Genomic DNA, 72,089 nt, shown 5'->3' with positions numbered 1-72,089 from the left:
ACTGGTAACTATGACTTCAGTTCTATTTACGTTCAAACACCAACTCATGGATTCTTGTTTTTCTCTACAGGGACTTTAAATCTATCTTTGTAACTTGGAAACAATATTGATAGTGGATATTATGTTGCACAAACATTCCTGCAGGCACATCTGTGTGACTAAGGTGAAGTTTGAGGAGACCTCTGGCTCCTAGTTGTGTTTTAGGATCATATGTTGGGAATAGTTATCACCTGAGTTCTAACCTTAGATTCCAAGACTTCCTGGAATTCTGTTTGGTAGAATGTCTAAGGTGGCAGGCAGAGCATAGGTTTGTGAAACATCTTCCCTCCCCATCATTCAAATAGGTTATTTGTTTTTCTTCAAGCAACAGCTTATTGCTTTGTGTGATTTGCATTGATATTGTAACTCCATTTTACTAACAATGATTTAAAATATATATGTAGGGGAAATGGATGTGGCTTAAGCAATTGGACTCCTGTCTATAATATAGGAGATCCAGGGTTCGATGCTTAAGGCCCCCTAGTGACTGCAAGGTGACCCATGTGGTGAGCTGGCCCAGGCACAGTGCTGCCCCACACAAGGAGTGCTGTCCCATGCAAGGAAGGCTGCCTGTCACAGGAGTGCTGGCCCACTCAGAGAGCTGATGCAGCAAGATGATGCAACAAAAAGAGACACAGAGGAGAGACAATAAGAGACACAACAGACCAGGGAGCTCAGGTAGTGCAAGAGAATGATCAACTTTCTCCCACTCTGACTGATGAAAATACAAGCAGACATAGAAGAACACACAGTGAATGGACACAGAAAACAGACAATGGGGGAAGAGGGAGAAATTTTTTTAAAAGATTCTAAAACTAATAAAGTATATATGTAGCTGTGGTAGAATGACTATTAGTATTCTTTCCTTTCATTTAGGGATTCTTAAAAACTACTTTAGTATGAAGTCCACTGCCATGTGTATTGATGGTAAGCAGTCTGTTCTCTGTATCCATTTGCTTCATGTTCTTTTTATCCGCTTCTGCTGTTGTCAGCGGCACGGGAATCTGTTTCTTTCTGTTGCGTCATCTTGAAGAGCTATAATAAGGTTAGATATACTAAGACCATGGATTAAGAATTTAAAATAAAAAACTGAAGAATGGAGTCTATCATTTGAACTCTCAATCTAAAACAAGCTCACATATGCCAATTAGGTACTCAATCTATTTACATACATTATCAACTCTGTGAGGTCCGTTTATTTTTCTGTTCTTTTTTTGTTGTTGTTAATTGTTACATACTTCAAAAAAATCTCTATTTAGTACTATTAGGTATTTCACACTCTGCTTGGGGCTTGTTTACTGAAGTGACCCCAAGAGACATGGTCTCTTTTCTTTCTAAAACTAAAATGTTCAACTTATCAAAGCACTGGTAGCTTCCTATACTTTCAAAGAAAAGCAGGCTGCTATCACCCAATGAATATGCTCAAAAATACTAAGAGAGGCTAATATAATCTTTTTACTATAATATTCAGGATGTTAATGATTATCAATTCTAATATATTAAACTGTTTTCACTATCATTACTCTCTGTATTGCCATTTTAAGAATGTTTGCCTATTGTGAAACCTCAGACTCAAAATATCCAGATAATATGTATGCCATATATTATGTAATGAAGTATTTTGTTTTCTTTTTCTGTAACCTATCTATAAAATTAAATTTATATCTAATAATGTGATGTACATAAGCAAAAATAATTTTCTTTTGTTTCAAATAGGCATTTTAAATGGTTTCATGTTTATTCTGAAATTCATTAGAAAATAATTCAAGTTTAAAAAGACCTCTACCTAAATATTGTTACTGAAAAAAAAGGTAAGTATTGCTGGAAACCAAAGCAATTGCTGAGATAAATTTCACTCTAGCAATTTTATAGTAAAATTTTCATTTATGTGGCATATTATAGTGAACTAAACAGTTCCCCTCAAATAGCATGCAGACAAACATGATGTTTTAAATAGTAATTTACCAGGGCATAATAAAACATATGATTGAGAAGCAACATTAGGTACGTTTTCATAACTTACTTTAATTTTTAATGCTTATTAAAATTTTTAATTTTAACAGTGTAGCTTTTCATCAAAGCTTTAATATAGGAAAAATGCAGATAATATGTCATATTTATTAATTATGTGTCTATATACAATTTGTCCATTGAATATTTTTGACAAACTACAAAGTATATAATTTAACTTAAGAGACACATATTCTTTCATTAAACACTGAAACCTATCAAAATACTCAAAAGCAAACCATTACATAATTTATATAACCCAACAACATTTTTATTTGAAAATGTGTACAATAAACTCCAATAAATGCTATGGAATACTAAGAAATATTCAAAAATTCCAAATATTAGGTATGTTAAAAGTGAGTGAATAAAATTTGTATATTTTCTGGGGCATATTTTGAAGTTAGTGTAATAAAAGCTGAAAGAACTATATTAATACAGGTGATATTTCAGCAATCATTAAGATGCATATGTGAGTACTTTGGACTGGGTGGCTTTCTTGGTTAAAGAGGGTTGGTGAAAAATAAAACTCAGAATTATAAAGTAAAAATATGAAGGTAGTTGAAAGTCAAGCTAAGGAGTATAAACCTTATTAATTACTCGTTACAAGGTTTTAATTGATGAAGTTGAGAATAACTGATGTGCAGGGAAGATTGGAAGAAAACTGAAGTTCATGGAAATAGTTAAAGGCTTTTAACTTGTCTAGAAATAAGAAAATAACTTGAATTGAAAATGGAGCAGTGGGAATAGACAGAAAAGCATAGCTAATAGATGTACTTCAAATACTTTATATGACTTGGCAAAATATTAGAAATTAATATGAAGAAAGACAGCTTGGAAATGATTCAGAGTTTTGTTCCTGATTGGCTACAGAAAGAAAATAATTCTAAAAAGTAGGAAAATCAGATATTATGATGGTGGGGGTTCAATTTAAACATGTTGATCTTGAAGGTACAGCAGATCTTCCAAGGATATATTTTACTAAGGAGTTTTAGACATAAAGCTACAGCTTAAAGAAGACTTCTTAGCCACCTAAGGGATAGATGAACTTTGCACAATTGTGTAATTCTACTAGGGCAACACTAAGCATAGATTTATTTTAAAATAGGCCTTTACTATAAGTGGTAAAAGTGAGTTTGGAGGGTGTGAATTATCACATATCAAAAATCAATAGAGCACCAGCAAGATGGCAGCGGAGTAAGGAGCTCCTAGAATCAACTCCTGCTACACGGTAGTTAGCAAACATCCAGAGCTCTCTGGAGCTAGGTGAAGCAACGGTTTGGGGGCTCCAGAAGACCAGAAGAGCATCCTGCAACACACTTGAAGGAGTGGTAAGAGGAGACTGTCCATCTGCAGAGAAGACTCGAAAATAGAGCCCTCCATGCACCGGAGGCTGGTGCCCATCCTCCCCTGGAGGCACAAGCCACCTCGGGAGCTGTTCTGTGGTTAAAATTGAAAGCTCCATTTCACAAAATGGGAGAGGAAGAGAAGGTTGGGCACCAATTACAGTTACTGATGACTAAATTTAGTGGGCTGAAGTATAATCCTGAGAAAAGCTAAAGTTTGAGTCTGTCCAAGTCAGAAAGAGGCAGGAACCACCATCTTAAATCCGCGTCTGGCACGAGGGGAAGCGGGGCTGACTGAAAATCCCAGTGCTGGTGGGGACCAGCTTCTTTCCATCCAGATCATATTGCAGCTCTAGCCTAGGCCCCAGTGCCACCTCCAGCAGGGAGGAAGCTGCAGGGACCTGTGCCAGTCTCTCTGGGAAATTACCGGCCAAGCCACGGAGGCAGGAGGCGGTTGATTACTCTGGCGGCATGAGCTGCCCCAGGAGCTGTTCTGTGGCTGGAATTGGAAGCTCCATTTCCCAGAAACAGGGGAGGAGAAGATGGTTGGTTGCTGATTTCGGCTACTGATTGATAGACTTGGTTGGCTAAGATATAACCCTGAGAACAGGGGGCTATGGACCAGCCCAAGTCAGAAAGAGGCCAGCAGCCACCATTCTGATTCTGCCCCAGCCTGAGGGGAAGCCAGGCTGACTGACATTCTCAGTGTCAGCAGGAACCAGTTTCTTTCACACAGATCAGCCTGCAGCCCTACCGTAGGCTTCAGCCCCACCCGTGGCAGGGAGGAGGCTGAGGAACCCTGCACAACCTATACAGGTTACTACAGGTAACTTTGTCTAGCATAGACTGAAAATCAGAAGTCTATCAGCACAACTGTGGTCATCTTGGACTCAACTACATAGATTGCTGCCCATTCTAGCAACCGCATCCCTGCCCCAGGCAGGGGAGAAGGGATGTGAAGCTTCATCAGTCTCTCTGGGCAACTACAGTTTAGGCCTGAACTTGGAGTATTCAAGACCTGGTCGCAAGTGGTGGATTCTTAAAGGAGATAGAAGGAGGACTGAGTGGGCTACTGATGTTTAATATATGTAGAAGTTTTAATTAGCTTTACTGTAAACATGTGTGGAATGTATAGAGTGGACAGTAACACATAGTGAGTAACAGCTAGTTTAAAAATGGGAATGTCACTGAAAATGGTAGTCTAGTTATGTAAATGCCAACTGACAGAATGCTAGAGAATAATCTAGGAAGTGGATAGCACAGTAAGCCAAGAGGTGGATGAGAATTGTGGTTGAAATTACAGATGCAAGAATGTCCTTTGTTAGCTAGAGCAAATGTATATCACTACTGAAGGATGTTGGGAATGTGGAGAAACATGGGAGAAATACAGCTGGAGTGATCTCTAGACTGTGGTTAGAAGTAATAATATAATATTCTTGCATCTATGTGAAAGATGTACTGTGTTGATAGTGAGGCAGTTTGGAAAATGTGAGCCAAATATACACTATGGACATGGTAACAATCAGATGATATTATTTTATCTGCAGCAAATGACAACCACATTGTGGTGTGTTGATGTAGGGGTGTGGTTTGGGAATTCTGCACATGTGCATGATTGTTTTATAAGTTTACAACTTCTGTTACAAAAAAATATATTTAAAAAATAATAATAGTGTGGGTTGGGGGAAAAAACACCAAATGTAAGATAAGGACTATGATTAGTAAGGTTTTGACAGTGTTCTTTCATAGCTTGTAACCAACATCTCATGACAATGCAAGGTGTTGTTGGAAGGTTCATGTATGGGGTCCATGTATAATGTTATGCATGTTTGTTTTGTAAGTTCACAACTTTTACTATACACTTAATTGTTTATGTATGTTCATATATAAATGATAGAAAGATAATAATAAAGGATTGATTGGAGGAAAATACTTTGTTTAGTAGTAATATGTTGCAATGCTCTTTAATCATTAGTTAAAAAGATTTAACAACAATGTAAGTTATTAGTGGTTGGGTGAGTTATGAGAGTCCTATATGATATTATATATGTTTGTTTTGTAAGTTCACAACTATTATTATACATTTATTGTTTATATATGAGTGATATACTTCAATAATTTAAAAAATAAATAAATAGCCCTTATTTTTCTCAAACCCAGTGGATTAGAATTATATATATCAGAGGGGTGGTGCTTACACATGCCTCGGCAGGGTCCCAGAGACAGCCAAAGTAGATACAACCCCAGGGACTGGTGCTCCTGAGGGCTACGGAGACACACAGGTTCTTTGATCATGGCTTTTGGCTCTGGAGTTCAGTGTCATGTCAGTGGGCCCCACTTTGGAATTTGTGTTCCTGAGTGTGATGGAATTGGACTCAGATGTGACCTTTCTACACATGCCTCTGTCACTTTTACTGAACCTGTGGTTGGTGCTGGGGTTGGTGTATACCCAGAAGACTTCAATCTCTGGACTGGCCATGTGCCAGCTGGGCCCTGAGCCTCCGCAGAGATGCAGCTCCTACTCTGCAGTTTGTTGGACTTGCACAGGTCAGTTAACAGGGAGGCGAAGATGGTCAACCACCACACTTGGGAACCGAGAGTGCCTACAACTCCAAGCAGGAGAATCACATCCATCAACCATGTGAGATCTAAGCCCCCTCTTGAGATAGGGGTGGAATGAACATCACCATTTCAGGGTCCACAGGATGGAGGAATAAAATATAGATTAGAGTGGACTCACCGGTATTCTACTATAGAACTATTGTGACTAGTAATGGAAGAAACTGTAGCATTGATCTGGAGAAAGTGGCCATGGTAGTTGCTGAGGGCAGGGAGAGAGAAGAAGAGATATGATGTGGGGGCATTTTTAGGACTTGGATTGTCCTAAATGATATTGCAGGAACAGATGCCGGACATTACATATCTTGCCATAACCCACTGAATTTACTAGGGGAGCGTGTAAACTAAAATGTAAACTATAATCCATGTGGTGCAGCAGTGCTCCAAAACATATTCACCAAATGCAATGAATGTGCCACAATGATGAAAGAGGTTGTTGATGTGGGAGGAGTGGGAGGTGGTGGGTGGTGTATGTGGTAATCTCTTATATTTTTTAATGTGATATTTTTGGGGATCTATATACTTTATAAAAAAGATGATTTAATAAAAATAAATAAAAATAAAAAAATTATATGAGAAAATCAAAATATGGTAACTTACTCTTCTTTTGAGAGCTCTTCAAACAAGTTTATTTTTTTTATTCCAATAATTCAAGCATCATTTTAAACACACTTTCTTGGCACTAATAGCACGCATGATAGGTTCTGTGAAATGAAGCTTATGAGGATTTCACGTCTTGACATCTTGTCTCCTCTAAGTAGCTAAAACACTAAAAAAGAAAATAACTATGATGAATCAGGAATATTAAAGAAAGAACATGTCAAATTAATGAAGGAATTTATGTCAGAAGAAAATCTACTTTAAACAAATATCTACAAAGATAATTAAAAGCTGGAGGCTATTTATGGCAAAGGATTTTCTGTCATACTAAGCATGTGGCTTCTTACCAACTTCTTTCATCATTTCCAATGAGAAATTTATTCATTCTAAAGTTCTCTTATCAATGCTGATAATGCAATCAAATTATATGTGTCTAAGAATGATTTTGTTTACAAAACTGTTGAAGGGATTTTGCAAAATAAAGAATTGTATTTTACAATAGCCTCTAAAATATTTCTGCATTTTTGTGGAACCTATATCAGGTTTTCTCAGCTGAATTAAAGCTTATGAACCCCTTTGGAAAAGTATGTTTCAAGTATGGTACTTAATATAGATTAAAGTGTGATCAGAACTCTCTTCATAACTTGCACAGTATCTTTCTATCAGAAAAAGAAGTTTTTATTCACTTAATCAAATTTTGTTTTCCCCCAAGTCTATTCCAACTATATGCCTGTTCCATTATAATATGACCTGAGTTTAAATTAATAAAATAAAATACATTGCGTAGTTTGTGGTGGTGATGTTAGTTTGGCTAAAATGAAAATATGGAAAAATATAGGTAAAAGGCTCTATTAGAGTCATAATTTACAGTTAGAACCAATAAGATTTACTAATGAAAGAGAGAGATAATTAATTCAAGGATAATTCTTAGTTGTGAAATCTGAGTAAGATGTATTTATTGAGCTAGTTAATATTGAGTACAGGTTTGGTTTGCTTATCAAATATAATATGAAGTTGCTGAAATTGAACATGGATATAGGTATTCAGGGAAGAAGTGGTGACCTGAGATAAAAATTCAGTCTTCAAACTACAGGTAGTATTTCAAGCCATAAAGTTAGTTAGATTACACAGCCAGAAATATTTACAAAAAAGAATTTTGAAGATTTAGCCCTGGAAATTCTATCATTTACTAATTAGGAGGAAGAAAATAACCAGCAAAATTAATGAGAAGAAAGAGACAATTAGGGTGAAGGAAAGCCAGACGAAATGTTCATTCACATGAGGACTGGAAATTATTCATTAGATTTGGTGACATGGAATCCATTATTAACAATTTTTAAAAGTATCAGTAAAATTGGATATACAAATCTGATTTAAGTAAGTTTAAATAGGAAGCAGAAGATTAAAAAAATTGAGTTGGTGAGTATAACAAATTTAGAGGAATTTTGTTATAAAGGACTATAGGGAAAATAGAGAGGTACATAGCATTATAGAAAATTTTGCTTTCTTTAACCGAAAAATATCTTTCACCATTTTTCTGTGCTGAAAGGTATGATCCAAATAGAGGGGAAGTGATAATGCAGGATGGTAGGTACAAATTGCTTGATCAGCATCTCTATGTTGATGATAGGGAATTTATCCAAAGTTTAAACTGAGTGGTTGGGCATGAATAGGTCATTGTATAAATGCAGAGAATATGTGTATGAATACGAGTAAGTAGGTAGCACATAGCTGGGAAGATGAGATTGTTTTTCCTCAGAGATATTCCTTTTTTTCTTAGTGAACTACGAATGAAGATGATAGGTGAGACTTAAATGGTGAAGAAGTTTGGAGGGTTCAAAGAGAAGAAAAGGTATAAGGTGATTGAACTGAAGCATTATTTATTTTTAAATTGGAATTCAACTTTATCGGTCAGTGTGGAATTTCCCCAAAACACTGCAGCTGGATCTAGAGAGTTGGCAGTAGCTTAAGATCTAAAAGCCCAAGAACTAGCCTGTATTCTTCAATATCTAAATCAGGTAATCTCTAAATTCCATAAACTCACTGAACATAAATTTCCTTGTTTACTAACATAATAGTTATATGTTATTAGTACTTACTATATACCAGATCATTAAGTTTGACATGAATCATCTTATCAAATCTTCAAACCTATTTATCCAGTACATTATATTATTGCCTCTTTTACATATTAAAACCTGAATTTTAGAGAAGGTTAATAACGACTCTGTCAGTATGACTCTGAAAACTCAGTTGTTTGCCACAATGGTACTGTCTCCTCACTTCTCAGTCTCACAAGAGAAGTAAAAATATACTACAACTAAAAAAAATGTTCATTGGTTTAAAACACAGATGTCATTGGTAACTTTTAAAAAAGAACTGGCAAGCTTTTTTCTGTAAAGGGCAAGATAGTAAATATTTTATGCTTTGTGTACCATATTGTCACTGTTGCTGGCAGAGATTGAGTTATGAATTGCCTGCAACCGACAAACAGAATGCTTCAAACTTCAGAGAAAACATGGCCCTACAGACAAATTGAATTTGGACTTCCAGCTTCCAAAACTGTGAGACAATAAATTCCTGTTGTTTGTCAACTAATCTATGGTACTTTGTTACAGCAGTCGTGATATACTAATACCTTGTATTAAGGCATCTACATGTATTATTTCACTTATTCATTTATAATTGTTGGATGCACAAATGAGAGGGTAGAGTCATAAATAAATGAAATAAACTTCCATGGTCACATGCCTAGTTAGTTGCTAAACAAAGGTCTGAATAAAGGTGATCTAGCTGCAGAAAATAATGGTTTGCCAAGCTCGTGTAGCTCAGTGGTTGAGCACCTGCTTTGTATGTATAACATCCTAGATTCAATCCCAGCATCTACTTTAATAATAATAATAATGTCTTCCTTAAAATTATGAAAATTCCTAGTGTTTTTCTTTACCATATTAATTTATATCCCCTTTATTCTGTGTTTTCTCTTTTTTCTTATTTAGATTAGTCAGAGAGACCTCATTATCATTAAAGTTTTGCTTAAAAAACAGATTTTCAAAATCAGTTCTCTTTTTCCATAAATTTTGTTTTCCTCCTTATTTTTTTCTATTTAGTTTTATTATGTCAGGACTTACATACACCTCTTATTTGGTCACATGCACAATGTAATATTATGTTAATTCTTTCCTAAATAATTAAAATGTATTAGAATCTTTGATGGTATCTATTTGGGAAGGCATGTGTGAATTTACAAATACCTCTGGGTATTCTATGAAAATTTCATATGAATTTCTATTTTATGATAGTGATTAAAACATGCCTTTTAAAGATGATTGTTCAATGTGTTGTTTTTAAGCCTAAGCCGTGATTATTTTTTAATATATAGTTTCTTAAAAATTCAGTATGTTTTCTCTTTATAAAGTTAAAAGTAATTCTGTACTAGCAGGAAAACGCAACATCATAAAGATATTAATTCTTCCTAAACTGATTTACAAAGTCTATGCAATTCCCATCAAAATCCCAAATGGGTTTTTGATGTACTTGAAAAGATGATTCTAAAATTTAGATGGAATTTAAAGTGCCAAGAATAGCTGAGAGCCTCTGCAGGAAAAGTATAAGGAGGAAGCATTTGCCTTACCAGATATAAGCACTTAATATAAAGCTATAATAGTTAAGAGAAATAGAATTAATGCATAGTTAGAAAAATAGATCAAGGGATCACAACAGAGAGTCCTGAAACAGGCCCACCAATATATAGAATTTTGATATAAAACAAAGGAGCTATTGCAAATCTCTGGGAAAAGGATGGGGCTACTTAATAAGTGATTGTATTATTCAGCCAAAGAGGTGCTAATGCAAAATACCAGAAATTGGTTGTTTTTTACAAAGGGTTTTTATTTGGGGTAGAAGCTTACAGATACCAGGCCATAAAGCATAAGTTACAGCTCCTCTGTTTTCTCCACAAGGTCAGCTGTAGACTATGGGGTGAATGGCTCTGTCTCTCTCCCCGGGGCTCTAGTTTAAGGCTTCAGCATCAAACTCCAACATCAAAACTCCACCATTTAAAAGCCCCTACCTCTGACCTTTGCTGTGACTTTTTAACTGAGTCCCCACCCATCAAGAGACAGGTACTCAATGCCCTACTGACACAAGAGGCTTACTTGGTTAAATAAACCTCTGAATCCAATATAATCTCATATGCCTAGAGGAAAAGACCAGTTTACAAACATAATCCAATATTTCTCTTTGGAATTCATCAATAATATCAAAATGCTACAGTGATGAAACAAACTGTTATGGATAAGGGGGAGAAATCGGATACTATTTACCATATACATCAAATTAAATTCCTAATGGATTAAAGACTTAAATGTGAAAAGCAAAACTTTAAAACTTTTAGAAGGTAATACTGGAGAATATCTTTATGCCCTTGTAGTGAAAAAAAGACTCCTTAAATATAACAGATAGCACTAACTATAAAGTAAGAGATTAATCAGTTAAACTACATAAAATTGATAAACAATAAAGAAATGAAGACAAGACCTGAATTGGAAGACAATATTTATAACATACATAATCAATAATGAATTCAGTCTATCCCAAAAAACAGAATATCTACAACTGTAAGCAAAATGATTCCAGCCATCTTCCACATGTGATCTAAGCCCCCTCTCAATCAGAAACTGAGTGGGCATCTCTATCCCCAAATCCTCAAGATTGAGGATTGAACAAACCTAAAGTGGGGAATGCAACTGTGAACTAAAATAGACTTATTTTTCTAGCTGAGGAAGAACTTATACCATTGATATTGATGTCGGCTATGGGTGGAAGGCTCTTTGTCTCTTCAGAGATAACTAAGTTGTTTGACTTGTGGGTGTGGAACGGTAAGAGGCTGCAGTCCTGCCCTTAGGGACTGGCATCGGCTCCAGTCCCAGGAAATGTTTAACAATGCAAGGGCTATAAACTTTAAGTATTTAGGGGAAATGCAAAAACCAAATATGGCTAAAGGCTTATCTAGAATGTCTGGAGTCCATGCTAAAAGCTTACCTAAGATGTGGAAGATATATGCTAATTGAAGCCTATTGAGAACTGAAACAAAGGGACCATTTGGCCTTTCCTCTCTGTATAAAAGACATTTGAAAATCTTGTTCAGGGCTCGGGATTCAAACTGAAAGCTCCCGAGTCCGGCCGGCTGTCAATAAACCATTTTTCCTTCTCAAAATCATTCCTGAGTCCTGGCCTCTCTATACTCAAATAATTGAACTTCTCTTAAATTCCACAACAATATAAAGGCAGTGTCCATCAGAGTTTCTGAGGGGAGAGGGAAGAATAGGTGTAATGTGAGGCATGCTTGGAACATTAGAATTGTCCTGTATGACATTGCAATATGGATACAGGCCATTACACATTTTGTCAAAACATATAAAATTTTGCCATGAAAAATGCAAACTATAAACCATGGTTAGTAGCAATGCTTCAATATATGATCATTAATTGTAACAAATGTACAATTGGTGGAAAGTGTGGGAGGGAGAGGAGGTGGGTTATATGGGAATCCCCTATGTTATTTATGTAACATTTATATAATCTAAAGCTTCTTTAAAAATAGAAAAGATAAAAAAATAATTGATCTACAGAATTTGTAAAAAAATAATTCTGTTGTGTCCAATAATGTGGACTTGGAAGACTTGTCAAAAATTAGTTACCCATAAGGATGAGGGTTTATTTATGAACTCTAAATTTGATTCCATTGATCAATATATTTTATCTTTATGTCAATATCATGCTATTTTGATCACTGTAGCTTCATGATATGATGTAAAGAAGTGTGAGTTCTCTGATTTTGCTTTTCTTTTTTTGTGTTGGTTTTGTCTATTCAGGGCCCCTTTCCCTTCTAGATAAATTTGCAATTGGCTTTTCTATTTCTGTAAAGGAGGTTGTTGGAATTTGATTGGGATTGGGTTGGATCTGCAAATCTATTTGAGTAGATTTTACATCTTAATTATATTTAGTCTTTCAATCCCATTAACACAAATATCCACCCAATTGTTTAGGTCTTCTTCTATTTCTTTTAGCTCTTTTTTGTAGATTTCTGAGTACAGGTCTTTTACATCTCTAGTTAAATCAATTCCTAGATAACTGATACTTTTTAGTTGTTATTATAAAAGGAATTTTTTTTTCTTCCTACTGTTTTTTGCATGTTTATCTTGTATTCTACACTTTGCTGAATGCATTTATTAGCTCCAGTGACGTTTTTCATAGATATTTTAGATTTTTAAAATTTAGGATCATTTCACCTTTGACTCATGAGAGTTTAATTTCTTTTCCAATTTGGATGCCTTTTATTCATTTTTTTTCTTGCTTAATTGCTTTAGCTAGAACTTTTAGAAAATGTTGAGTAACCATGGCAACAGTGGCCACTCTGGTCTTGTTCCCTATCTTAGAGGGACCATTTTCAATTTTTCCCGATTGAGTACAACTTTGGTCATGAGATTTTCATATATGACTTTTGTCATGTTGAGGAATTTTCCTTCTATTCCTATATTCTGAGTTGTTGGATGATGCTGGATTTTGTCAAGTGCCTTTTTTGCATCAACAGCAATGATCAGGTATTTTTACTTTGATTTTTTAATGTGGTATATGACATTACTTGATATTCCCTATATACCAAGAATAAAGTCCATCTTGATTATGGTGTATAATTCTTTTAATATGCTGTTAGATGTGATTTGCAAGCATTTTGTTGAGAATATTTGGATGTATAACTATTAGAAATATTGGTATGTAATTTCTGTTCTTCTAGCATCTTTATCTGGCTTTGGTATTAGGGTGATCTTCACATCATAAAATGAATTTTTTTGGGATGTGAAAATCATCAAGCTTTTTTTCCATTTTCTTAATTAACAAAGAGACTTTGGTCATGTCATTTAAAACATGAGTTCACTATTTCCCCTTCCTCTTCAATTTTTTGGAAGAGTTTGAACAGAATTGATATTAATTCTTCTTGAAATGATTGCTAGAATTCAACTGTGAAACAATCTGTTCATGGGCATTTCTGTGTTGGGAGATTTTTTATTATTGATTCAATCTCTTTACATGTGATTGGTTTGTTGAGCTCTTATATTTCTTCTTGAGTCAGTGTAAGCTTTTTACACATTTCTATAAATTTATCCATTTCATCTCATTTGTCTAATTTGTTGACATATAGTTTTTCATATCTTTTATTATCCTTTCTATTTTTATATGGTTGGTAGTGATGTGCTTCCTTTCATTCCTGGTTTTGTTTGCATATTTTTTTCTTTTATTCTTTGATAGTCTATCTAAGGATTTGTCAATTTTTATCTAGCTTCTCAAAGATCAGTCTTTTCAGCAAATGGTTCTAGGAGAACTGGATATGCATAATCAAAATTATGAAAAAGGATCCTTAATTCACTCCCTATATAAACGTCAACTGAATGGATCAAAGATTGAAATATAAAAGCCAGGACCATAAAACCTGTAGAAGATAATATAGAAAAGCATCTTCAAGATCTAGTGGGAGGAGGTGAGTTCTTAGACCTTATACCCAAAGCATGAACATGAAATAAAAAAAAAAAATAGATAAGTAGGGCCTCCTCAAAATTAAACACTTGCACACCAAAAAACTTTGCCAAGATGGTAAAAATGCAACCTACTCAATGGGAGGAAATATTTGGAAATCTCATATCCAGTAAGTGTTGAATATCCCTAATCTATAAAGAGATCCCAAAACTCAATTATAAAAGGATAAATGACCAAATTGAAATATGGGTAAAAGACTTGAATAGACATTTTTTTCAAGGAGGAAATACAGACAGTGAAAACACATATGATTTGATGTTCAACATCACTAGCTATTAGGGAAAAGAAAACAAAACTACAATGATATATAATGTCATATCTATTGGAATGACCACTATTAAAAACAAAAAACAAAAAACAGAAAACCACAAATGATACAGAGGATATGGAGAATTAGGAATAATTATTCACTGTTGGTGGGAATATAGAATTGTACAGCACCTGTGGAAGATGAACCTTTCCTATGGAAGTTAAATAACAATCTGCTAGGTGATCTGACAATACCAGTACCAGGTATATATCCAGAAGATCTGAGAGCAGACACATGAACAGATATCAGCACACCAATGTTTACAGTGGCATTATTCACAGTTGCCAAAAGATGAAAGCAACCCAGTTGTCAATCAACTGATGAATGGATAAACAAATTGTGTTATATACATATGATGGAATAGTAGTCAGCTGTAAGATGAAATGAAGTTGTGCACCATAAGATGACAGGGATGAACACTGAGGACATTTTGTTGAGTGAAGCCAGCCAGACACAAAATGACAAACTGCATGATTTCACTAATATGGAACTAAATATAATGAGCAAACAATATATGGATGTGATAATGGCTGAAAGAGAAAGTTGAAGGTAGTGCATGTCATTAGAAGGAATTCTAAAAGATGAAACATGGGAATAAATGCATCATCATGCTGATGTTTAATCTGCACAAATTGGTAAAAAGCTGTTTGTGATGGTTTGGAAATGAATCCAAATGATGAAAACACATCATAGTGTTTGTAATTAGTAGTGCTAACATATGGATGTGATAGTGTTTTTTTTGTTATATTTTTGAGTAATGAGAATGCTCTAATGTTGATTGAAATGATGAATGCACAATCCAGAAATTACGCCAAATGCCTCTGATTGTACACTTTAGATAAATTTTATTGTTTATGAATAGTAAAACTGAGTATAAGTTTGGAAAATACACCAAATATAAGATTTGGACTACAGTTAATAATTCTTTGATGATGTTCTTTCATAATTTGTTTACAAATGTTTCACAACAATGAAGGTATTTTGGTGAGTGATGTATGAGAGCCTGTATGTTCATTTTGTAAATTCACAGTTTTTACTATACCTTAATTTTATGTATGTTCATGTATGAATGATACATTTTTTTAAAAAATTTAAAAATTAATAAAAGAAAGAAGAAATTCTAAAAAATGAAACATGGAAATCCATAGCATAGTGAATCTTCTTGTGGACAATTAGTGTCGTTAATAGTGCAGAATAAGAATTTTTTCTCTGGAAAAGAACAAATGTCTGTTAATGTTACAATATGTTAATAATAGGGTATTGTAGGAGAAAACACAACTAAAGCAATCTATGGACTATAGGGAATAGTAAATTATTAACATTCTTTCCTTAATGGTTAAAAGAAGGAATTAAGCTAAGTGAAAGAAACCAGACACAAAGTGCAACATATTGTTTGACTTCATCTATAAAAATTTAGATGAAAATAAATTTATAAAGATGGAAATAAATTAGCAGTTATGTATGGCAGGGGAAGGATAGAGGGATTGAGAGGTTATCTACTAAGGGAGAGGTTGTTTTTCTTTTTTAAGTAATGGAAATGTTCTAATATTGATTACTGTGATGATTGCACAACTCTGTGATTATAACAAAAGCCCTTGATTGTACACTTTAGAAGGATTGTATGGGTTCTGGACATGTTTCAGTAAAACTGATTTTATAAAGCAATTATGTTGTGTGTATATTAAAACTAATGAGTACAAAATGACTGCCCTTTATTCATTAAAATTTCTTGTTCCATCAAAAAGGAGTTGTTCTGACAGGGATTGTGGGTAGACGGAATCAGATTAGGCAGACAAGGCTCAGCTCTCACAAAAACAATGGAGAAAGAGCCAAAATCTACCCAAGGTAACTGCTTTGGGGTTCAGCACACCAGGACAAGGCTTTACAACTCCCAAGAGGGTGAAAGACAGAGAGATGAAAAGCCAAAACAACAAATCATGAGTTACGAAACTTCCCTGTGGATGGGAAGGGCTCCCATCCCCATCCCAAAATATTATGCAGGGGTAAAACCCCTGGCTTATTGCAGGTAACTGAGAGGGGAGCAACTGTCTTCCTCCCTGTCAGCTGTGACATGGGAAAAGTGAGAGGGAGTCATCAGGTTTTTCTTCAGTGAATTTGACCAGCAAAATCTGCTTTGCATCTCAACTCTGGCCAGACAAAAACAATGGAAAACTGAGAGGTACTCCTCCTTGGAAAGATGCACCAATGTGCACCATCTGCTGACTGGTTTGGAAATTGCATGGACAAAAACTGCAATTGAATCTCTGTTCCCTAACATCTGGGAGAAAATCATTGTCCCCCTAGTGAGTCCCTGGTATGATTTTGATAACTTAAACTGGGAAATTTTAAAGACATAAAATAAACTGAACCAAATATCAAACAAAAATCTGTGAAAAAAATAATAATAGACAACAGAGAGAAATTGGCCATCAGCGTAAATTCACCAACCTGTTCAGCTGCCTAGACATCAGCAAAAAAAAAAAAAAAAAACCAATACTAGGAAACAGGAAGAGATGGTCCAGCCAAAGGGACAAAACAAATACCCTGAAGAGATACAGGATTTAATAATTAACCAATGATAATCACACAACTCTCCTAAATCAATTTAAAGAATTGAAAGAAAATATGAATGAAGAGATAAAGGATATTAAGAGACTAGGTGAACAAAAACGAACAATTTGAAAGTCTGCAAAGTAAAGTAACAGACTTTATGGAAATGAAAAAAATGATGGATGTGATTAAAATACTAAGATCAGATTTGAATTGCCTGAAGACAGACATAGTGATTTTGAAGACAGAATATCTGGACTGGAAAAGACATGAGAACAGAAAGGGAAGAGAATGGGAAAAAATGGATGAGGGTCTCAGGGAATTGTGACAATGCAAAACACAAAAACAGATGCATTATTATGTCCCAGAAGGAGAAGAAAAAGGAAAAGAGGCAGAAGAATGTCTGAAAAAATAATAACTGAAAATTCATCACCCTTATGAAAAAAATAAATACCAATATCAAAGAAGGAAAAGGCACCCCAACAGATAGAATCTGAATAGACTTATCCTGAACACCTACTATTAAAAAATGACGAATATCAGAGATAAAGAGAAGATTCTAAAAGCAGCAAGAGAAAATCAAAGCATCACATACAAGGGAACCTCAATACGAATAATTGCTGACCTCTTATCAGAATTCATGGAAGAGAGAAGGAAGTGGTATACTGTGTTCAAGGTACTGAAAGAGAAATACTGCCAGCCAAGAATTTTGTATCTGATCATACCATCCTTTAAAAATGAAGAGGATTCCAAAGTCTTCACAGACAAACAAAAACTGATAGAATATGTTACCAAAAGACCAGAGTTACAAGAGATACTAAAGGGAGTGCTACAGCCTGAAAGGAAAAACAAGGGTTAGAGACTTGGAGAAGAGTTTAGAATTGAAGATTATTAGAAAGGATAAGTGAAAGGGTAAGAACATAAACAATAGTATGAAAGCCAAACTTAAAATGGATGAAGTAAGTAATGCCTTTGCAGTAATAACATTGAATGTTAATGGCTTGAACTTCCCAATCAAAAGATATAGACTTATAGAATGGAGGAAAAAAATATGAACCATCTATTTGTTGTCTACAAAAGACTCACATCAGACATAAGGATACAACCATGTTAAAAGTGAAAGGTTGAAAAAAGTTATACCATGCAAATAGTAACCAAAAAAGAGCTGGAGTAGCAATTCTAATAGACAAAATAGATCTTAAATGCAAAACTGTTATAAAGGATGAAGAAGGTCTTTTTATATTAATAAAAGGGACACTTCAATAAGAAAAAAAAAACTATACTACATATTTATGCACCTAACCTCAGTGCCCCCAGACACATGAGGCATACACTGGCAAACCTGAAGAGAGAAATAGATGTCTTTACAATCATATTTGGAGACTTCAATACACCACTCTAAGTATTGAATAGAACATCTGGGCAGAGGATAAATAAATAAACAGAGACCTTGAATAATATGATAAATGAACTAGACCTAGCCGACATCTATATAGTAATGCACCCCAAAACAGCAGGATGTGTATCATTTCAAGTGCCCATGGATCCTTCTCCAAGATAGACCATATGTTGGGTCAAGTGACAAGTCTCAATAAATTTAAAAACATTGAAATTATACAGAACACTTTCTCTGGTCATAACACAATGATGCTGGAAACATAATGGTTGAAAAATTGAGAAATTCATAAATATATGATTAAACAACACACTCTTAAAGAATCAACAGATCAAAGAAGAAACTGCAAGAAAATTCAGCAAAATATCTTGAGACAAATGAAAATGAGAACACAACTTATCAAAACTTATGGGACCTTGCAAAGATAGTTCTAAGAGGGAAATTTATAGCCCTCTGTACTAACATTAAAAAAGAAGATAGAGCTAAAATTGAGGATTTATCTGCACACCTGGAACAACTAGGGAAAAAAAGCAAACTAATCCCAGAACAAGCTGAAGGAAAGGAATAGTAAAGATCAGAACAGAAATAAATGAAATTGAGAACAAAAAATAAAGAGAGAAAATCAACAAAACCAAGGTTGGTTTTTTGAGATCAAGAAAATTGACAAACCCTTAGCTAGCCTGACAAAGAAAATAGGAAAGAAGACATAAATAAGTAAAATCAGAAATGAGAGGGGGGACATTACCCCTGAACTCACGGAAATAAGAGAAATCCTCCTAAGAGGAAACTATGAACAACTGTTTGCCCAAAAACTAGACAATGTAGAGGTGATGGACAAATTCCTAAAGCACACAAATTCCTAAAAGTCTTCGACAAACCAATCAAAGTGAAGAGTTTGAAACAGTCATCACAAACCTCCCAAAGATGAAAAACCCAGGACAAGATAGCTTCACAGGTGAACTCTACGAATCATTCAATGATAATCTAATACTGATACTGCACAAGTTCTCCCAAAAAACTGAACAGGAAAGAATACTACCAAACTCATTCTATGAGGCCAACATCACTCTAATACCAAAATCAGATAAAGATACAATGAAAAAAATTACAGACCAATATGTAACGAATATAGAGGCAAAAATTCTCAACAAAATGCCTGCAAACAAAATCCAAAAGCACATTAAAAGGATTATACATCATGATCAAGTGGGTTTTATCCTAGGTATGCAAGCATGGCTCAGTACAAGTAAATCAACTAGTGTAATAAAGCACATTAATAAATTGAAGGAGACAGATTACATGATCTTCTCAATTGATGCAGAAAAGGTATTTGATAAAATACAGCACCATTTCATGATAAAAGTATTCCAAAAGATAGGACTAGAAAGAAGCTTTCTCAATATTTTAAAGTGCTGTTATGAAAAACATATAGTTAGCAATGCACTCAATGGTGAAAGATTGAATGCTTTCCTGCTGAGATCAAGAAGAAGACTAGAATGTAACCATTATTATTCAATATTGTGCTAGAAGTTCTAGTTAGAGTAGTTAGGCTGACAAAAAATAAAAGGCACCAAAATAAGAAAGGAAGAAATAAAACTTTCACTATTTGCTGATGACATGATCCTATACCTAGAAAATCCTGAAAAATCCACAAGGCTACTAGAATTAATAGATGAGTTGAGGAAAGTGGCAGGCTACAAGATTAATATGCAAAAATCAATATAGTTTCTACACACAATTGATGTGCATTCTAAGGAGGAAGTCAGAAAAAAAAATCCATTTATAGTAGTGACTAAAACAATCAAATATTTACTAATAACTTAGCCAAAGACATAAAGGACCTGTTTCAGAAAATTATAAACATAGCTAAAAGAAACCAAAGAAGACTTAAATAAATGGAAGCAAATTCTGTGTTCATGGACTAGAAGACTAAATATCATTAAGATGTCAATTACTCCTAAACTAATTTACAGATTTAACACAATCCCAATAAAAATCACAACATCCTTTTTTGCAGAAATCAAAAAGCCAATTATCAAATTTATTTGGAAGATTAAGTGACTCAAATAGCCAAAAATGTCTTAAAAAAGAATGAAGTTGGAGGACATTCACTTCCTGACATTAAAGCATATTACTTAGCTACTGTGGTAAAAATAGCATGGTACCAGCATAAGGACAGACAGATTGACCAATGGAAACAAATTGAGAACTAAGAAATTGAGCTTCACAAAAATTAACTCAAAATGGGTGAAGGACCTAAATATAAAAACAACAACCATACAATTCCTAGAAGTAATATAGGAAAACATCTTCAAGATGTTGTGGTAGGCAGTATTTTCTTAAACCTTGCACCCAAAGCATGAGCAACAAAAGAAAAAATAGATAAATGTGACTTTCTCAAAATTAAACATTTTTTGCACCTCAAAGGAATTCCTCAAAAGGGTGAAAAGGCAACCTATTTAATGGGAGAAAATATTTGGCAATCATCTATATGATAAGACTTTAATACCTATGATATATAAGGAGATCATACAACTCAATAATGAAAAGACAAACTATATAATTAAAAAATGAACAAACGAATTGAAAAGACAACTATTCAAAAAAGAAATACAAATGGCAAAGAAACACATGAAAAATGTTCAACATCACTAGCGATTAAGGAAATGCAAATCAAAACTGCAATGAGTTACCATTTTACACCTATTAGACAGGCTGCTATTAAAAAGTCAGAAAACCGTAAATGTTGAAGAGTATGTGGAGAGATAGGAATGCTTATTCACTGTTGGTGGGAGTGTAGAATTGTACAGCCACTGTGGAGGATAGTTTGGCAGTCCCTAAGAAAGTTGAATATAGACTTGCCATGCTAGGTATATACCCAGAAAACTGAGAGCAGTGACACGAATAGACATCTGTACACCAATGTTCACAGCAGTGTTATTCACGATAGGAAAAAGGTGAAAAAAACCAGATGTCCATCCACTGATGAATGGATGACCAGTTGTGGAGTATACAACTCAACAATAAAAAGGCAAACTACCTGATTGAAAAATGGGCAAAAGACTTGAAAAGACAACTGTCCAAAGAAGAAAAGCAGATAGTGAAGCACTACCTGATTGAAAAATGGGCAAAAGACTTGAAAAGACAACTGTCCAAAGAAGAAAATCAAATAGTGAAGCAACACATGAAAAAATGTCCAAAAACACTAGCAATTAGCGAAATGCAAATCAAAAGCACAATGAGATATCATCTCATACCTATTCCTATAGACTGGCCACTATCAAAAAGTCAGAAAACTGTAAATGTTGGACAGTATGTGGAGATAGATAGGAGCACTTATTCACTTTTGGTGGGAATGAAGAATGGTAAAATCACTGTGGAGGACTGTTTGGCAGGTGTATACACATAAGAACTGAGTGCAGTGACATGAACGGACATCTCCACACTGATATTCATACTAGCATTATTCACGATAGCTAAAAGTTGGAAACAACCCAAGTGTCCATCACCTGATGAATGAATAAACCAACTGAGGAGTACACATGTGATGGAATAATATGCAGTGGTAAGAAGAGATGAAATCATGAAACATCTGACAACATGGATTAACCTGGAGGACATTGTGTTGAGTAAAGCAAGCTAGACATAAAGAGGCAAATGCTGCATGATTGCCATATTATGTGAAATACAAATATATTATGTGGCATATGAATATGGATAAAATTGCATATATAAGACCATTTTTCTTTGAAGCTGAAGAAATGTAGGTTAATATGACTAAATGTTAATATCAGACCAAAAACAAACCTTTATACTAAGTGAAAGAAACCAGACACAGAGTACTAAATATTGCATGATTCCATTTATATAAAATGTAAATATAAATCAATTTATAAAGATGAATTTAGATGAGTAGTTATGTAGGGCTGAGGAAGAAATGCTAAGGGGTGTGGTGCCTTTCTTTTTGGAGTAATGAAATTGTTCTACATTTTTTGAGATGATAAATGTACAACATTGTGATTATACTAAAAGCCACTGATTATACACTTTGGTTTGATCATATGGTATATGAACATATCTCAATAAAATGCTTAATAAACAATAATTGTTCAAGAATAGCCAGAAATAACAGCTAAGTACAGCAGGGGAAACAGAGTTTGGGAATTGAGGAATTTTCTTGTTTGTTTGTCTGTTTTGTGTTAGCTATTATTATTATTGAAATAAGGAAAATACTAAATAATTACTGAAGTGATGAATGCAAAACTATGTGATTATTCCAAATACCACTGATTGTACACTTGGATAAATTGTATGTTTACCAAAATATATCAATAAAATTGATTTGTAAAAAAAATTTTGTTTTATTTTTTCTCACATAAATTTTTGTTTTCATCTATAACTCCTTTTTTCTCATTTTATATTTTACACTTGGATTATTTTGTCAGTGATATTTCCACATTATTTTTACCTAATTTTCTGATATTATCATTTGACTTTATGTGTATCTGTTGTAAACGTTGTAGATTTTATTTTCAATGAAATAGGAATATTAAAGTCCTATAATTTGAGTTTTCTTTACTTACATTGTTTTGCAATATACATTTTATATCCCATCATGTTGTTTCATTCTTCTTGTTTCCTTGTTTTTTATTCCTTTATGGACTATATAATTTCACTTTTATTTTCAAAAATATGATAACACAAAATTAATTAAGGAAAACATACTTAAGCCTATATTCCTCTAAATATGAAACTAAAGATTGAAAGGGTCCATTTGTAATACTCACATATAAGGTAAAGGATTTTTCAATTGCTACTTATCTCCCATTCTGTCTTTTGCTCTCTTAACAGCCTGGTCTTACGTTTTGGTTAATCGTCAAGCTCATATTATCCAAAATGTTTCATTCTGCACCAATATACAGCTCTTCAAGGAAAATATGTGGAAAAGCAAATAAAACATGCACAGCAAGTTCAAAGCAGAGGTTACATGATTCCTAGGCTCAGCTTCCTAGTTATCACAGCTGACATCCTGAGATCCCCCCAATTGCTCAGCATCAAAATTCTTATATGAGAGAAAAATCACCACCCAAATATTTAAACTTCTGCCATTCAAGTTATTTTACTAAATAGCAAACATAATCTTAACCAAATAGCAATTTCAGATTTTTTTTTCAATAAAGCATGCATTACCTGCATATTCTTTTTTGGATATTTGAAAAAAATTTTCAATTGTGATCATCCTGTTTCACAAATTAGAAATATTCATTCACAACCTTTCTCTTTAAAACCCTGTATAGGTTGTCCTATTGATTTTTTGGCATTAATGTTGTCTGTATTCTTTTTTCTGGTTAAGAAACATTTCTTGTTCTGGAGATTTAACTTGCTAGTTTAAAACTTTAGGATAGGACATTAATTGTGTTCTACTAAGTTATTGTATTTCTAGGGAAATCACTTATCTGATGGAATTATTGGTATAGCTATGATAAAAAAGCTAAATTCCCTAGTTTAGCTAGAGAGGAAGGGATTTGGGGGAAAAGCTACCAAATGTATTGTATTAGTCAAAAGCAGTGCCGAAGCAAGGTACCAGATATCTGTTAGCTTTTATAATGGTATTTATTTGGGGTAAAATCTTACAGTTACAAGGCCCTAAAGAGTTCACTTCAAGGTTACCTCTTTACCAAATCCTGTTACCACATTTTGAATCAAGATGGCAGGTGATGTCTGTGAGGGTCCAGCCTTCCTCTTCCCTCTTCAGGCTCCATGAGTCCAGCTTCTTCCTATCTCAGCTACAGGCAGGCATAGGGCTTGTCTCTTTTCCCAGGCCTCCTTTATTTCCAGCTTAGCTGCTCTGGTTTCTACACAAGGTCAGCTATAAGCTATCAGTTGAATGGCTCATCTCTCTTCCTGGGGTCTCTGGTGTGTCTTCACCCTCCGTATATCTTCTCTCTGTATCTATTTCTTTGTTCTCCTTGAGTGAGTCTCCAGTATATATAGCTTACCAAGGGGCAGAGAGTCAAGCCTGCACTCCTTAATGATGTGGTTGAAGCAGAGCCTTAATCTTGATTTAAGCAAGTAAATGTAAAGCCTTTGAATTTAAAACAACCCAAGGGCATCATTCTAAGAGGAACAGACCAGTTTACAAACATAATCTCTCTTTCTGGAATTCATAAATAGCCTCAAACTGCCACATGTATCGTTTCCTATCTTTTCCTGAGAAGCATCAAATTATTAACGAGAATATAATATTTTTCATTGTACAAGGGTAGTACAAGGACTACCCTATAGCTAAATAAAAAAGAAACATTTATACTTTTACAGAAGTGGGCTTATTCTTATTAAGTACCTATTATAAAGAATAGGGGAAATTAAAAACAGTAAAAGCAAAGGGAATATATAACATAACTTCAGATAAAAGGCCTATAGACTTGTAAAAATGTTTGCCTGAATTCAACTCACCTTTTGGATTGGTTCATAAGCATCCAAGTATGGATATAGCGGGTTGCTCTATTTATTGACAAGTACTCTGAGTTTAGGCATTTATCACCTGGTGCTATCTACTGCTCTCCCTGCCACCCCAAACATTCCTGGTGATATTCCTGAAAGCCCTGAGTGTGATTAGGCAGCTAAGTGACAGTTAAACTTGCTGTTTACACTTACTGCAAAAACTTTGATGTGTTTCAAAGAGTTTCAAAGAGAAGTTAAAGGTAGAGAAGACATATAATGAATATGAATTTTACTATTTATTTTGATGTTTATAAATGAATATAGACTGATAAACTGTAGGGATATTTTATTTAGAAAGACAGAAGATGAGATAATTTATTACCTGAGTTTGATTAACAGTCCAATTTAAAAATGCAACACAATGAGCAAGATTATTTAAATAATATTGCTTCTTAAAAATAAGAAGAAAATATTAAGAACAGTCCTTAGAATTAAGTCCTAAATTCTGTAGTATCAACCTATTGTGCATAGCAATTCAGTCATATATTTTGTTACTAGTTGAATGATCAGGAGTTTTCCAATAATTCTGCTCAATAACCTTGAGTATATATTTCCAATTCAAAAAATTTTTTTACGATTCCCTTGTTTCCTATTTAGCAACTGGATTGTCAATAAGTAATATTTAAAACCCATCAAGCAAGCTTTAATGCAGAATTGAAATAGAACATATGCACACATAAGAATATATACACATTTATACATCTGAATGCATATACAGACATAGACACAAGCATGCAACCATCAGAATGTTATATTTTTAGTTTAATTTGGGTCCATTTTTGGCTTAAACCTATTGTTCCCTAGCTGAGTTATCTCAATTCCCATAGTATACTTTTATAGATTAATAGTTGTTCCCAAACAATTTCATCTAGCCTAATGGAGTATGACTGATTTCCTTCTGTAATTTTAGTTCCAACATTATGAATTATATTAATAATAATTTCAAAACTAACCAATAATTTCATTGTCAATTAATAGTGCAGTTTTATTTGAGAATATGGATTCTTAAACCAACTGATTTTGAATATACTTTCCACAAATTATTAACTTGAATGAGTTGCTTAAACTCTTGGGGACTCAGTTTTTACATCTTTATTTTGAGAGTATGCAATAAATTTTAGATATTATATAGGAGAAGTAGTTTTCCTTTTCCTTAGATGCATTTTAGACACTGTCTATATTTACATGGATTTTACATAACTTTAATCAGAGACATGCATGTTTTTTTATGCCATGTTTTTTTATGGTTAGGATCATTTTTCTTATGCTTATGATCTAGCTAGTTAAAAATTCAAGTAGTGTAAATTCATTCTATTATGTTAATAATATATCTTAATTTAAATGCATATTTTCCTGTGAGTGACAGATAAGTAGTTTTTTTTTAATAGGTAGTGCTAATGAATGATAACTTTTGAAAGGTGAAATAATATATTTGAGACCTAAATGAAGAGGGCAGCAAAGAAGAGAGATAATCAAATGATTTTAGAATATGATACAAATATATAGAGTTTAATATTTATTTACTCCTTCCTACTATTGCTGAATCATTTTTAAATAAATTACTTTTCTGTCATGTATATCACAAGGAAAAAACCATAATATTTAAGTTATTTATAAACAGACATTTAGATATGTTTAGTGTAACAGAAATAGATTGCTTTATACCAGAGATGTGTCACTAAACATGTCAATTTACTATTTATAGAGTATATTATTATATGATGAATATCACAAAAAATTCAAAAATATTGTTATTTAGGACTTTTTATATTTAAATATTTTGTAGTGTTATTAGTGTCTCTCTATTTTTTCCTTGATAAATCTGAATTTCCACAGATGTCTTTCTTTAAAATGAAGAAATGCTGTAAGGAAATATTTCCAAGATTCTACTTGCAAAGCACTTAAGATATTGATACAAGCTTAAAATATTTTGAATGCCTGATAATTTTTAAAGGCAATATTCTTAAACTGTTATTGCTCCAGAAGCAAAATTCAGAACAATCTATAGATTTTGCAGATTTGTTAAAACAATACTAGGAAGATAATAATTTATAAAAACTGTAATTGTAAATTTAAAAAAAATCAATAAAAATATAAAAAGCCAAACTTGCACCAATGAAAGGTCATGGTCACTGTTTGGTAGTCTGCTGCCAGTCTGATCCACTATAGCTTTCTAAATCCTGGTGAAGTCATTACATCTACAAAGTGTGCTCAGCAAATCAAAGAGATACATTGAAAACTGCAACACTTGTGATCTCCATTGGTCAGCATAAAGGGCACCATTCTTCTCCATTACAATGCCTGACTGCACATCACACAACCAATGCTTCAAAAGTTGAACGAATTGGGCTACAAAATTTTGCCTCATCTGCAATATTCACATGACCTCTTGCTAACTTAAAACCACTTCTTCAAGCATCTCAATAACTTTTTTCAGGGAAAATGCTTCCACAAGCAGCAAGATGCAGAAAATGTTTTCCAAGAGTTCATCAAATCCTAAAGCATGGATTTTTATGTTACAAGAATACACAAACTTATTCCTTGTTGGCAAAAATGTGTTGACTGTAATGGCTCCTATTTTGGTTAATAAAGATGTGTTTGACCAATCCAATGTCCACATAGAAGAGGTGGCATTGGATTGGGAAAAGTGGACATGGTGGACGATGGGTATGGGGAAGGGCAGGAAGAGATGAGAGGTGGGGGCGTATTTGGGACGTGGAGCTGCCCTGGATGGCGCCTCGGGGGTGATCACCGGACATCGTGGATCCTCACAGGGCCCACTGGATGGAATGGAGGAGAGTATGGGCCATGATGTGGACCATTGTCTATGAGGTGCAGAGGTGCCCAAAGATGTACTTACCAAATCCAATGGATGTGTCATGATGATGGGAACGAGTGTTATTGGGGGGGGAGAGGAGGGGTGGGGGGGTGGGGTTGAATGGGACCTCACATATATATTTTTAATGTAATATTATTACAAAGTCAATTAAAAAAAAAAAAGATGTGTTTGAAACTATGTATATATATATGTATACACACATATATATACACACACACATAAAATTGAGCACTCATATACCTTTATTATGGAAATTTAAGCCTTATATGCAATATTAGTTTTTGGAGATGACTTTTTTTAATTAGAGAAGTTGGGGGTGGAGGTTTTTTCTAGAGATTGAGTCAGTAGGAATTTCTTGTTATTTTCATCGCAACATTAGCTATTTGGCACATGACATTTTCTTCTTCCAAATTAATGTTTAGCATTATCAATCAAAGACACCTTAAGTCAAAATCCAATGTTGCATATTTATCTTTTATGCAAAAAGGTTATGTCTATATAATCAAGATTGATAATAAGGATAGTTATTAAGAGACAAAGCACAAACCTACATCTTACATTATAATCTGAATATTTTTACACTAAATTATCTGCCCTACTTTATAAAAATAGCTCTCATTTTATGCAACAGGAATTATGCTAACAGCTTTACGTATGCTAATTGAAATGTCTGCCCATTCAAATATATGTAATATTAACTTTATTTTACAGATGTAAAACCATGCTCATAAAACTATCTTAAAAGAGTTGATACTATAAGTTTTGTAGAATTTGAGAGAGGTTCAATTATTTGCATATAGAAAGACCAGGTCTCAGGAATGATTTTGAGAAGGAAAAATGGTTTCTTGACAGCCGGCCGGACTCGGGAGCTTTCTGTTTCAATCCCAAGCCCCGAACAAGACTTTTGAGTTCCTTTTATACAGAGAGGAAAGGTTAAATTGTCCCTTTGTTGCAGTTCTCAATAGGCTTGAATTAGCATATATATCTTCCACATCTTAGGTAAGCTTTTAGCATGGAATTCATACATTCTAGATAAGCTTTTAGTATATTTTGTTTGCATTTCCCCTGAATACTTAGAATTTATAGACTTTGCATTGTTAAACTGTTTCCTGGGACTGGAGTTGTTGCCATGGTCACCAAGAGCAGGACTGCAGCCTCTTACCTGTCTCACACGCATAAGTCAGACAGCTTAGGTTATCTCTGAAGAGACAAAGAGCCTCCCACCCATAGCCCACATCATAAGAAATGGGAGGACATCAAATGCAGATAATCTTATTCAAAAGTATATGTTCTTCAAAACTACTTTATATGGTTATCTATCAATTTAATAACTAGCTATTGTTGGCATAAGATCTTAAGACTTGCTAATATCATCAACAGCACAATTTTTAAAACCTGATCATGTATTCAAGAATGGTATGTATTCTTTCCAGGAGGTTTCATCTTGGTTCCCACTGAAGCAAACTCCATTTCTGATTTGTCCAAATACATATATTTCTATTTAATTGTTTAACATGTAAGCAGCTCTCACCATAGAATCAGTGTCTCAAACACCAAGTTGAGTTAAACCTCTCTGTTGTGGAAATAGCTAATAAGTTTAGTTTATATTTAATTCTTTTTTTCTGTATTTAGTTTATATTCAATTCTTTTCCTATAACTTGTGTCACTATGCTAACATTTTTAACACATCTTCCTTATTTGAATTCCTATTTGTTGATTATCATATTCAGTATTTCTCTATGGCTAGTCTCTAGAAAGTCACTGTACTTTTTCTCCAAACTTTCTTCTCTTCTTCAAAGTTCTCTGTTGTCATTGGTCATTTTTGAGTTTTATTTCAGTCAAGAAATACATTTTATCTCTCCTTTGTATCTTTCTATTTTCTTGAAATGCAAACATTTTTAAACTATAAAAACATATACTTTAATTAAGTAACTGTTAAATACAGAATTCTTTAAGTAAATAAATATACTATATGGAAAAAATTATTTTAAAATAGTACCTACCTGTCAGGAGTCAATATACACAGTGTATCAAATAATAGTATTTGTTTCCTGGTAATAAATGGATCCTTATATACTTATTGACTTGAAAGAACCTATAAAAACATCACTGTGCTATACCTTGTAGAATCATGGCACCATAGTTTACATAGAAATATCATCCCTATTCTCCAATTCACATTGTGAATATTTGGTAAATAGATTCCTAGGCTGTCTCTGAATAAACTCAGGACCACTTTTTAAAATAAATCCTAATGGCGCTATTCACTATTCTAATAAAGTGGTTTCACTATTCTTCACTTTGATGTCAAATGCAGCTTTCATTCTAAAATCTTCTGAAATGTTCAAGTATGGTGAGAAAGACGTTTTAATTAACAATTGAAAAACACAGAACTCTTCTAGATCCAGGTATAGAGATTAGAAACTTTTGAATATTTTCCCTCAGTTTTAGCCATGGTAAAAATAAACATTTGTTTCACTTCCAGTCATTGATATGTCCACTATTGGTCCAGCAGAATCATAACGTGAACGTAAAAGTAGAATTTTTATTAGATTGATTGGGTTATTCTAACTGCTGGTTTTTGAAATTTTCATAAACTGCAGACTGATTACAAAAATATTATCTAATTATTGCTGCTATGGATCCACATAGAAAATGCATGAATATTCACATAATTAGACTGTGAAAGTATTTTATTTGAGAATTATGGAACCATAGCAAGGTCCACTGGGTTTGGAAAGACACATGTTCATCTAAATCTGACAGACATTCTGCAGGAACGTTTTACCATTTCCTTCTTAGCTAGGGTGAATGGATGAATTTTTAAAAAAATTAACATCCTTTGATGTTTTCACTAGAAAACAACAATTTCAATTATAGTGAAAAGAACACCATAATGGCAAATACCCCAGAAACTCAGAATCTAATGCCCATTTTGGCAGTTTGATATTATTGCTGAATTCCAAAAAGAAACATTGGTAATGTTTATAAACTGGTCTGTTCCCCTTGTTCTGACCCCTTTGATAACATTAAATTCAGAGGTTTCACTTTTACTGGATTAAATTAAAATTAGGGCCTTGATTCAGCCATATCAGTGGTTTTTGACACTGGAGCCCCACGGAGAGAGCTGAGCCATTAGCCAGACAGTTTGTGACGAGGGCTTGTGGAGAGAGCAGAGCCACTGACCCTGGAAAGAGATGAAACCCTGGGAAGAGAGATGAGCCTTAAGCCAACATACAGCTGAGATCAGAAGAAGCTGTGACTCTAGAGCCTTAAGTGGAAGAGGAAGCCTGAACCCTTGCAGAGACTGGCAGCCATCTTGCTCCAACACATGGCAACAGACTGAGTGAAAAGTACCTCTTATGGTACCTTGAGTTGGACTCTTTAGGGCCTTGTGACTGTAACCTTCTACCCCAAATAAGTACCCTTTATAAAAGCCAGCACTTCCGGTACTTTGTATCAGCACCCTTTTGGCTGACTAATACACCCATTATGGATTTATCAAAGTGATAGAAGGACTTGATGGTGTCTCTTTAAGAAATATTTTCAGATTAATATCTCAGGAAACACAGCTGAACCTCCACAGTCAAGACTCTAATTGGAATAGAGCCTAAGAAAGCCAGTTCTACTTTCTGTTGTATGGCACTTCTCCAAGTTTCCACCAATGAGCTCTATATTGTCCTCTGTGGAATGCAAAATATTATTAACCTAGCTTAATACTTATGTTTTATGTGGACACTGTTTTTGAGAGGCAAGCGCTCAATCTGTCTCAATATCACAATAATTATGTCAAGATCTCCAAATTTCATTGAAATTAATAATTTGTTTCTTTCAAATGAGAATTATGCATTTAAAATGTATTAACTAGCTATTGCACTTATGATCAATATAATAGCGATTATGTTAAGGTCAAATTCAAGTTTATAGTTTTCATTTATTCAGTCATTCAAATTAATACTACTAGCTAGTCTCAATTAAATTTTCCTGTATGACAAGCAGTCTTTAAATGTTTTATTTGTACTAATTCATAGAAGCCTCGTAATACCTTATGCAATATGAAAATTATTATCCTTAGTTACAGATAGGGAAACAGATGCAAATAAAAGTTCAGGAGATTGTCCAGGATCACACAACTGGTAGATCTGGAAGTAAAATGAGGAATTCTGTTTGTTGAGCAAGGGCACTTAACATTGATGACAAACTGCCTCTTCTTATTGATGCATTGCAAAGTAGAGTTTTTGTGAAGCTGCTCCTTTGTCTTATTCACAACGTACAAGCCAAAGAAAGGTAAGTTTTACAGGAGAGTAAAATTTCATTCCATTCTCTTTTTTTTATTATCCATACAGCAATTGGAGGTTCTGATCCAAGACGCTATTACATATATGGATTTAGTGCAGTTTGTGATCACAATAAAGCTGGATACATTTAAACTAATTATCATAAGGGATATACAAAATCAATTTTTGTTTGAATATTGGATGAATTATAATGTAATTTCACAAGTCATAGTCTGTGAATTTACATCACTCATCCTTTTTCTCTATAGTTCCTCTCAGTGAGTCACAATGCCCATGTGTGGCAATTGAACTTTTCTTTAAAGAAATTTTTTTAGTTGAAAAATTATTTCACAATGTGGAATGAGAACTGAACAGAGGTGGAAGGTGTAGACAGCAGTTTGAACACTTCACTATATAGACAACATTCCTGATACTGTTATTTTTGTCTCCCTCTCCAGAAGATCAGGGACTTTAATCTGTTTTCCAGATTTCATGATTAAGGTAAATACTGATCTATGAAATTTTAATTCTTGGCCTCTTTGAGGATAAGGTATTTATTAAGTATCCTACTTAAATTTCCCTTTTGAATGTCTATGAAATTCTTTCCAGTAAACCTTAATTTATTGACTAAACCTTTCAAAATATTTTGTTTTATAGATATTTATATCTATATTGTTTTATAGATAGTTTAAGGGGTTCTTTCATAAGTCTTCAAATTAGATATAATTATGGCTTCAATCTTTCATTAATAATAAAATAAGTTTTATTTTGAAGGAAACAAAGAACAGATTTGACTTCTCTGAGTTCCTGTCAAATGTTCCAAACTCTGGAATCCACTTAATAAATTTTGATAGCTCTGAGAGCAGAAAGTAGTTTCAAATTTTGCAACTAAAAATAAGCTAAAGTTGTCCTTTCTAGATTCTAATGGAATGCTGTTTTTTAAATGCCTGTTAATTGTAAAAAGGTTTAACAATAGACGTAAATAAGAGAAAATTGAGGTACTTATCTATTTTTTAGCTATAATGCAATATTCTGTAATTAGTATGTATTTAATAGTAAATGAAATATTATGTTGATGGAGTTTTTATTACATGAATTTTAATTAAGTTGATTATATTAAAACTTACAACCTGTTGCTTTTATAGTTGAATTATGTTAGCTATGGATTAATTTAGCAAACTTATTTTCATAGGCAAATTGAATTACTGAACTTTAATTTGATTAGCCATTTAATGTGATATTCAGAAAACTTTAAATGGCTCAAATGGATTTTACAATTAAATTTCAAGTTATTTAAGTGTCACAAAAGTTGCATAATAATGTAAATGAACTCTATGAAAATATGCATTATTATTTCTTTTAAGTTCCTTTACTTACCATAGAGTAATTTTCAGCGATTTCATATTTTTCAGTTTTAAAACAGTTATTGGACTTTTTAAAAAGCTAACTGAGCACAGAATGCATATTCTACATTGTTCTTATTCTGTGTGCATGTGTGTGTGTGTGTGCAAACACCTCTGCAATATCTATAAAGTAACAATGTAGACACCCCTAAGCTTTGTTAGAAGAGAAATTTTAAGGATAGATTTGGGGAGAAATAGTATGAACTTTGTGAGAGTGTTAATTCATTCTAAAGAAGTTATGAAAAGTTAAGTTATATACCAAGAAATATCTAAAAAAAAAATTATCTCAGCCCCATTAAGGTAATTTAGACAAAATATTCTTTAAATTTGCATATTATATAAAACTTAAATTATTGTTAAATTATTGCTTAAATTATTGTTATGTAAACCAAGAGGAAACTTGGATATGTTGGGTTGAATACATATACTAGAAAGTGGAAAATTCTGTGTGTGTGTATGTTCATGTGCATTTTACATGGTATGCAAATAACGACAAAGGAATACCTCTTTTTTTCCCCCACTACTTACATAAGTGACTCACTTTTCACTTTTGGTAAGTAGCTTTATGCTTTGGGACATTGCACAGGCCTTGGATCAGAGAAAGCTGAGTTTGTTTTGTCACTCTGATATTACTTAACGTGACTTTTCCAGTATCATGTTGTGCCAATTCAAATGATTGTAGTGAGGATTCATTATTAATGTATCTTTACAATTGTGAATGTTTAGAATTTAGCTAATCCAGGACAAAATTTATTTTTGGTTAGGAAGTTTTTGTTTTCTTTTTTCTAAAACAAATTAATATTACTGATACATATTAATAAAGCATACATATCATTCAAAATGTACAATCAATGGTATTTGTTATCATCACATAGTTGTGTGTTCATTACTTCTATCATTATTAGCACATTTTCATTATTTCAACAATAATAAAAAACAAACAAGGATATTTTTTGACACCACAGTTTGTTTATCCACCCATCAGTTGATGGTCACCTGAGTGCTCCAACCTTTGGTGATCATGAATAATGCTGCTATGAACGTTGGTTTGCACATGTCTGATCATATCACTGCTCCCAGTTCTTCTGGGTATATACCCAGTACACATATTCCCAGGTCATGGGCAAATCTATATTCAACTTCTTTAGGAACTGCCGAACATTCCTCCACAGTGACTGTACCATTCTGCATTCCCACCAGCAGTTCCTATCTCTCCACATCCTCTCCAACACTTGAAGCTCTCTTTTATTTATTTATTTGTTTGTTTATTTATTTATTTATTTAGAGGTACAGGGGACCAGGAATTGAACCTGGGACCTCATATGTGGTAAGCTGGTGCTCAATCATTGAACCACATTGATACCCCTGACATTTGTTTTTTTGTGTGTTTTTGTTTTGTTTTGTTTTGTTTTAAGGAGGCACAGACCTACCATGGGGGAAGCAGGCACTTAACCATTTGAGCTACACCTGCTCCCATTTATCTTTTCAGTAGAGGCCATTCTGATAGATGTGAAATTATATCTCACATGTGTTTTTCTGTCATTTGTATTTCTTATATGGATAAATATCTATTCAAATCTTTTGCCCATTTTTTAAAAAAATCAAGCTCTTTGTCTTTTTTATTGTTGAGTTGTAGCATCTTTTTGTATATCATGAATACAAACCCTTATCAGATATGTGATTGCCAAATATATTCTCCCATTGTGCTGGCTGCCTTTTCACCCTTTTGACAAAGTCCTTTGAGGTGCAAAAGTGTTTAATTTTGAGGAGGTCCTATTTATGTATTTTTCCTTTGTTGCTTATGCTTTGGGCACAAGGTTTAAGAAACTAGTGCCTACCACAAGATCTTGACATTGTTTTCCTACATTTTCTTCTAGGAGTTTTATTGTTGTTACTTTTATATTTAGGTCCATGACCCATTCTGAGTTAATTTTTGTACAGGGAGTGAGATTGATGTGGGCTATGGGTGGGAGGCTCTTTGTCTCTTCAGAGATAACCTAAGCTCTCTGACTTGTGGGTGTGAGGCAGGTAAGAGGCTGCAGTCCTGCCCTTGATAACAATGGCAACGACTCCAGTCCCAGGAAACAGTTTAACAATGCAAGGTCTATAAACTAAGTATTTAGGGAAAATGCAAACAAAATATGCTAAAAGCTTATCTAGAATGTATGAAGTCCATGCTAAAATCTTACCTAAGATGTGAAAGATATATATGCTAATTGAAGCCTATTGAGAACTGAAACAAAGGGACCATTTGGCCTTTCCTTTCTGTATAAAAGGGATTCAAAAATCTTGTTCAGGGCTCAGGATTGAAACAGAAAGCTCCTGAGTCCGGCTGGCTGTCAATAAACCATTTTTCCTTCTCAAAATCATTCCTGAGTCCTGGCCTCTCTATAAGCAAATAATTGAACCTCTCTCAAATACTACAACAAGATAGGGGCCCTTTTTCATTCTTTTGATTATGGATACCCACTAGGAGTTAATTTTTAATCTCATCCTTATTAATAACAATATTTGCACTTGCATTTATAGTTTTAATAAAGCTTTCTCAATTTCTCTGTTGCCTTTAACATTACTAATTCCCTTCTCATTTTAAAAACTCTTTCTTCAGTTTTACCCTGATTATACTAATATTTTTGTGATTTTCTTTTGTCACTGAATTTTTTTCTATATTGGTTCCTCAGTTTGTTCTTTCCACTAAATGACCTTACTAAATGTTTTGTCCTTGCTGTTTTATTTTCTCTCCTGCTGACTCTTTCTATGGATCTCAAAACTTCAACTAATACATGTGGTTGTGGATTATAAACATAGTTTTAAAAATAGTCAATATTGAATTATCTCCTTAACTAGAATACTATTTCTATAACCTGTGTGTTTTATTCAGTCTCGTACATTAATATACCTCAAATCAATTTCATACCTATTCTTTCATGTCTGTGCCTTGTTTCACCACTGAGATTAGCAATCTCAAATCTGTCTTTCAAAAATTATTTTTCTTTGACCTTCTGATTAGCTATCAGTTTTCATTCTCAACCACCACCATTATAACATGGTGAAATAAGAATTTTGTTACATTATTTTATTTATATTATTATAAATACATTGCAGGAATTAAGTATTTAACTTAATTTACCATGTTACCCTTGAACTAGATATCATTAAATGTTCCCTTCCTATTACCTAAAGATGTCAGAGCTAACTCCTTAATCCAAAATTGAAGGCCATTCAGTCTTTCTTAATTTCACACCTAACAATTCAACATACATATATTTTACTTAACAAGCTGCTGCTCTCTAAATGAAGCTATTGCTTTCACATTTCCTTGCATTTGTAAATGTTACTTTCACCCTAGAATTGACCTACTCTATCTCTCTTTCTCATGTGTCCTCAGGCAAATCTTCCATGATCATGAAGGACCAGCTCAAACATTTCCTTTTCCCTGTAGTGTCCAGGAAGAGACAATTTCTTCCTTTAAAAATTCCTATTAGGATTTCCTATAAATTTATCAATTTATTACTATTACACGAATGATTTTCTATTATTTCAATATTGGCCACATATATAATTTCATCTTTTATATGCCGAACCTCTTTTTACAAAGGAAGTCTCCATGCATGATTATAATTAAATTTTTCAAAGTACTTAATATTCTGCCATGTAACTATTGAATGTGCAAAAACTGTTGAGTGAACATTTCAATTTCAAAATATGCTCGAATCAATAGATCTAAGATAAGATAAAGGGAAATACTATGTTTATTTAATAACGCACTTAAGGGAGTGATTTAGAAAGAAGGGACAACACCTGTAAGTAAAAGTGTGCTTATAAAATTTAAAATACAGAAGTTCAATTAAACAGTGCTGTTAATAGTGATGTATAGACAAGCAAAAGATTGGTCCTGCATTAAATAAACAAAACTAATAAATATATTAATTAATATATGTGTTAAATAAATATACATTCCAGTTATGTGATGTGGGACGTACTGTTTGATTATAATACAAATGTCTGAATTTTGTGGCATTCACATTTGCAAAAACCAATTGTCTTCTCTGTCCATATTATCTTCTATCTAGCATGTCTTTCTCAATTAGATGTAACATGAGTCTTTCAGCAAATGATGGTTTTCTATCATTTTGAAGGATTTATAGCTAAAGTTTCTTGAAAATGTAACAAAGAAACCCACCTAAACACAAGCAATTTTATGAAAACACATTTATTTCTATAAATTAGAACACTTAAATATAATCTGTTCTCTCCTACTGGGATACTGTAAATTAAACCACAACTAACATTTATGGAATTGGACAAAAAGGCCATGTTGTAGATTGCAGTATGTCCCACAAAAATATGCTTAAATAAATCCTAATCTCCTGTACTTGTGAATGTGACCTTATCTGGAAATAGATTCTTTTCATTTGTAGTCAAGTTAAGATGAAGTCAGAGAAGATTAGAGTAAGACCCAAATACAACCTAAGTAGCGTCCTTATAAGAAGAGAGAAATCTGGACAAATAGAGACACAGTTGGAGAAGGTCATGTAAAGGTGGAGGCAGAGACTGGATTTAGTCTGCCATAGTTCATAGAATGTCTTAGGATACCAGAAGCTGGAAAAGTCAAGGAAAGATACTTCTCTAGAGCCCCTTGAGGGAGCATGACCCTTCCTACAACTTGATTTTGGACTTCTAGCTTCTGGAATTGTGAGAGAAAAATTTATATTGTCTTAAACCACTCAAATTTGGGGTAATATTTTCCAAACCCTAGAAAACGAATAAAGGCAGGAAAACTTATGCTCATTTGCTGTATATGTAAACAGCAAGCTTCACGTGTTATGGGGAATAGATGTTAGAAAATGCTGGGCTACTTTACAGATAACTCTCAAACACAAGAAACCAAATAAGTGAACCTGTCTACTAGATCTGCATATTTTCTAACTTTAAATCAATCATTGATTCTATTTTTTTCTAAATATTAATGAGATGTTTTAGCGTGACTATTGAACAGATACAGATGGATTGAATTCCAATCAATCTTTAATACTACCTCCAACTAAAAATGGAGAAGATTAACAGAAAAGCATTGTTAATGCCAGATGTCTTAGTTTGCTAATGCCTGCCAATGCAAAATACCAGAAATGGGTTGGCTTTTATAATGTGAATTTATTAGTTTAAAAGCTTACAGTTTTGAGGCTATGAAAATGATTAAATCAAAGCATCATAGAGATACTGTCTCACCAAAGGCTCACTGCTGTCGATCCTGGACACCTGCCATGTGGCAAGGCACAATGGCTCTGGACTCCTCTCCTGCCTCACTTTCATGATCAGGCGCATGCCATGGTATACTGGCAGCTCTCCTGGTCTCTGGAGATCATCTGTAGGCATTCAGGCATATGGTTCATATCTCCCCTCTCCTCCAGTCCTCCCTCTTTCAGTCCCTCTGGGGCCGCTTTCTGTGCCTCTGTGCTCTACTGATTCTAGCCTCTTGAGGTTTCTTTATCACTTCCACTTTTCTCTGTGTGTCTCTGTTCTCAGTCCTCTGTTTATAAAGGACTCCAGTCAAGCTCTACCATGGGTCACACCTCACTGAAGCAATATAATCTAAGACCTCCAAATGAATCCTACCCAATCAAAAGGGTCCCTCACCTAAAGGAATGGACCAATTTAAAAACATAATTGCCTGGGGTCCACAAAAGACTCATACCAACTCACCAGCCAATATAGTAGCCAATATAGTAAATAATTTGCAGAACTTTGGGAAGTTTTCATGCAATAATGAGAATGAGATAGGGATTCTAATAGGTAGCTTCCTTCCTCACAGAGTAGGATATAAATCTGGAGGGAAGGCTTGAGAATGTATTTGGATAACCCTGAATATCAATATCTGAGAATACTTCTCAGTCCTGAATGGAAAGTAAGTATTTGATCTTACCAGGATACTTTATTTCTAAAAGAAACAGTCAAAAACATGTGATCTACTATTGCCACATCATTATTTTTAAACCTGTTACAGGCTCACCTTTATCCTTCCATCTTTCTTAATATTACTAACCATCCCCACTTGCAATTTACAGGTTATTTTGCAAGAAAATTCTTCTTCCAGGCACCAAAAAATGAATCCATAAATTTGATGTTTTGTTACAATGCCATTTTGGGCAAAGGTAGTTCTTTTCATTTGAATTACAAGTGTACTTTAGTCAAAATTTATGGAAATGAGTTATGTTTTTTCGACATTTGCATCAATAGTACTTACTTATATTTTACCATATACTCTGTAGATAATGTTTTATGAATATATATGACTCTTAAATGAACCTTCCATATCCTTATCAGTGTAAACATTTTAAATATAATTTTTATGGCAAAATTTATGAGGATTTATCTATTATGTATAAAGAATAAATATTATTTACCACCTATCTTTTCTAATATATTAGTTGGAGTTGTATTCTACTTTAATGGTAAAATGATTTAAAATATTGTCATTTTCCCAAGGAATTCTTGTTTAGAGAAAAATAGTTATGTAGAATAATGAAATCTGGGGTGATCATTCCAAATGTTTTTTACTTTGAAGACTTCCTTCATCACTTCTTAGTGTTAATGGTATGTATTGACTTCTGCAGTATATGTTAAATTATGCATAAAATAACCAATTTCTAGCCATTGAACAAGGAAAATGTTGTCAGTGTTTCTGCATTATTGCTGTGCTCCATAATTGTTAAATTATGCTTCTCAAATGCAAGCAAACAAGAACCTCACAAGAACTTTTGCCCTACTGCAGGAAATGAAAAAGAAGTGAGCAAATTAGGACACAGTAATGAAAATTAGTTTCAAATGGTTTGAGTGTAAAGGAGGCTGTCAATGAATGCACCAGATGAGGCTTTACCTTGCATATGCATAGAAAATTTCACAATAATAAAATATTATTGTGGAAAGTTTCACCTTGGTAGAGCATTAGCTGCACTATTAAAGTTAACTAAATAAAGACATTTTTATATAAATATGTAGGAGTTAAAATGAGATTTCTCAACCATATATTAAATAAAATGTACTTTTGTGAATATGCACAGGATTTTGAATACAAAAAAGTGCTTTCTATCTATCATCTATCTTTCTATCATCTATTAAACGCCATTACAATCTTTGAAAGTAGGGGAAGTAATCAATAAGGATTCTCATGACAAAATTATTTTAAAAAGAGAAGGTTTATAATCTTCTAAAAACAATGGAAATCTGTTAAATGTTATAATAGACATTCTTCAGACATACTCATATACCATGTCTAACTATTAAAAACAGATCTTGAAATAGCCTCATTCTATTAAACAAGTGAGAATACCAGGGAATCTGACTTTCATAACAGATACCCTTTCAACTTTTTTCTGATATGTAAATAAAGAACAGATTGATAATATAATAAATCCAGATGAATAATAGCTCTTACAAGTCTATACAACATAGCTAATTGATAAGGCTTTGGAATAATACACTTATAGGCATTATAAGATAAGTTCTCAAATAGATGGAGCTGGAAGGAGAATTTATTATAAAACCAACATTTTTTTTCTCAATTCTGGGATATTCTCTCTTGTTTAATAACTTTTGTCTCCTGATACTACTGGAAAAAACAAATAAATAATATTAGTAGTAGTCTTGCATAATTCACTAACTCTCCTGAATAATTCCTTCAAATGAAACAACTAGAATAATAGCAGATCACCTTAATCACATGACATACATGAATATATGTGTGTGTATGTATATACACATATATTCACTGATACACGCATACATACTTGTGTATATACAAACATTTGCATAGGTATTATGCAAATGCATGCATAGGTATGTATATTTATATACATACATGCATAGGTATGTATATGTGTATACACATATTCATATGTAATTTCCTCCATATTACTGAGCTGACATACAAGTATGGAATTCACAGTGTTCAAAATATGAAATGAAAACAGAATCCCTGGAATTAAGCAAGCATAAAAGTTAACCTGCACCATAAGTTTTCATAAAAACCTGGGGAACTTCCATTTTTTATATAATGGCAGCCATGAGTTAGATGACAGGAGATACATGCCACGATCAGTGAAAAAGAATTCTAAGCAGTGACTGCTGCATAAACTGGACACTTTAAAGAACTGTTCTTTTTTGCAAAGATGAATGAGAAATAAATTCCACTGTACAGGGATAGATGACAAGGTAACTAAGGTAACTAATGTACAACAAGGTAACTAAGGTAAGGTCTTTTTCTGAGTTAAGGAAAAAATCTCTATAATTCATAATCACAAGCCATCTCTCAAGCAGTTCCAGGATCCCACTACTTGGAAAACATCAAAAGGGGAATTGGGTATTAAACGGTAATTCTTCTATTAGATTGGAAAACAAAAGCAAATAGACTCTGGAAGAACGTCATATCAGTCTAAGCCTGAAATCATTTTCACAGATAAAATTTCAAAGAAAATACACATCTGTCAGTCTGAAAACACTCCCACAAAACACATAAGAAAAGCAAGAACTGTGAATAACATGTGTGAGAACCAGTAGAACCAAGAAACAGTCAAAATACACCCACAAAGAATTCAAACATGAATTATCACACAGATTCCAAGTGATGAGGCACTTGGAAAGACCTGTAAATTCAATGCGTATGAACCAATTTTTGCTTTTTTTCTCACCATGTAGTTAATTAATTCCTTGGCAAGAGATGTTTCATTTTATACTTTGGTGATAATTAAATATTCTGTGTGCAAATTACTACTGATAGAAGTACTGTGAGCAGGAAGGCAAATACGTGTTCAGAATGATAGGAACACCACATAAGTGTGTGGTATATATTTCTAACAAAATCCAAAAATATCTCCAGATATTATATCTCTTTTTTCATACTTGTTACAATGTGAACAAAGTTCTCTTACTTTACAGAGAGTATTCTATTGTACAAAAAAACACTAGACCCTAAAACTTTTACTGATATGACTGTTCCCTGAAATTTCATGGGGTTTATTGACTACTCTCTAGCTTTCCTATATCTTATGAAGGTATGTAGGGCCCTTGCAATTTCTTTTTCATGAAACCCAATTAAATGTGGTGCCATCAATGTAATAAACCAATGTCTATAATAGACCAGTTTGGGACATCAGAACTATCAACCTCCCTCCAGACTGATAACTGAAATGACTGAATGCATAGGAATTGACATAATCCTGAGGGAAAACATTGAAAGTATACAGTTGGCACTGATTGGTGAAGGAGAACTGATTCTGATTATTTTTATTTTGATTGTGGTTGAAAATAAATAATTTGCTAGATAAATAGGTACATATCAATCACTTGGGATTGCATTTATTTATCCTAATAAACATATATAATAACTGGAAAAACTGGGGCTCTTTTTGATACCACAGTTATTAGGCTTATCTACGTTTTGCATCAGAAAAATTGATTCTTTTATAAGGGATCTAAGAGGAATCACTATCCCTGCATTTTGTAATCTTCAGTAACACTTTAATCATTTCCATTTTCCCTAGTGCTGTTTGCTTTAGCTATGGTTTATTATTTTTTCTCGGGGATTGGTAGGGAATTCTAAGAGCTTCCACTCAGCTTTCCCCACCATAACAGATCTCAATACATGGGCATGGGATCCAGTTAGGGATTCTTCAAATTACTAAATATTAATATATGTATTTTCACAATACAATCTGGGAATGGTGGCGGGGTGGGGAGGGGAAGAATGGTGTTTCAATTTTCCTAATGCATGATCTCCTTGATGAATATTCTCTCTGTATGAAAGACTTGTGCCAAGATACCCTCTATTCACTGCCTTTGATAAGATTACTCCAACTGGTAGACACAGAATTTTGGGTCAGTTTTCTAATAATCCTCTGAATATCTTAGTATTTCATTTCAGAATCAAAGTCTAATAACCTCTTCAGGTCTTGGTATTTCATTTTTTCAAGTGCACATTCACCTTGACAGATAGCTGGAGGCCCCCTGGGGAAAGCAGGGAGGATGATTCTTGGTACAAACTTGTGGTCACATTGCTGGATCCTTTGTTAAAATAATGGGATCCCCTTTGATGGATGAGCCTGCTATACATAAACCAGTTCACATCTGGGAGTGGAGTAAAAGACCATGGGAACTACTACATTGAAGCTAGCCACTTATCTGCCCAACAGATGTATGAATTTTAGTAAATTACTCATTACTTCATCCTGAGGAAATATCAGTTTGCTATCAATGCAGAACTCTGAGGGTCAGAACACTGGGATTATTATTTCTGTCTCTGATGATTGTTAAAATAACTACCTAGTTTGTCTTGGATGGTTACATGGCCCCACCTGGTCTCCCAGGTTCCTATTATTTCTATTGAATTCAGGGAAACCCAAACTATGGCAGCATTTCCTATATTCATTTCTACTAACTGAAGACAGCTGCTCAACTTTTGAAGCATAATGGTTTTTCACTCAGCAAAGCATGGCTTAATGTCTTGGTAAAGGTAATATACTCCATACGTTCACTTGGATTATGTTTATGAAAGAGTGGATCCATTTGCAAATAATAGAACTATTCCAACATTCTCATTTCCTCAAGCCTGAGGATCTACTCTTCTACAGTAAAACAGAAATATGTGTCCTGTGTCTAATTGAATCAAGTGGTTCTTTTAAGACTTCCATAAACACTTTCTGATTTTCCAACCAGGCTTTGAGTATTCTCCCTTGGTCACTAAGAATCAGACATCCTACCAACTATAACAGGGGCTCTTAGCCCCTGTTTATTTGTTCCACAGGCCACTTTACCAGTCAGGTGAAAATCCACAGACCCCTAAGTCCACATCTATTATTTAATAAACATATCACAACCGCACAAACACATCCCCACAAGAATAATTTCTTGAATTTAAATTCAAGTTCACGGACCCTTGTTAAGAACCCCTGACCTACAATATTTTTAATAATTTTTGTTGCTGTCATGTTTAAATATTCTAGCCTCAGCTAGGCAAACTCTAGCACATGGACCAAATTCATCCCTTGGTTTGTTTTGATACATAACATTTTATTGGAACACAGTCACACCCATTTACTTACTTTTGTATGCTTTTGTTCAACAAGGGTAGAGTTCAATTAACAGAAACCTTACAGCCAGCAAAGTCTCAATTATTAACTATCCAGCCCTTTAAGAAAAGTTGTCCGACATGTAGTCTAACCTCTTGAACTCCTGACACTTTGCCCTCTACTAACACTACGTCCTTGTTTCACCTTAAGTTTCACTTTATACATTGAAATATTGTTGAAATTTTGAACTACTATTATGTCATCTTATGCTATTGTTTACCAGTGATGCATTATGTTCAGATGAGAAGGGTATCAAAATAGTCATCAAATATTTTAATCTATTCCCATGACCTTAATTTGAGGATTCGTTTCCTGGGTCACTCTTGGTATCCATTATTGGAACCATCAGGGACCTGGCAGCTAACAGATGGAAAACTGAAAAAGACAACATTTAATAATTTAATGATGGGTCAGTATAGAGGGATGTGGGCAGAGTTAAGGTTAACTAAGTGTGTTGAAGCACCCAGTGACTAACTATGAGAAGCCATTAGTTACCACCTCCAGTACTGTGGGAATAAGGGGTGGAAACTAGGCTATGAGAATTCAGAAGGAGCTCAGAAGAATGGAGGAAGGAGAGCTGCTGGATAGGGCAATATAAATATTGAAAGCAGCAACAGACAGAATTAGTGATGCACATACAGAAGAATGAGGTATAAATTCCTTCTCCCTCCCCTTCAATCTCTATAAAGGTCAGCCTTCAGAGCCACAGAGTAGGGCAGAAAAGAACAAAAAAATTTGGTCCACATAAGGGAGGGAGGGGCAATGGGGTTTTAATGGAGAATAAACAGTACAATGCCCCAAGAATTAGAAATTCATTATTTCAGCTTCCCCCAACATTCCCTCAAAATTGTGTCTAATTTACCACTTTTATATAAGTTAGAAATGTTAGTCTCCCCTCCATCATTCATCTTAATTCTGAGATTTCCAGGAAATTGACTATGGTTGTATAATGGAAAGTTGCATAGAGTCGGGAACCCAAGGACATCACTAATACAATGTGATTTTATGAGCTACAACTTTTTCATTTTATTTAAGCCAGTTTATTAGCAATATTGTTACCAGCAGCCAAAATATTCAGATACAAACTAGCCCATGATCTAACTGATGATATAAGTTGTGAGCATATCATACTTATCGCAAAAAATTCTTGGGAAGATCACATGGTTTATTCACTGTTTCGAGTGAAACACTTTGAAAAATGTTCATTACTCTATAAGCATAAAGCGGTTTAAATCAATGATGGCCTAGTTTTTACTATTACTACCATTGTTATTATTATAATTTAATTTTAGACGATTAGAAAGTAGACCTGATATCACCCCTCTAAAAGATTTTTTAAGTTGTTTTTCTCAGACAGAATTCAAATTCAGTCATAGAATAAATAATATTGTGCCCCTATTATGTACTATTCATGTTAATAGGCTATTCAGTATAAACTAATAAAATTCCTTACACTCTATGGAGGTAAAATTATTGATGAGTATAGGCAAAAATACATAATTAATTTAATTAATAAATAAAATTGTGTTTGTATTAAAAAGCAGCTGGAATCTAGAATACATGAGATTAAATGATCAGTACTTCATTTCTATATTAAATTGTTAAGATAAAGTCCAGGTGCATGTAGCATATGGAATTAAATGGCTTCACATCAGGAAAATTGGACAAAGATCTTGAGAGAATTATGTTAACCTTTTTTATTCTTCTTATATTTAAACCTATAAGGCTGATGATTCTTGATATAATAAGCTTAATTTAAGCAAACAGAGCATAGATGACTATTAAGCAAATGCATAGATCTTTTCAATTCAGAAATATTTTTCTAACATCAAAGAGAGTATTAAATATTATCAAACCTCAGTTAACATGAATTCAGTAGAATTATTTTCTTCCTCAGGCTATGTTAACTTCCAAACAGAAAGTACAAATACAAAAATCATAAATGATATTTTTCTTCGTCAACTCCTGTGATGCATACATCTCTTTGCCAGTTAGTTGAAGCTTAAAAGCTAACCTAATAAGCACATAAGGCTTATGTGTGATAGTTTTAGGACATATATCACCAAAGTTTTGAAAATAAACATTTTCCTTTAAAGTAAGTAAATTTTATCAAATTGAAGCACAACACACATAAATTTGAATACAATAGAAATAGGCATAAAAAAGATCAGCCTTTGTGCATGATTTTGTGAGGTTGAAGTTCTAAATGCCTTTATATACATTCATGTATATTATAAAATAGAGAGTTATTTTAGATATAAAGTTTTTATGTATGCTTATATATAATATTAAAAGTTTGAAATTAACTGTGTTATTACAATCTAAAAGTAAAAATTTGTCTTCCTATGGTGGTTCCATCTTCCAGAACCGAATAATGGCTAAAAGAATTATCAGTTGATGGGAAAAGTTCTTCCTTGCTTTTAGAATTCATCTGAAATCAGAGGGACAATATGAAAAAGTGGTGATGTATTGTGACTACTTGAGTTTTTATAAATATGTTTCTTCCTCCCCAAACCCACTTGACCCCTTTACACCCTCTCAAATACTGAAAAGATCTCCTAACTCATTTTCCTGTTTTCTGTTTGACATTCTTTTAATGTAACCTTTACTTTTCTCCCAGAGTAATAGTTCAAAATACCAATTGACTATGATCACTCCTCCTAAGACCCCTCATTGATTCCCTATAACTATCAAGAAAAAGGTCAGTCAGAACTCTGGTGCTTCCTAAAATTATCTCAGATTCTCTCCATGCTGATTCACATACTCTCCCCTCTGCATAAAAGAATGCAAACCTCTCAAGGACACTGTAAGTTGCTGTTGAGAAAAGTCTTATTTTATTTTAATTACCCAATCTCCAGCACAGTACTGGGCATATATTAGGTGCAGAACAAGTGCTGGGTGAATGCACACACACACACTCTAATTCAAAGCAAAAAACAAAACAAAACACATATTTCAAAAATTACAGCATTGATTAATCTTAAAGACACCATGTTGAGTGAAATAACCCAGAAACAAAAGGACAAATACTATTTGAGTCAGCATATATGTAATACCTAGAATATGAAAAATCATAGAGAGAGAAAGTAGATTACGAGTTATTAGAGACCATGGGGGAAAGAATGGGGACCTACTGTTTGGTACTTAAGGTTCTATTAGAGACCATGAAAAAGCTTCTTTACTAGATGATGTTGATGGTAACACAACATTATGGATGTAATTATTATCATTGAATTATAGAATTGAAATTGGTTGAAATAGGAAATTTTTAGATGTGTATATGTTGCAAAAAAAAAGTTAAGTAAAAGTAAAAGTAGCTATGGAGACACCCAGGTACTATGATCATAGCAGATAGCTCTGGAGTTTGGTCCCTTGCCACTGGGCCCTACTTTGGAATTTGTGTTCCTGAGTATGATGGAGTTGGACTCAGATGTGACTTCTCTACACATGCTTCTTCTGTCACTTTTACTGAAACTGTGGTTGGTGCTGGGGTTACCGTCTGCCCAGGAGACTTTAATCTCTGAACATCCATGTGCCAGCTTTGACCTGAGCTTCAGCAGAGTTGCAATACCTTCACTCCAGTTAGTTGGACTTACCCAGGTCAGGTAACAAGGAGGTGAGGATGGTCAATCACCACACCAAAGAACCGAGAGAGTCTACAACTGCAAGCAAGAGAATCCTATTCATCGTCATGTGGGATCTAAGCCCTCTCTCAATTTAGAAGTGGAGTGGACATCGCCATCCCAGGGTCCTCAGAATGGAGGAATAAAATATAGGTTAGAATGGACTTACTGGTATTTTACTATAGAATTATTGTGACTCTAGCAACAGAAGATATTATATCACTGATGTGGAGACAGTGGCCATGGGAGTTGCTGAAGGCAGGGAGAGGGAAAAAGAGGTGATATGGGGACATTTTTGGGACTTGGAGTTGTCCTGAATGATATTGCAGGGACAGATGCAGGACATTACATATCCTGCCATAACCCACTAAATGGAATGGGAGAGCATATAAACTTCAACATTAACTATAATCCATGCTGTTAGCAGTGCTCCGAAGTGTATTCATTAAATGCAATGAATGTACCACAATAATGAAAGAAGTTGTCAATGTGGGAGGAGTGGGGATGTGGGGAATGGGGTATATGGGAATCTCTTATATTTTTTAATGTAACATTTTGTGGGATCTATGTATTTTTAAAAAGATAATAACTCTATTTCATCTAAAAATAAATACATAGAAATAAAAAAGTAAAAATGTGTGTGACCTATTATAAAGCAATAGAAATTGCAAAAAAATGTTTTATTAGCTCAATAATAGACAATGTTCAATAGAACAGAATAAGAGCAAAGAAATAGACATAAATGCATGTGGAAGTCTATGAGTTATGACAAAAGAGACACTGCAATGAAGTAAGTAAAGGATGAGCTTTTGAATAAGTAAGGCTGTTCAATCGGAATATACATATGGGTAAAACATGCATCTTGACCTCTACCTCACAACATCTAAAGAACTGAATTGCAGAATTACATGTTTAAATGCCAAAAGAAAATAATAAATCTACCAGAAGAAAACATAAAAAGTTTCTTCCTTACCTTGGAGTAGGCAAACACTGGTTTAACATGACAAAAATAACCATAATATAAATTATTAATGTACTAGACACTATTAAGATTAATAACTTCTGCTGCTCTTCAGATTCCCTAAGAAAGTGAAAAGGTATTTCACAGAGTTGCAGAAAATATTTGAAATATATTTTACTCATTTAAATAATTTCATTAGCTCTGAGGAAAAAGCCAGCCGACCAGCAGTAGAAAAATGGGAAAAAATAAGAATAGGTGCTTCCCAAACAAAATATCCAAATGGCCAATAAACAAATTAAAAAGCTTTTAAGCTCATGAGCCACTAGAAAATATATATTAACCAAAATGAGATGCCCATTAGCATTACCAAAATGGAAGAAAAAATGCAAATAGTACCAAGTGTTGGAATATACGGCTAATGGGAGTGTCAAATGGTAAAATCACTTTGGGAAACTGTTTGATCTTAACCCCTAGGGTTGAGTATAATATATATGTGGTAGGCTGAATAATGACCCCCAAAGTTGTCCACACCCTAATCCCTGGAATTTATGAACGCTATTTTGCAGGATAAAAGAGAGCTTGCAGATGTGATAAGTTAAGGATCCTGAGATGGGAAGATTATACTGGATTTTATAAGTGGGATAATCACAAGGGTCTTTATAAGAGGGAATCAGAAGGTCAGGGTGAGACAGACAATGTGTACAACTAGAAGTCAGAGAGGACAGAAGATTCTATGCTGCTGGTTTTTTTTTTTTGAAGATAGAGGAAAGAGCCGTGAGCCAAGTATTGTGAGCAGCATCTAGAAGCCAAAAAAAAAAAAAAAGACATGAAAATAGATTCTTCCCTAAAGCCTTCAAAAGGATTGCAGCCCTTTGGTTCCATTTCAGACTTCTGAACTCCAGAAAATAAAGAAATAAACCACCTTTTGTGGTAATCTGTTAAAGCAGCAATAAGAAACTAATATAATTTCTGTGGCAGTTTGAATTTACTTATGAACCCCCCCAAAAAAGAAGAATTATGTTTGTAAACTGGTCTGTTCTTCTAGGCATGATACCTTTTAATTGTACTGAATTCAAAGGTTTACTTAATTAAATCAATTTAGGGGCCTTTGATTTGACCATATCAGTAAGGCATAACTCAGGTTAAGTCCAGACCTTGCCCCCTTAGAGGGCTGATATAAATGGGCACTCACTCGAGAAGACACACAAGAAGAAGAGAGAGAACTTTGTCAGTTTTGATCCTGGAGCCCCTGGAAGAGATGAGCCATTCACCTGAGAGCTTGCCGCTGAGCGGCTTAGTGACTGAGGAAGACTGGAAAGTAACAAGCCCTATGCCAGGACTGATACAGGAAGCCCTATGCCAGCCTACAGCTGAGATCGGAAGAAGCTGGGTCGATAGAGCCTTAAAAGGAAGAAGGAAGGAGAGACCAAGCAGAGATTGTCTGCCATCTTGCTTCAGCAGGTGGCAGATGACTTTGGTGAGAAAGCACCTCTTATGTTATCCTGAGTGGACTCTTTAGGGCTTTGTAACTGTTAGCTTTTACCACAAATAAATACCCTTTATATAAGCCAAATGACTTCTGGAACTTTGCATCAGCACCCCTTTGGTTGACTAATACAATATTCATACCATTTTACAAAGCAATGCTATTTCCAGGTATACATCCAACAACATTTTAAATATATACTCACCAAAACACATATATCACTACTTCTAATAGCCCAAAACTGGCAACTACACAAATGTTTACCAGAGTAAATTAGATAAAGGCCAATATATTCAAGAATGAAATTTTTTTTCAGAATGAAATTTTTACAGTACTAAGGATTTATGAACTACAATTTCATGCAACAATTATGCTTGAATTTCACAAATGAAATGCTGACTTTAGAAGCCATACACTAAAATGTATGCATTGCATGATTCCATTTATATTAAGTTCAAAATAGTCACAACTCATTTATGGTTTTAGAAGTCATGAAATATTTTACCCTTAGGTGTGTAGTGATTGAATAGGTTACCATTAGCTCCAGAGCTGCTAATAATATTCTGTTTCGTGAGCTGCATGCTAATACATGTTTTTAGTTTTATGAGTCTACATCAAGGTGGATACTTACATTTTTCTGCATGTCTGTTATTCTTAAAGAAAATTTTAAAAAAGAAGATAATGAACACCTGCCTATATATCATTCCCATCATAAACTCCCTTGGCTGAATCAAAATAGCAAGAGATCACTTGTCACAAAGATTTGTACTCAAAATATTAATATACCTTGAAATCTTGAGACCTGAATGAGGACATTTTGGACATTGGGCAATATTAAAGAGATTTGAAAGGGCTTTGCTGAATCTTTCAAGACTGTCAGGTTATCAAGGCAATACTTTCGGTATTCTAATAATAAGAGATTTGAGCAATTTTCTCTTGTGACATGTTTGTTTCCTGATTTGCTACTGATTTTAAAGTCTTAGGTAAGAGGATAATATCAGAGGCCAAACTTGTACTCATAGTCAATAACAAGGTGTATTTTTGAAGGGGAAATATACAGTGAAGGTGTTGTATATACACCCAGAGAATTTCGCAACATTCTGTGTTATACATTGTAGCAAATGTTTCCTTGGTCTTTTGCCCAGGGATATTTTTTATCTGAAAAAAAAAATGTGACAAAGGTAGATCTGATGCAATACCATTAAGGTTTCCAGAAAAAAATGCATTTATCTCCAATGATCAACTTTACAAGTTGCAAAAAGATGTAAATGGAACAATAAAATATTTCTGCCACACTCTTATCTTTTGTTTGATCCAGAGGAGAAAAAAATACAAATTGCTTCATCATAGAACACAATAGATTACCAAAGAAGGAAAGAAAGGGGCCATTATATATCATTACCTTAATCTCAGAAAGAGGAGAACTTTTTGGCCCTTGGAAACAGTTACTACATCATGGCCACAGAACCAAGTATGTTAAGTTGGTAAAATAGTCTCTTCTACAAATGAAGCTGAAAAACTGGATATTGCTATTGAATGAAATTGGACTCCTACCTCAAATCATAACTCAAAGTGCATCTATTACCTAAACATAACAGCTAAAACCATAAAGCTCTTAGAAGGGGAAAACCTTCACAACCTTAGATTTGACAGTGATTTCTTAGATAAGACATTAAAAGCAGAAGAAGCAAAAAAAAAAAAATTAGATGAAATGGATTCAATACAAAAACATATATCAAAAGACATTATCAAGAATGTGAAAAAGATAACCCATAAAATGTGGGGAAATAGTTTCAAATCATATATCCATTAAGGGTTAATGCTTTAGAATATATGTAAAACTCCTGAGACTCAACAAAAACACCCCAATTAAAAATGATCAAAGAACTTAATTAGACATTTCTTCAAAGAAGATACGCAAGTGGTCATTAAGCCCATGAAAGGATATTTGACATCATTAGCCTTTAGGGAAATAGATATCAAAATCACAGTGTGGTACCATTTCACACTCGACTAGAATGACTATTATTTAAAATAATAATAATTAAAACAGAAAATAAGTGTGGGTAAGAACGCAGAAAAATAGGAACTTTTGTATATTGTTTGTGGAAATGTAATACAGTTCAGTCATTGTGGAAAACAATTTGGCAGTTCCTCAGAAACTTGAATATAGAACTGCAATATCACCTGTTAATCCAACTAGGTATATGCCCAAAAGAATTAAAAGCAGGGTTGCAGCAGATATTTGTACGCCAATGTTCAGAGCAGCCATGAGGTGGAAGCAACCTACATTTTTATTAGCATGTGAATAGATAAACAAAATGTGGTATATGCAAACAATGGGATATTAAGCAGCCATGAAAAGGAATGAAGTTCTGGTATGTGCAACAACATGATGAACCTTGAAGAAAATAAATGAAATAAGCCAGATGCAAAAGAACATATATTGGATGATTCCCCTTAAATAAAATACTAATAAGCAAATTCAAACTCAGAAAGTGTATCGTAGGTTATCATGAGCTGGGGAGGGAAGTGGATTGGAGAGTTTTGCTTAACATTTCAAGTATTTTGGGGGTTATGATAATGTTTCTGTAATGGATGGTGGTGATTGTGGCAAAACATGGTGATAATTAATAACCTTGAATTGTACATTTGAATGTTATATAAATGGGAATTTTTAGTTGTATATCTGTTACCAAAATACAGATTATTTTAAAAGTCATTTTCTCAGACTTGTATGCGCCCTGTATTAATTAAATTCCTCTATTATCTATTATGGACTCTTATGTTTCCTTCTATTTTTTCTTCATAAAATTTAGTACACTATAAACTATTTTGTGATTATTAATACACTTCTTTCTCAGAGAACTGTAAGTTCATAGAGGGTAGAGATCATATTTACTTTGTGAATTATTTTACCCACAGTTCACAGTACATTTTCTATGATATAGTATGTGCCAATAAATATTTTTAAAAGGAATAAAAATAAATTAGTTGTTAATTGCACATTATTTACATGAGCAGGAAACTGAGAAGATGTCATTTTAAAAGTAAAGAAAAATTTTTAAAAATATTTCAAAATATGACCAAATGTTCTTATGCTTTGATGATATAAGGATACAGCAGTTGAAGAGACCAAAAGCCCATTTATAGATACTTTGGATTCTAAAGGTGTGTGTGAATAGTCAAATTAAATTTTAGGCTTATTTGCATAAGTGACAGACATACAAAAGCAATCAAACTAAAGAAATTAAAACAAGCAATTTACAGATTGTAGAGTTGATATTTGAAATAAGTAAAACATTATTGTTTTTACCCTAAGTAAAAACAACTATCTGATTAATTATTTGGACTCTTGTTTGTAAAAGTCTTGGTAGAACAAGAATGACAGCAACAAAAATTAGATAAGACATGTTGCTCGACAATATTTTCCTATGATTCTTCACTCAACTCAGTTTTACAGAAAAGAATACCTTGAATGAGAATCGGATTATCCTTGAGAATAACATAGTAAAATACAATATTTCCTTTTATTTCCTTATTTAGAATTGTACAATTTTTTTATTTTTCAGAACAACTGTCATTTTTTATTTTTTATTTTTTTAATATTTTAAAGAAGCTTTAGATTACAAAACTGTTAGAAAAAATACGGGGATTCCCATATGCCCTACTCCCTTTCCCTCCCACACTTTCCCACACTAACAACATCCCTCATTTGTGTGGTGCATTTGTTACAATTAATGAACACATATTGAAGCATTGCCACTAACTGTGAACTATAGTTTACTTTATAGTTTACACTCTGTCCTGCACAGTTTTGTAGGTTATGACGAAATATACAATGGCTTGTATCCATCATTGCAATATCATACAGGACAATTCCAATGTCCCAAAAATGACCCCATGTTATACATACTCTTCCCTCTCCCTCCCCTCAGAACTTCTAGTGGCCACTGATCAATGATAAAATTTCTTCCATTGCTAGAATAATTATAAGTCTATAGTAGAATAATAATAAGTCTACTTTAGTCCATTGTTCATTCCCCAATCTTGAGGATCTTGGAATGGTAATACCCACGCTGCTTCTAATAGATAGGGACTTACAACCCATGAGGCAGATGGACAGAACTATCCTGCTTGCAGTTGCAGACACTCTCTGTTACTTGGGATGGGTGTTGTCCATCAACATTTCCTTGTTGGTTGTCCTGGGTGAGTCCAACGAACTGAAGAGTAGGTGTTGCAACTCTGCAGAGACTCAGGGCTAATCTTGCATATGTACAGACAAAAGATTTAAGTCTTTGGGACATACATTTATCAAGTATAGTGTTAGTTATAAGTACAAATAAAAGAAGCAGAAGAGCTATGTGTAAGGAAACTATAAATGAGTTTAACTCTACTACACTGGGAAACATAAATTCCAAAGTAAAGTCCACTGACAGGATGCCAAATTCCTGAGCTGTCTGCCCTCCTAATAGTTTCTGAATGTCTCTAGAACCCCTCTGGAGACTCACTATTTGAGACACTGTTTACTGTGGCAGTTAATGAGATCCTGCTGAGATGTGCCTAAACGTAAACTCTGGAATGACTTCCAGACCCACTTTGAACTCTTTTAGCCATAAGAACTCATTTGTATTTAATATTTCCCCCTTTAGATCAAGGTCTTTTTCCAGATGCATTGCTAGTTGGTGCATGGTAATAACCCCTTGGTGCCAAAGAGGCTCATCCCTGACTGTCTTGTTCCATGCCTGGGGGAAGGTAGTGCTCTTATATGCTTAGTCTGGTTTAGAGAGAGGCCACATTGGAGTAACCACAAGGCTTTCAGGTGTTAATTCTTAGGCAATATATAATACTGGGCTAATTTCCTTTCAAAAGAAAAGATTCATAAGTAAAAGCAATATCAAGGGCCTGACCTAATACTAGGCACTTGCCTTGTATTCAGGAGATTTCTTACTGCCCTATTAAAGAATTAGCAGAACTCTTCAGGATGGGAATTCAATATTCTTTCAGTTGTTGTGTGGATCTCCACAGATCCACAGTGACATTGCCCCATGAACACCTGAACATATTCATATGCCTTAGAGGAATATCCCAGTGAACCCTTCCCCATGCATCTCCCCAACACTGAAACCCTGTACCTGTGATCCTCCCCTGCCGCAGTTGTGGCCCTCCTGAGATCCAAAACCTCTCCAATATGAAGCCAAAAAAATAATCAAATAAAATAATAAAATGAAATAATAATAATAGTTTTAAAAATAACAAATAATACACAATTTTTTAAAATTTTAAAATAAAAAAATGTATATGTCTTTCATCCCTGTAAGATCTGTTGTCTTGTATGCACAGAGACATTTTCTTCCATATATTTCTCCAGTGTCTTAATTTCTTCATTTTATCTTCAAAGAAGCTTTAGTTTATAGAAAAGTCACATTGAGAATATAAGGGATTCCTATATACCAAATACACTCCCCCTTTTCCCCTCTTCCTCATTAATAACATTATACATATGGATGGTATATGTGTTACAATTGATGCACAAATAGCAAAGCATTGCTAATAACTATGGTCAGTGGTTTATGTTATGGTTTTCATTTTGGACTATACACTTTTATAGGTTTTGATGAAATTTAAATGGTCTGTATGCATTATTGCAAGATCATGCATTACAATTCCAATGCCCTAAAAATGCCCTATGTTCCATCATTTTCATTCTTCCCTTTCTCTCTACGGAACCAATCATAACCACTAAGTTTCAATTTTTGAAGAATAAGGTTCATAGTTACTTGAAATAATATCGAGGGCTTGACATATTGTTCTGTTTTCTTTTATTAAGCACTGCCTCTGTTCTCAAGGGATACTTGTCCCTTTAACTGAGAACACAGCAGGACTCCCCAGGGTGGGAGTTTAGTATTTTCTTATTTATTGTATGGGTCTCCACCCACTGAGATAACACACTATGACAAGATTAACACTAACATATTCCACAGAAGTATGCCCCAGATGTGCCCTGTCCCATATACCCCCCCACACATCTGACATCCCACACCAGTAACCCTCCCATGCCATATTTGCCAAAAGACCATTCCCAACATTGTAGTTTTAACTACAGACCCATAAATCTCCAGAGTTTACCTGCTCCTTCCTCTGACCCTCCTCCCACTTCTGTGGATAGTCCCACCCAACTCCCCCACCCTACCCACCCCACAGACCACCACGGATGAACCCCTTCACATCATTGCCTCTCTCTCATACCCATCTACTGCACAACTACAGTCTTCCACCTTATCATAGATTTTGCCCTTGTGGGCATCTGCTCACCACCATCTACTCCCTTTCTGTCTCCTGTAAACCTATTTTCCAGACTTTAGGTCAATTTCCTTAATTCATATCAGTGAGATCATGATTCATTTAATTTATTTTATGTGTAAATATATATACACAAGTATAAATAATTTTATGTAAATGCATACATGTAATATTGGTAATATACCTATTTATTGCAGTTATTTTCCTCTTTTACTTTTTCATTTCTCCTTGTTTTTCATCAGTGTCATCACATATTAACAACCTAATATATACAAATATATGTCCTACCATATTTTCCTCCTTACTTATATGCTTCTGTAATTATACACGTAATACATGACTGTTTGTGTAATACTATGATCACACTGTGGAATAATAACCTGAATGTAATTAGTTATAGCCCTTTGTTTTGAAGAAATATGTCTTACTTGTTTTCCTTTTGAAATATTCCTCCTAGACATAAGACAGAGCTATAATTTATTACCTTTTTTATTTGAGAATTTGTAAGTTTACAAAACAATCATGCATAACATACAGGATTCCCATACATTGCCCTACCCACCAACACCATACACTGTTGTGACGTATTTGTTACTTTTAATGGTGATTATTAAATGCTGTGAATATATTGTAATTTGTTCAACTCTGCATCTTTCTCTCTCTCTCTCCCTCCCTCTCTCTCTCATATATATACATGCATTGACATAGTTTGTTTTTGTCACCATGGACAATATTGTTCCATTTTATTTATTTTTCTATAACACACTGATTAAGAATTCAATATTCATTCTTACAATGCCTAAGAGACACATGAAGAAATTCACACTCCTCTATAGTATTATGCTGACTTATTTCTGGAAATATTTGTGAAGATCATATTGAACAATATTCTGATAATCAGTGAGTTAGGAAAATCTCTTTTTTTCAAGTGGTAGACTGAAAAACAATCATTCTTTAAGTCACAGATAAGGATATCTTGCTTAATGAAAAAAGAAACTTTACATTATCAATCAAGACAATATCTTCACAGCATTTTGCAAAGCTGATAAATGATAAGAAATTATTATGTGTGTCCTAACAGTGGATACTTCTATCTTTTCTTCCACATGTCATCATGAAATATAAAACTGAAAATAAGTATAATTCTCCTCAAGAGAGTTTGTGTTTGTGATATCTGTGCAGATATATTTGGCCAATGCAGAAATATTCAAATACAAAAAAATGCAGGTATTTTTATCTCCCATATAGGATTGTGCTTTTGTTTTTGTTTTTGTTTTATCTTTTCGCTGTTGGAAAAGTTTATGAAAATTTTCAAGAGAGAAAAATGTCTTGTATGGAGTGCTTTCTTTAAGCTATCAATAGAAACTAATAAAGATTTCCATACAAATCACTTTTGTCTCCTTTTGCAACGAAATTTTATATATTGAAGCAACTGCAGAGGTGTGAAAAAATATATTAAATGCATATGGAAATTACACAAAATTTATTGAAAGTACATAGGCTAAGTTTCACAAAACATGCTGTCATAATTAATTTATGTATTTCTATTTTAGTTATTGTTTATTCCTACTTAGCAACTTTTCTCCATTTACTACCTACAATGTAAAATTCTTGTATTTAGTAAACACTCAACATTCTCCTTAAAATGGACATTTTAGGACTACTCTAAATGGACATTTTAGGACTACTCTATATTCAAATACTGACTATAGGATAAAAGATTTTCAAAAGACTGTACTCCTTGGCGAATTCTGGGGTGGTGGAGGATTGTTGTTAACAATACAAATATAATGTTCTTTCAGGATCTGTAACAAACGTATGTCACTGGGACAAGGTGTTGATAGTGGGGTGATATAAGGGAAAAGTGTACCTAAAACATAGTTTATGGTATGTGAATGTGTTCATGTTTTTATAGGTATGTCTTCTCAATAGATAGGAGTTCAGAGGGCAGCTAACAAAATACTTAACTTCCATTCTAGTGAAGCTCTGACACTTTCTCAATTTAAATGGAAAAAAATTTTGGAATATATAAGCCATGCCTAAGAAAAGAAAACAGTCCTATATGCCAAGACCTTGAACTTAATGCTTGCACATATGAACCTTATTCCTGTAAAAATGTAACTTTATCAAATTATAATTGTTGCCTAACAGTTACCTTCTGAAAACCTCCTAATCAAATAGGGCCTCTTTCTAAGTCAAATTCTGCAAATAAACTCACTACCTTCCCCACAACATGGGACATGATTCTTGGGATAAGCCTCCCTGGCACCAATGGGTTATTACCAAGTATTAATCAGTGATGTATTTGGAAAAAAACCTTGACCTTGACCAAAGATAGTAAACATTAAATAAAAAAGAGTTTTAATGGGTAAGAGATTTCAAAGTGAGATCATTCCAGAGGTAATGCTTATGCAGGACTCAGACAAATTTCACTAACTGCCACAATAAACAAGGCCTCGAACAAGAGTGCTCCTGAGGGCTCTTGGGACATGTGAACAGAGGCAAGGACACAGCATCATGAAATCAACACTCCTTTGGCATACTCTATCTGAGAATATATGATAATCTCTCTTCCCAATATAACAGAGGTATTCCCCTAAGAATGATTCTTCTACTCCTTTTATTTGAACCTATAATTGCCAATGTACCTATTAAGTGTATTTCTCAGAGCCTTAAATCTTTGGACTGTTCAAATGCAAGTTGAGCCTTGAATCCCTGGAGAAGTGGGTATCTCCTATAGTCCAGTTCTTTAGGCTTGCCCTCGACAACCAGCAAAGTGTTGATAATGGACAGTTCCCATCCCCAAAAATCAGGGATAAATCCTTCCATCTGCCCCATGGTATTGGGATCCTCTGTCAGCCTGAGGCTTTTGGAGTAGACATCAACCCAGTTCCTTAGGGAATGGGAAATGAACACTCATGGGCAGCGGGGCAGGATGTGGCTGTGGACTAAAGTAGATTGACTGTTGTGGATGTTATCTTGGGTTGATGGAAGAACTTGTAACATTGATATAAAGATTGTTTTTCCAGGGATTCAGAGGGGTGAGGAAGATGAATGTATGGAACAGGGTATATTTGGGGCAGTGAGATTCTTCTGTATACTAACTGCAATGATGTTGGAAACTGAGGCACAGTGGCCTCACAAGGAGAGATGTGCTGTCTCCATGGCTACTCTCGCAACCTAAGCAATGCAGTAATTAAGAGTTCCCAGCAAATGGGATGAAGCTGTTAAAGGCTGAAAGAAAAGATGAGCACATACCTTTTGTAGTAAATAGAACACTTAGACTTTGTACCTTGAGATAAGATTTTTTTGAATTCCTTAGACTGAGTAATGCTGATAGTTAACTGCATGTTGCTGCTTGTTGTCACATAGACTGGGGTATATAGAGAGCCCCTTATAAACAATAAAGTTGTATGATAAATCTCTACTCGCAAACCCCCTGATCCCAGCTTTCTCGTTCTTTCTTTCTCGTTCTTTCTTTCTTTCTCTTTCTTTCTTTATTTCTCTTCCTTTCACTCTCCTTTTTCTCTTTCTTTCATTCCCAATACTGTTTGGGTCCAAATCTCCAACACAATGATGGTCACATGACATTGCACATTTGTCAAGGCCTGTGGCACTGTACAGTACAAAGTGTAAGCCATAATGTAACCTGGAGATTTTGATTAGTAGCAATGCTGAAATATTGGTTATCAACTGTAACAAATGTACCACAATAACCTAAGAGGTCAATAATAGGTGTAACTATGTTTGTGGGGGCAGGAAGTGGGGGATTATATGGGAATTCTCTAAACTTTTGATATATTTTTTCTGTAAATGTAAATCTAAAACTTCTCTAAAAATAAATTTAGAAATAAAAAAGACTTGGTCTTATGACAAAGCAATATCCGAAGATTCAAATACTTCCAGTTTTCTTTCTAAACTGAATAATATTTCTACTAGGATTCCTACTAGGGCATGTCTTGAGCACCTTTCCTACAGTTTTTCTAGTTTTTTGTTTTCTAATCAATACTATGTTTGAAATCAAATATAAGAGCAACAGAGAAGCTGGTTAAGACTGATGCTGCAGTATTCTGTTTCTAAATCTTAGTGAGTTGCAGATGTTTTCTGCAACCTCATCTTTCTTATGAGTAATCTTTTCATGACCCATGAATCAGAAAATGAGACTCCAAAACTTGGCAGATTAAACAGATTTTCAATTTTCCATGTTCTCATTTCAATCTTTGATCCCATTTCTGAGGTCTCTCCAGTTCTTAGGTGGAGAAAGGGAGGAAGGAAAGAAGAGAGGGAGAGAGGGAAGGAGGGAGGGAGGGAGAGAAGAAGGGAGGATGGTCATGACATGTACAACTCTGCCTTCTGCCCAAGTTTTTGCCAGTAGTCCTAAACTCGATTATACCTACCTCTGTTTTATAGTTTAAAACCTATCCTCATGATCAATAAGCAGATGAAAATTCTTGGCAGAAATATATGTGTGTGTGTAAACATTTAATTTTACAAAAAGGAAATAAATTGCATAAACTGAATAATTAAGGAAATAGACAGAGTATTTGATTTTTTTAAAATTTGAACATATAGTAGAAGATAAATATAGAAGAAATAAAGACAAACTATTAAACTATCAAACGATTTTTTGGAAAGCTATTTGTTGAAACTGTATTTCAGAAGAGATTTTATGTAACATAAAACATAAGGTAAATTGGATAGCTAAGAATGAAGCAAAATAAAGATATACTTTGAAAGATTTAGAAGCAGTAGGCGTTTCCAGGAATCTGAGATAAAACTTTATAAATCAATAAATGTTTAACTCTATATTTCATGTTAAATAGAAGTTCTATTCTGCATTATATAGTTTATCATTGCTGGCCAAAGAAGTATGGACATTTATATGCAGAGAGATACTTTTTTTCCCAAAAATAAATTTAAAGAAGATTTCACTGTGCAACTGCCTTCTTTTGTAACATTTTGTAATGTTATATAACTTGTCTTCTCCACCACTAATAACTAACAGCTGGTTCAGCACCTGTGACATGAGATGTGTTTAAAATTTTTAAGTCACTCATTTTAGCCAACTTAGCACATTCCCCCACCTTCATCCACATGGCATTTCCTTGTATTTCTTACCTTCACCTGTAGTTAAGACCTCCTTCTTCCTTTTACAATGCCACCTTGTGTGTTTATTTTAGTATAGTTTATTCATATCTCTCCTCGCAACTCTATTATATTAATCTCCCATTTGGCTCTTCTCTGGGGTTTATGGCTCACACAATCTATTTTGAATAAAACCACTTTATTCTTAAATTATTCAGTAGTATTCCACACTCTCTTTGCAATGGAAAGCAGTTTTTCACAGAAGAAACAAAATAGCATTATTTTCAAAGACTTTTGCTACATGCACTTCTACAAATTGAAGAGAAAATTTTTTGAAATCAACCTGTCTCTGGATCATACAAAGAAGCAGTATTCTTCAGCGTTTGTCTTCTACCTTTTAAAAAAATTCTCTCCTCTTGAAATGCACATCATCTGCTTTCTTTTTTCCATTTTTGCTATTAATTGATATGCTTTAAGCTACACATCTTCCTTCTATAATAATTTTAATGACTGGACGACTTTGCCTTCTTTTTAATTTATCAGGACAATACCCTTGTAAAATACAGCAACCATTTTGATAATTTTTCCCTCAACATGTAGACCACAGCTTTCCTTGAAACCTTTAATTCTAGCAAGTGTAAGTTTTATTTTATTTATGTCTTTTAGGAAGACCACACCTGGAAACTCCCTCATTGCTTGGCATTGAACCTATCTAAGATCTTGGTGGAATTCTTCTTTAGAGTTACTATATTTATCCTACCATTATTAAGATTACTTTGCCTCTACTAGCCTTTTCTTAACCTTATACCATCTAGTCTCTCATTACCTCAGAGTCTATGGATTCCATCTGCTCTTATGTTTCTCCCTATCTAGCCATTAACATACCCTTCAACAAATCAATCATTAATTTGATTTCCTTTACTACATGAAATCTGTCAAAAATGGCAAAATAGCATTAACCATTCCCATTGCATAATTTTTTGAAATATATGTTACCAATCAATTCAGGCTAAAGTGACGCTATGGACAAATTTGGCAGGTAACACATCATTCCTTTTCTGAAACAAATTTTTTTAATTCGGTTCTTTTTTTTCTTTTTTTGCTGCTTCCAGTAATCTATATTAACCCTTCATTACAACCATATGCCCTCAATATACCAATACTTCTTACCGCTTGGTGCAATAGATGAGATTCAATATAATTAATTTGCAATCACATGGAAATTTCAAATAAATCAACATTTTTGAAGATTATTATCCAAATTTCAGTTTATTGTAAGCTAAGTAGAAGAAATATTCTCAATATAAATTCAGTTCCAATTTTAAAGTTAGTTTTCCTTCTCCCAAATTATTGTGCTTTTATGTTATGTATTTTAAATATTTCCTGAAACCTCATATATCTGAACATCATTCAGATTCATTGACTCCCAAGTTATATGCTGGACTATATTTTCCTATCTTCTCTGCTAAAGGAATATGAAGAAATTGACATTCTATTTTCAAAAGCCTATCAAATCCATCCTGTGTACATGGATATACTTATGAGATTCTGATTTGTATACTGATTATTTAGTAGGCTTTTTCATTAATATTGATTTATGTTCCATATTTAGAACTTCATTCTTTCCTTCAGTGGCAAAATAATGAGTAGGACAATTTTGAGTAACGCATGATTGTATTGCAAATTAATTGAGCACTCCAAAATCAAGGGCGTGTAACTAGAAGGAAACAGAAGCAAGCATGCAATTTCAGTTTTGAAAGAAATGCATTCATTGCTGCATTTAACTTTTGTTACTATACCACAATACCCATAGGAATTTGGGGAGAAGGTAGAGCACTGACAGTCATTATCTGGAAACTACTCTTTATTTTAACATGCACATTTCTCCACTATGCAGCTAAACGATTTTATTTATACCTCTATAACAGGTATTGAAACAGCCCAACTTGTATTACAGTTAGTTGAGTATAGTTTCATAAATATTTTTTTATTTATTTTTTATTGACTTTGTAATAATATTACATTAAAAATATATATATGAGGTCCCATTCAACCCCTCCCCCCCACCCCACCTCTCCCCCCCCAGCAACACTCGTTCCCATCATCATGACACATCCATTGCATTTGGTAAGTACATCTTTGGGCACCTCTGCACCTCATAGTCAATGGTCCACATCATGGCCCATACTCTCCCCCATTCCATCCAGTGGGCCCTGTGAGGATTTACAATGTCCGGTGATTGCCCCTGAAGCACCATCCAGGGCAGCTCCATGTTTCATAAATATTTTATGTGAGCCCATGTGGTCATTATTTCTACTTTCAGGTCTTAGAAAAGACCTCCTACCCAATAAAACTTCAAAACAGGCTAATTTTGTAAGATAACCTATCTAGAATGACCTATCATAGCCAAAATGATTTAGCTTCCTTTTTGTTTTAGGATTAAATATATACTGCAATATGCAGAACTGCTGGGCATAAAAGTTTGCATCAATCTTCCTTACAGTTAGGTAAGCTTTACCAATGAGAAAAGGCTCAGTGTTTATCACAATCTTACAACCACTATCTTTGAAGGCTTTGTTTTCTTATCACTCCAATAGAGAAACTATTGAAATTGCAGATGATAAAAATCATGGGGTATGATTTGGGCTCCTTATGGGGTAGGAGTTCATATTTTAAAGAGCTGCTATTTATTTACAAACATATATTTACCACTTTGATAAATGCTAACAATATAAACCAACTGCTTCTTGTCTCATCTCAGCCAAGTTTTCATATAATTTAGAAATAAGTCAAGTAAACAGTATTTTCAACGTGTTATCTAAAATATAATATCCTAATAAAATTTTCCTGAACTTGAAAAGTGTGTCAGTAATAGGCTCCAATTATATTTCTACATTTAATTGATTTTCAACTAAGCCATCCTTATTCATTCTTCTAAAGCAAGTTACAGATGTTCATACTGAAAACAAACTAAACAAAAAACAAAACAAACTTCCAAAGTCAAATTCCTTTTTCTCCCCCTCCCCTAAGGTGCTCCCTTGTCTGCTTGTGGTTTTTGCTCATTTTTTGTCAGTTTACACTTGTTATCTTCCCATTGTTTTTGCTCCTTGTCTGCTAGTTGTCTGCTCATATTTTTTTACTCATTGTCTGCTACAGGTCTGTTTGTTTTTGTTTTTTTCTCTAGATGGCAATGGGAACTGAACCCAGCACTTCCTATGTGGGAAGCAGATGCTCAACTGCTTGAATCACATCTGCTCCCTGCTTGTTTTGTTTGTTTTTGCTCATTGTCTGCTCATTGTCTTGCTCTTTGCTTGTTGTTTTTTCTCATTGTTTTTGGTTGTTGCCTGCTCCTTGTTTTTTGGGTATGTTTTTTTGTTTTGTACATTTTTTTTGTTTGATGTCTGCTCATTGCTCATTGTTTGTCTTATTTAAGAGGTACCAGGAACCAAACCCAGGGCCTCCAATGTGGGAGATAGGTGCTCAACTTCTTGAGTCACATTCATTCCCCAAATGCTTTCTTCATAAAAGATTCCAAAGGAAAGTATATGCTACTGTAACTGGTAAATTTTTGTTGCTTCTGGAGAAGTCAAGAAATCCAAATTTGTTTTCCTTTCCATTACAAAAAATATGTGAATATATAAAATTGTGTATGACATTAATATTTAATCAGTCTTGTATTATTACTCAGATATTTCCTTTTAATATTTGTAAGTTACTGCAAAATGCTCATATATGTGATTTGGCAAAATGTTATCCAAAAAGTACTGGCCCAATAGCTATCAAAGCCACCCAGCTGGGGCTGAACAGTTAATTAAACAAATAGTGCTTGGAGAACTGGATGTCCATAGCTAAAAGAAAGAAAGTGGACCTCTATTTTATGCCTTATACAAAAATTAACTCAAAATGGATCCATAACCTAGAACCATAAAACTCCTAGAAGAAAATGTATGGAAACATCTTAAAATCTTGTGGTCGGTTGTAGTTTGTTAGGCCTTACACCCAAAGTACAAGCAACAAAAGAAAAAAAACACACAAATGAGACATCCTCAAAATTAAACACTTTTGTGCTTCAAATGACTCTGTTAAAAAGGTGAAAAGACAGTCTACTCATTGGGAGAAAATTTCCAGAAACCACATATCTGATAAGTGTTTAATCTTTATATTATATAAAGAGATCATGCAACTCAGTGATAAAAAAGACAAGTTAACCAATTATAAAATTGGCAAAAAACTTGAACAGAAATTTTTCCAAAGAAGAAATACCAATGGCTAAAAGCACATGAAAAGATGTTCAACATCACTAGCTATAAGGCAAAAACTACAATGAGATATCATTTCATTCCTTACAGAATGGCCATTATTAAAAAGGTAGAAAACTGTAAGTCTTGGAGAGGCTGTAGAGAAATGGGAAAACTCATTGTTGGGGGTAGAACAATGCAGCCTCTGTGGTGGACAGTTTGGTTGTTCCTCAAGAAGCTAAATATAGAATAACCATATGATTCAACAATCCTGTTACTAGGAATATATTCAGAAGAACAGAAAGCAAAGATGTAAATAGACAATTGCACACATATGTTCCTAGTGGCGTTTTCACAATTGCTATAAGATGGAAACAAACCAAATGTCCATCAACTAATGAATGGATTATCAAACTGTATTACATACATAAGACCGAATAGTATTCATCTGTAAAAAGAAATGAAATTGGGATGCATATGGCAACACGGATGCATTTTTTTTTTTTAATTCTAAGATGTGACATTTATTTTGACATATATATAGAAGCATGGTAAGCATGTTCTGTTCAAGAAAATAAATGTTTTAACGGTAATTTTCACCTAAACCTGTGCTTTTTTAGGCATAAAAAAATAAATGCATGGTTGGAATATTGGTGTCTAAAATTTGCAACATTAATCTTTAATTTAGGGAACTGATGAGGCTGTAGATTTTCAAAAACTACAATGAGATATCATTTCATTCCTTACAGAATGGCCATTATTAAAAAGGTAGAAAACTGTAAGTCTTGGAGAGGCTGTAGAGAAATGGGAAAACTCATTGTTGGGGGTAGAACAATGCAGCCTCTGTGGTGGACAGTTTGGTTGTTCCTCAAGAAGCTAAATATAGAATAACCATATGATTCAACAATCCTGTTACTAGGAATATATTCAGAAGAACAGAAAGCAAAGATGTAAATAGACAATTGCACACATATGTTCCTAGTGGCGTTTTCACAATTGCTATAAGATGGAAACAAACCAAATGTCCATCAACTAATGAATGGATTATCAAACTGTATTACATACATAAGACCGAATAGTATTCATCTGTAAAAAGAAATGAAATTGGGATGCATATGGCAACACGGATGCATTTTTTTTTTTTAATTCTAAGATGTGACATTTATTTTGACATATATATAGAAGCATGGTAAGCATGTTCTGTTCAAGAAAATAAATGTTTTAACGGTAATTTTCACCTAAACCTGTGCTTTTTTAGGCATAAAAAAATAAATGCATGGTTGGAATATTGGTGTCTAAAATTTGCAACATTAATCTTTAATTTAGGGAACTGATGAGGCTGTAGATTTTCAAATGGGTAAGCATTTTTTATTGAATTGGAAGAGCTAAATATGAAATTTATTTGGAAGGGGAAGGGGCCCTGAATAGCCAAAGATATATTGAAAAAGAGGAATGAAATTAGAGAAATCATACTACCTGGCTCTAAAATATATTACAAAGCTACAGCGTTCAAAACAGCATGGTATTGGCACAGGATAGACATAGTGACCAATGGAACTGAATTGAGAGTTCTGGTATAGATTCCCACATATACAGTCACCTGATATATGACTAGTCCACCAAGACCACTGAACTTGGGAGAGAATGGCCTCTTCAACAAATGATGCTTGGAGAATTGGATATTCATATCCAAAAGAATGAGAGAGGAATACCACTTCATACCTTATACAAAAATTATCTCAAGATGGATCAAAGATATAAATATAAGAGCCAAGACCATAAAGCTCCTAGAAGACAATGTAGGGAAGCATCTATAGGATCTTGTATTAGGAAATAGTTTCATGAATTTTACACCCAAAGCATGAGCAATGAAAGAAAAAATAGATAATGGAACCTCCTCAAAATTAAAAACTTTTGTACCTCAAAGAAGTTTGCCAATAAAGTGAAATGGCAGCCTACTCAATGGGAGAAAATATTTGTTAAACATGTATCTGATAGGAACCTAGTAGCCATAATATACAAAGAAATCTTACACCTCGAAAATAAAAAGACAATCCATTTTAAAAACGGATTTGGATAGACGTTTCTCCAGAGAGGAAATACAAATGGCTAAAAAGCACATGAAAAGATGCTCAACATCACTAGTTATTAGGGAAATGAAAATCAAAACTACAATGAGATACCATCTTACATCCATGGCTGATGGCTATTAAAAAAACAGGACTACAAGTCTTGGAGAGGATGTGGACAAAAGGGGATACTCATCCACTGCTGGTGGGAATGTAGAATGGTACAGTCATTGTGCAGGAGAGTTTGGTGGTTCCTCAGGAAGTTAACTATAGAACTGCCATATTATCCAGCAATTCCACTGCTAGGTATATACTTAGAAGAATTGAAAGCAGGGACACAAACAGATATATGCATACCAATGTTCATTTCCACATTATTCACATTTGTCAAAAGTTGAAAACAATTGATATGTCCATCGACAGATGAATGGGAAAAACAAATTATGATACATACATACAATGGAATGTTACTCAGCTAAAAGAAAGAATTCAGTATTAACACACAGGATAACATGGATGAATTTTGAAGACCTTATGTTGAGTGAATCAAGTCAGGGACTGAAGGAAAAATATTACATGACCTCAATGATTTGAATTAAACAAATTGAGCAGACTCGCAGAGCTAGAGTCTGGAAGACAGTTTTACAGGAGACAGAATGGGAAAAGAAGGTGTGTAAGTTAATGCCCATATGGGCAAATATATGAAAAGGTGGAAGTTTGTAGTTGTGCATTGGATGGGCATAACAGTGGTGCAGTGACTCTCTTGGACTGAGTGGTGTCGGTGTCTAAGGGGGAGAGGGAAGGAGGGGGATTAAAATGTTCATGGAATTGGGGAGTGGATTGTGGGAGGGAGCAGGTAAATTCTGGGGATTTGTGGGTATATGGTTGAAACTACAACTTTGGGACCGTAGGTCCTGAGGGGAGAAGGAATAGATGAAACATGCATGAATTTGAGTACATTATGTCGAGTGAAACAAGACAGACACAAAAAAATAAATATTGTATAGTCTCATTAATATGAACTAATTATAATGAGTACATTCATGGACGTAAACTATAGAGTATAGTTTACTAGGAGATGGAATGTAGGTTGAGAAGGGGGAGCTTATGCTGAATATATGTAGAATGTTTAATAAAGGGGTTATAAATGTGTGGAATGGTTAGAGTTAATGATAACACATTATAGGGTGTATAATCAACACTGCTGATTTATAAATGTGTTTATCACTTAAAGAGGTAGTCTAAGGAGGTTAATTTAGAGAAAGCTAGAGGATAATATAGGGACTGTAACAGTGATTTTAGTGGTGGGTAATGATTGTAGTTAATAGCACACATACAAGAATGTTCTTCTATTACAAAGTGTTAAGAATAAGGAGAAATATGGGGGAAAGACAACTGCATAAACTAGAGTTAATGGTAATATTTTTACAGCAATAGCAAAAAGGAGCTATATCAATGCTAAGGGTCAGTAGTGGGGGGGCATTAAGGGGTATGAGGTTTTTCCTTTTAGAGTAATGAAAACATTCTGAAAAAAACTGAGCTGATGACAGCAGAACTCTGATAAAACTGAGAGCTACTGACTGTACATTTTGAATGGCTTGTACAAGGCAGGGGACTGTATAACACAGTGAACCCTGAGGTGAATGATGGACTGTAGTTAACAGTACAATATGAGAACATTTTCTCAAGAACTATAAAAAGCTGCAATACTTGTAGAGTTTATACATGTACCTTCTAAGAATTTTATGTTTTGTGTATTAGAAATACTATTTGTTGCTGTATGAACTCATTATTTGTACTATATGAATCTATAGACTATCATTTCACTGTGGAGGGATTATTGTTTCACTTGTGAATGGAAAGATCTCTTAAACCACAACACTATTGAATGAATAAGAAATTCTATACTTACATTATCTACCAGTAATGTATAGTGTTTATGATTCCCAATGAATCCAATCTTTTGTCCTTTTGAACTCCCTCTTTTTTTTTAAAGACTTATTTATTTTATTTATTTCTCTCCCCTTCCCCCTCACCCCAGTTGTCTGTTCTCTGTGTATATTTGCTGTGTGTTCTCCTTTGTCCGCTTCTGTTGTTGTCAGTGGCACGGGAATCTGTGTTTCTTTTTGTTGCGTCATCTTGTTTTGTCAGCTCTCCGAGCATGCGGCGCCATTCCTGGGCAGGCTGCACTTTCTTTCACGCTGGGCAGCTTTCCTTACGGGGCGCACTCCTTGCGCGTGGGGCTCCCCTATGTGGGGGACACCCCTGTGTGGCACGGCACTCCTTGCGCGCATCAGCGCTGCACATGGGCCAGCTCCACACGGGTCAAGGAGGCCCGGGGTTTGAACCATGGACCTTCCACGGTTGCCCTAACTCCTGGGCCAAGTCCGCTTCCCTTTTTGAACTCCCTCTTACATATTTTCTAAGTGGGGCCTGCATATAGGAGGACAAAAGATAGCCTCCTTTATAATTGTCATGTCTTTCTATTGTAGTACATTAAGAGCCTCAATCAATCTGTGGTTCTGATATAGCGTTGAAAGTCTGAAAATCCATTGGATTAAAAATTTTATGTTTCAATAAAGGGAAATATATTTTAAAAGTATGCCTGAAATCATGAACTTAGCCACTATTTATTGTGGGTAAAACAGGGTGTTTTAAAAATGTTAAGAACCACAATCTCATATATAACAATTGGGCACACTGATAATCAGAACAGGCACCGTGTAAAAAACAACCATGTAAAAAACAAATGACTGTGCCAGTAAATGCTACCCAAATGTAGGCTCCAATAAAATGTGATAATACATATGAAAATTCTTTGAAATGTTATATGTTCTATAAATATATGATTAAGTAAATATATTCTTCACCAACTCACAGCAAAGAATATTTACTCTTCAATATTTTTAGGAATAATATATATTGTGGAAAATTTGAAAATTCAAAAAAATATAAGAGAACAATATTAAAAAAAAAGATACTCCCATCCAGACAAAATTATTCTTACCAACTTTGCATATTTAAAATTTTGACAATATAATTTTGGTTTATTTTCTAATTTTAAAAATAAGAAAATATGAGTGTTGGTAGAAAATGCAGTAAATACATGAGCATTTTTTTCAGTATGACTAAAATAGCTAATATGAAAATTTTCTATGATGTATTTAGCATTAAAAGGCCAATTTTCATTTCCTGTCATGAGTCATAAAATTCTGACTTTGAACCCCATGCAAATGGATTAGTTTTAAACAAACCTGTAATAATGAACTTGTAATACCTCTATTATTATAAAAATATATAAAATTATGAGTTATTTTAATATATGCAAGGCAATTCATAAATTATTCAAATCAGTGGAAGCTGCTACAATCAGATGATGTAGAAAAAACTTCCATTTAACAGTAAAAATGTAATAAATTTTGTTAGCTGTGTTCTGTATTTGCCTCATCTGGTGTAATAACCTTATGTGCTTTCTTCCCCCCTTCTTTTAAAAATCAGTCATGTTGGTTCTAACCCTCTTAAGGATATTTTCTGGGAGGAAAATTATGTTTTATACATTACCTTAACTTCCTAAGAAAATACTTTATAAATCCAAAATATTAATGTTATCATTTTAATTTATTGATAAATGACTTTATATATTTAAGTTTTATGTATAACTCGCTATCATCCCAAGGACTTTATAACTTATTTTACTTCCAAGTGACTCATT

Source organism: Dasypus novemcinctus, chromosome 3, assembly GCF_030445035.2.
Source record: "Dasypus novemcinctus isolate mDasNov1 chromosome 3, mDasNov1.1.hap2, whole genome shotgun sequence".
Classification (NCBI taxonomy): domain Eukaryota; kingdom Metazoa; phylum Chordata; class Mammalia; order Cingulata; family Dasypodidae; genus Dasypus; species Dasypus novemcinctus.
The sequence above is the reverse complement of the archived record's forward strand: the minus strand, read 5'-3'. Positions refer to the sequence as shown.